Source organism: Miscanthus floridulus, chromosome 10 (genome assembly GCF_019320115.1).
Source record: "Miscanthus floridulus cultivar M001 chromosome 10, ASM1932011v1, whole genome shotgun sequence".
NCBI lineage: Eukaryota > Viridiplantae > Streptophyta > Magnoliopsida > Poales > Poaceae > Miscanthus > Miscanthus floridulus.
The window spans coordinates 81,032,136-81,104,224 of NC_089589.1; the positions used below are offsets into that span (position 1 = coordinate 81,032,136).

The following is a 72,089-nucleotide window of genomic DNA, read 5'->3' on the forward strand; positions in this document are numbered from 1 at the left end:
TCCTAGGATTTTCTCATAAATTACTTTAGGCATGATGTTGACACTTGCTTCGAAGTCACAGATAGCTTCCTAGAAGATGTGAGGTCCAATGGCGATGGGGATGACAAGTCTCCCTGGATCACTCTTCTTCTCAGGCAAGATATAATCTATCCACCTTCCCGTCGATGGCTCCGTGTAGTAGTAAGCTGCATTGTGAATATCGACAAGATTTGTAGTTTCTAGATTTTCTGATTGTCATAGAATCTTACCTTTGTTGGACGGAGGAACAGCAGCCGCCAGCTGAGCTATTTGTGATTCTATCATTTTATTAAAGCTATGCTGGTTCTTTATGGCAGAAGCCAAGCTATTCATTCTATTATTTATATTCTCTAAAATTTTATCATTGGAAGCTACCTTTCTAGATAATCTCTCCATAAGTTTGGATTGGTCAGCAATTAATTCTCTCAAGGGTGGTTGATTGAAATTATTAAAATTATTACCTTGATAGTTACCTTGATAATTACCATGGTAGTTTGGCCTTTGTTGCTGATTCCATCCTTGATTCTACTGAGGATGAGAGTAATTGTTGTTGACAAAATTCACATCCTCATGGGTCTCAGGACACTTATTCCCTGAATGCACAGTGCTTCCACATATTTCACATGTCATGCGAGAATCATGAATGTGCATGACTTCTTGCTTCTCATTGGCTCGATCTCCAAGCTTCTTTATTAGCAGGTCCATCTTGGCAGACAACATGTCTACTTCCTTGAGTTGATGTATACCTCCTCCTCTTTTGTGGGTTTGAGCACGTTCTTCATTTCAACCTTGATTGGAGGCCATCTTCTCTACAAGAGATGTTGCATCTGGTATGGTGAGTGGCAGGAATGCACCTTTAGTAGCAGCATCCATAGTCTCACGGGTACTGTTAGTCAGCCTGTGGTAGAAAGTTTGCATGAGTAGCCAATTCTCCATCCCATGATGAGGACATTTTGATATATAGTGTTGAAAGCATTCCCATACCTCAGGGACAGATTCATCATGTTGTTGCTGAAAATTTAAAATTCTCCCACGCAGAGCATTGGCCTTGCCCGTGGGAAAGAACTTTGCTAAAAAGGCAGTGGAGCAGTTATCCCATGTAGTATTTCTATCTTTGTTGGCATAGAACCACTGCTTCACCTTCCCCAAAAGTGAGAATGGGAAGAGGCAAAGTATTATGGCGTCCTTGGTTACTCCTTTGATGGTGAAAGTGCTACAGGTCTCCAGGAAGTGTTGGACATGTGCACTTGCATCTTCATGCGCCTTTCCATAAAACTGGCTAGCTTGCACCATGTTGATGAGAGCTGGCTTGAGCTCGAATCCATTGTCTCCAACATTGACATTAGGTCTAGTACGGATGTTGGCAGCGGTTGGAGCAGAGAATTCACGAAGAGTCTTGTCAGCCATGGCTTCAAATTCAAGTGTTAAGCTTCGCCTTATTCGGTTGTCTTCTAACTCTAAAGCTGAAACTTTCTTGAGTTTGGTTCTAGTTCTCCTAATTAATGCTTCGGGATCTTCAACATAGTTTGTCGGAAGGTTAAAACTGATCATACATTATCCTGCATAAGATACACAAGTAGACAAAACAAGGGTAATCCTATTTGAGTAGAGGTTAGTGGTTTATCTCGATCATATCAATAAGCATAAGTTTATCAATACTTTCTTTATCTAGCTACCCTCCCCGGCAATAGAGCTAGAAAAGCTTGTTGGTGTTTATTAACGTGTCACTTGTTTGAGTACTTAGCCACCTATTATAAACCTATATCCCCTAACTTTACTAGGTTGTCATCCCTAGTGATGATACCAGAGATATGTGTTGGTACTATATTGTATTACTACTAGAATAACACTAAGTAGTTCTTTAGTAATTATGTGACTAGAGAGAATATATAAATCTATGAACAAAAAGTATCCGCAAGCGCATAGATAATATACCATTGTAGCATTTTACCCGAGAGTATTCCATGTATCGTTATTTATATTTTTACCACTGGGAAGGTCTAGCATGGACATGTATTGATAACTTATACTATTAAAGGAGAAATAAACCATAACCAATATTCTACTAACAATAGGGGTAACTCATAAGATAAGAGATGTATAAATGATAAGTAATGAGAATAATAAATGACTCAGAGCACTCCTTTCTATAGCATTAGCATGGTCAGGTAGAATATTATAGGAATAATTCCAAAGTCATTCTTAATTATAGGTCAAAGCATACATTTGATTAGTGCAATTACACCTAGTAATCATGCTATGATCATCATCATATCTACACATAAGGGATATTACTAACCAAGACTGAGGGTAGAGCTCGTTCTACCTTCATAATCGGTCCCTACGTGCACCTATATTTGGGGAGTAGACTTCAAAGGACTCAACAGGAGTGTCACATCCGTGATCTATCACATGACCTAGAATATAGGGTGTATCCATAGGTAAACAATGTATAAGCACCACGCTTACACAATATCAACCACCCACCCATGTACTTTAGAGTGAGCGCTATACGAACTTGTGCATAAACATAATGATAAACTAGCTATACTAAGTATATAATCAAAGTAGACATTGAACATCATAATGAAGAACATGAATAAGATGAACACTGAGATTGTCATAACAATTGTAACTAGCATATGAAAATAATCAAGAAACAAGAGAGAGGGGTACAAAGTTTATACCGAACCATGCTCTTGACAAGATCGGGAATCCAAGCGAAGTCCTGCTTGCCTCCCTCTAGATCTATCCTAACTAGCTATGCTATGGTGGAGGATATCTGAGGAGATTAGGGTTTCTATCTTCTCAAATGACTTGATGACTTAGGTTATGCCTGGGGGGAGAGGCAAGGGCTGGATTATATAGCCCTAAGGGTCCAACGTGAGCCCTTGGATCAAACCAACTTAAGCAATGGCCTAAATGCATCCTCAAAGGCGGAGGGAAACCGACATAGTGATGGGCTAACTGGTGGGGCCCATAGGGGTCGAGCAGCCCCACCTGTTAGGCGGTGGCCCTCCGCTTCGGTGATGTGGCTTCTGGACCCTTCTAGAGTCTTCCCACATAGGTACCACGGCGGAACTCTATATTTTCCATTGATGATTAGGTTCTCCTTGGCAGTTTTCTGATTAAACCCTACTGGAAACACAGATTCACCAAAACTTGTGGAATTTATTAGTTTAAACCCCTAAACCTTCATTGGTGATTATATTTATGCCCTTATGCATGTTTAATTGATGGTTTATATTGGTTGTTAACTACCGTCAACAACTCCCCCAAGCTTACCTTTTGCTAGTCCCTTAGCAAAATTAAACTTAGTAACTAAATCTAGAGTTTAAGGATTTTGAAAACATTAAAGCAACTCCTCAAAAGTACACATGCGTTCAAACAAGAATTCTCCTCCTATATTAGAATAAACCGATCTGACTTTCAAACTTACCCATATTACCTTCAACCATGGGGCTTCTAAGCCTTCACTTGGGTCTTGAGCAATCGAAAGACAGAACGATCAAGTCAAGTACTATGTCTCAAGTTCTTCGCTCAACCATTATTCTATAGTTTTTATAGATTTTCAAAATAAAACTCAAAGCTTCCATTGTATGACACTCTCAAGTCTCTCAATATTTGTGGTATTTGTGGATCCTTACCAAGGCAATAATAATGTTATGCCTTTCTTGTCCTACAACTAAAGCTTATATGGAGCTCATAGAAGTGGAAAAAGCATGAAAGAGCAAACATGCAATACATATATTGTAAAGTCAAACCTCAGATCCAAAGAGAGTTGAGTCATACAATCAAATCAAGATATGCATGTTTATGAATGTATGGTATATATATGGTGGCTAACCTAATTCTACTTTGCTCCTTGAAAACTTATCTCTTTTTCTAGAATTTGGAAACATAACCTTGCAAGAAAATATGGGCTATCTTATTCATCTCTTTCTTTCTTTTCTTTTTTTTCAGGCGGGCATCCGAGTACTCATTGTTTTAGATATTTTGGACACTTGTCCATTTTTTCAATACTCTTTCTCTTTTTTTGGAATAACTTTTGCATAGCCACATGCTTCTTTTTCTACAACAAAACTTTTGAGAGATAGAAACAAGAATTTTGAGCATTTATTTGGTGGATATCCTATAGGGCATATTTTTGGTGTTTTCTCCCAGTGTAGGAGTAAAACATTTTTGGGTGAATCTAGATGGATGGCATATTGTTGCGCCTACCCCCAGTGTAGGAGTAGTGCATATTTGGGTGGTGTGTATGTGATCTTGATTTTAAGAGCATGACAAACCTCTCATAAGGCATCAACAAAGCTTGACTAAACTCAATACAAAATAAGCAGCATATATGAGTGGAAGTTTTTCTAATCTAAATATCATATATGGCCTTCGTAGGAATTCAAGTTTTGTCATACAGGAGCTCATCATGTAAGATTTTTATGTTTTCAAAAGATAAATCTTTAAAATTTTAGTATCACTAGGAACAAGATAAACAACAGCTCAGACCTTCTCATATTATATCCGTCAATTACCTAGACTTAGATCAAGCGTATCCTACCCACAAGTTTCAAGTTCAGAGTAAATTCTTATATCAAAAGTCTTATCCAGAACTCGGGAGAATTCAGGCTGAAAACTAGATACTTGAAAGGAATTACGACGGAGCAACTATTCATCATTTCCATTGTAAGAGATTATCCTCAGAGCTCATTTATTTAACTCCTAAAAACTAGACACACTCATTTATTTTGTTTTTGATTTTTAAGATCACACCTTACTATATATATATATCTAAGATGAATTTTTATTTTGTTTTTGTTTATTATGCATCTTTTTATGACTTTAGCAAATATATAGAAAACTCAAAGATAGTAAAACTAAAAAGGGAAAGAAATACTTAGCTAGATACATGGGGGATGCTCCTTCCCCAAGCTGGATGTTGTCGTGGTCCTTCTTAAGATCTTTCCCATCCTTCTAGAAGTTGTTTTCCTCGTGCAGCGGGTGTAGTAGCGGCTCGGGAATATGTTCTTCGAATGGATGGCTTTACACTTGATCATCCTGCAAAATATTCCAACAAGAACACAAAAATTCATGGCACAACTTAAGATAAGGGGTTAGTGACCAGCCATTCAGAGATTTGTTATCCTTGGTGGTTTAGACAGATTTCCTAATTGCCAAAGTTCTAGCAGGAAAACAGCACGGGGTAATCATTTCCATTACAAGAGATTATTGTTAGAGCTCATTTATTTAACTTCCAAAAACTAGATACACTCTAAAAATAATGAGCATGTATAATCACAGTGAGCATGTCTAAAAACAAAGGGCATATATAAAAACAGTGAGCATGTATAATCACACTGAGCATGTCTAAAAACAGTGTGCATATCTAAACACAGTGAGCATGTCTAAAGACTGAGCGTATCTATACATAGTGAGCAAAATTTTTAGTAGCCTAGAATCAAATCTAATTGTGTAGATCATGAGAATATGTAATAAAAGAAAGTATTATGTCTTACTTTAAACAAATTCATATCATGCTACTAGTGTTTAGCTTAAGAAAAATTCATGTTCTTTAACAGCACACACATGGTGCCCAATAAAAATCATTCCTAGCATCCAATGGCTATCAGTTCCATTTCACAAGGCTACCAGCACACACATTCACCAAGTGCAAGCACTGCATGAACTCAGTGGAGCAGGAATGGAAGAGAAGGGGTGGGGGATACCAGCAGAAGACTTAGCCAAAGAAAGGGGTGGCGGGCACGGGGCGGTGGAGCGTGTGCACGCTGGATGCCAGCCACCAGGGCAAGCCCGCTAGGGGAGGCGGCGCCGACGCTGGAGCACACCGGGAATGGCCGCTGGGGTGTCGAGGTGTGGCTCGGGGGTGCGGAGAGGAGGAGATGGCCAGGAGGCGGTGGGTCAGCCGAGTGGGGCTCAATCTGAAATCCTAGCCACGCGCCGTGGAGATGTGGTGGCGTCTTGGTGGCTCAGGGGTGTCAAGGTGCGTGACTCGGGGGTGCGGAGAGGAGACGGCCGGGAGGTGGTGGAGGTGGCGGCGGGGCACGGCGGGTTGGCCGGCCGGGGCTCAATCTAAAACCCTAGCCGCGCACCGTGGAGATGTGGCGGCGTCATGGAGATGTGGTGGCCCGGTGGTGTCGAGGTGCGGCTCGGGGGTGCTAAGAGGCAGAGAGGGCCGAGAGGCGGCGGCGGTGGCGGGACGCGGGGTGGAAATCAGGCAGCCTGACGGCGTCGGGAGGAAGAAGATATGTAAAAAATATATATATTAAAACAAATTACTAATATGTATATATATAATTCTATTTTTCTTGTTTAAAAAACATATTTAAAATTTTGAAAATTTGAATTTCAAAATTTTGAATAGAATTTTAGGACACTAAATGATCTCAAATAAAAATTTTGTAAATATCAAAGTTGTATAACTCATCAAGATGCACAACTTTTATTTTGGTCATCAATTTATGTGACTAAGTTTTGACAATTCAAATTTTGAATTTCAAAAAATTACAACTTCAAACCATATTTTGAAATATCAAATGATTTCAGCTAAAAATGTCATGAATACCAAAGTTGTAGAACTCATCAAGATCTACAACTTTTATTTTGGTCATCTTTTCATGTGACAAAGTTTGAGCAATTTAAATTTTGAATTTTAAAAAATGATAAATTCAAACTAGATTTTGAAACACCAAATGATTTCATCTGAAAAAGTGATGAATACCAAAGTTGTATAACTCATCAAGATCTACCACTTTTATTTTGGTCATTTCTTCATCTGACATTGTGTTAGTACACATTCTTTATCCGACAAAGTGTTAGTACACATTGTTCACAAATCAACATATCTCTCATATAGTTTCATCTCAACATATCTCTCATATATTTTATGAAACTAAACGAGAGATATGTTGATTTGTGAACAATGTGTACTAACACTTTATCGGATGAAGAAATTATCAGAATAAAAGTTTTAGATCTTGATGAGTTATACAACTTTGGTATTCATCACTTTTTCAGATGAAATCATTTGGTGTTTCAAAATCTGGTTTGAACTTGTCTTTTTTAAAATTCAAAATTTGAATTGCTCAAACTTTGTCACACGAAAAGATTGACAAAATCAACACAATAACTTGATAGAGCATGATTTTAGAAAATTTTAGAAAAAAAAATCATCACATTTGGAGTTAGTATGAAGGAGAAAGACTTGTTACAAGTTTTAGCCAGATATTAAAAACAGAAATCACAATTGTTCATGACCCTCGAACAATTATGATTTCTCTTTTTAATTTCTGGGTAAAATTTGTAACAATTCTTTCTCCCTCATACTAACTCCAAATGTGATGATTTTTTTCCTAAAATTTTCTAAAATCATGCTCTATCATTTTCGTTTGGTCATCTTTTCATGTGACAAAGTTTGAACAATTCAAATTTTGAATTTAAAAAAATTACAACTTCAAACCAGATTTTGAAACACCAAATGATTTCAGTTGAAAAAGTGATGAATACCAAAGTTGTAGAACTCATCAAGATCTACAACTTTTGTTTTGGTCATTTCTTCATCCAACAAAGTGATAGTAAACATTGTTTATGAATTGACATATCTATCATGTAGTCTCACACACATACATAAATGTAGTCTCACACACATACATAAATGTAGTCTCACACACATACATAAATGTAGTCTCATATACATACATAAATGTAGTCTCACAAACATACATCAATGGCATGGGGGGCCTCCAAGTCCGGCCAATAAGGCAGATACTGAAAGAAGATCGACTGTTTCTTGAAAGGTATGCCAGCGACAGGAGGTGTGCTTCTATCTTTCTTCATCCCATCCGGATTCTTCTTTTCAAGGACCACACATATTTTTCACCATTTCGAACATGTGTTGCCATTTTTTACATCTCTGGCTTGTTCTCATAATATCTGAAGTATATCTTGCTGTGGTATTTGTGATTTGTCTATAAAAAGCGTCGGTACCTTAGGTAAACTGTCTTCTTGGAAGCATCCTGGTACACCCATGTAGTACCATCCAAGCAGACTAAGCATCCCGTCTTCCCTTTGATCTGTCCAGACAATGCAAATAGTGCGGGGGCAATCAATGGTAGTAACAAAGATCATGGCTCTACATATGAAGTCCTCCTTCTAAAATGCATCATACATCGGCTCCCCATACCTCCATAGCCTCTCCATTTCTTGCATCAAAGGCTCAAGGAACACATCTATATCAATGCCTGCTTGTTTTGGACCCAAAATGAGAATAGTGAGAAGGTACTTTCTCTTCTGACATAGCCATGTTGGGATATTGTACGTGATCAAGATCACTGGCCATGTGCTATGGTTGTTGGTCCTCTCATTGAAGGGATTTATTCCATCGGTGCTCAAGCCAAACCATACATTCCTTGGGTCAGCGATGAATTCTTTGTGCTTGTCATCGAAGCGTTGCCACTGAGTGCCATTGGTCGAGTGTGCAATCACATCATCGACCACCTTGCGCTCATCATCCCACCATGTCATGAGTGCGGCTTCCTTAGGATTTAGGAAGATACGCCTCAAGCGGTCGACCACTGTCAGGTACCACATTACCAAGGCAGGAATTCTTCTCTGCTTTGCATCATTGCCTAATGGAGTGTTCTCTGGGGGTTGAGAATCTTGTACCACCTTTTTCCCACCCTACTTCCTCTTGTTTCCCAAGGAGGCTTCATCCTCGTCATAATGGTCATTGTTCTTGTACTGATTGGCCCCACACCTGGGACATTTATCTAGTGACTTGAATGTGTTGTCATGAAAATGGATACAGTGGTTGGGGCATGCATGGATTTTTTCAACCCCTATTGTCAATGGACTTATAACCTTCTTCGCTTGGTGTGTGTTGGTGGGAATTGAGTTTGGTTGTGGCAGCAACCATGACAGGAGACGCAATAGATCATTGAAACTATAGTATGACTAGCCGTACTTAGCCTTCAGGATGAGTAGCTCAAGCACAAAACGTAGTACTATCCAGTGTGTCGGACAACCCTTGTCAATACCATACAGAATCTCTTTCGATGCTTTTTTCACCCTTTCCAAAAATTTTAGACCCTTCAGACTTTTTAGAAAAATCTCCGGTCCAAGGGCCCGAATCATGTCCTCCAAATCATCAAAATCATCTTCATCCCCGACATGTGCTCCACCACATTATTGGCACCACCTTCGTCATTACAATCCCAACCACCAGCATCACCACTGTTGACGGTAGTTAACAACCATTATAAACCGTCAATATAACATGCATAAGGGCATAAATATAATCACCAATAAAGGTCTAGGGGTTTAAACTAACAAATTCCATGAGTTTTGGTGAATCTGTATTTTCTGCAGGGTTTATTCAGAAAACCATCAAGGTGGACCTACATGTCAGATTTAATCGTGCTTATCCGCAATGAAACAGACACCAGAAGACTCTAGAAGACTCAAGAGGACTCCATGCTGAGGTAGAGAGGTAGAGACTGTCAGGTGGGGTTGGCCAGCCCCACCTATAGGCCGGCCAACCCCTAGGGCCCACTGTCAGCCTCCGTGTTGCAATATCGGTTCTCCACCACCTCCTAGGTTGCATCTACACCATCCTTTGAGTCGGTTTGATCCAAGGACTCATGTTGGATGCTCCGACCTATATATATCAGCTCCTACCACCCCCATAGGCATAACCCTAGTCATCAAGTCATTTGAGAAGTCAAAAGCCCTAATCATCCTCAGGGGTCCATCAATTCTAGGGCATAGCTAGTTAGGCTAGGTCTAGAGGGACGCAAGCAGGCTTCGCTTGGATTCCCGATCATGTCAAGAGCATGGTTTGATATAATATTTGTACCCCCTCTCTTTTGTATCTCCATTACTTTTATATGCTAGCTACAATTATTATGACAATATTAGTATTCATCTTATTCATGTTCTTCGTTATAATGTTCATGGTCTACTTTGATTATATGCTTAGTATAGTTGGATTATCATCATGTTCATGCATAAGTTCATATAGCGCTCACTCTAAGGATCCATGGGTGGGTGGTCGACATTGTGTAAGCATGGTGCTTATACTTTGTTTACCTATGGATACACCCTATATTCCGGGTCATGTGGTAGTTCACAGATGTGACACTCCCATTGAGTCCTTTGTAGTCCACTTCCCAAATATAGGTGCACGTATGGTCCAGTTACGAAGGAAGAACAAGCTCTGTTCTTAATCTTCCTTAGTAATATCTCTTATGTGTAGATATGACAATGATCTTAACAATGATTACTAGGTATAATTTCACTAATCAATGTATGCTATGACTTGTAATTAAGAATGACTTAGGAATTATTCCACTAATATTCTACCTGACCATGCTAATGCCATAGAAAGGAGTATATTTATCATTATTATTAATCAATACTTATCATATATCTTATCCTATGACTTACCGCTGTTATGAGTAGAACATTGGTTGTGGTTTATTTCTCCATCAATAGTGTAAGTTATCAATACATGTCCGTGCCAGACCTTCCCTGTGGTAAAAATATAAATAGCGATACCTGGAATACTCTTAGGTGAAGTGCTATAATGGTATATTATTTGTGCACTTGTAGATTCCTTTCATATATATATATATATATATATATATTCCTAGTCACATAAATTAATAAAGAACTGCTTAGTATTATTCTAGTAGTAATGCCATGTAGTACCAACAAGTATCTTTGGCATCATCACTAGGGATGACAACCTAGTAAAGTAATGTTAGGAGATATAGGTTTATAATAGGCGGCTATTAAAACAAGTGACAAGTTAATAAATGCCGATAAGCATTTTTGGCGCCATTGCTGGGGAAGGTAGCTAGGCAAAGGAAGTATTGATAAACTTATAGTTATTGATGTGATCGAGGAAAACCATTGACCTCTGCTCAAGCAGAGTTACCCTTGTTGTGTCTATGTGTGTATCTTATGCTAGGTAATGTATGACCGGTTTTGACCTTTAGACGAACTATGTTGAAGATCTAGAAGTATTACTTAAAAGGACTAAGGCTAAACTCAAGAAAGTTTTAGCTTTAGAGTCGGAACACAACCAGATAAGGCCAAGCTTAACACCAAAATTTAAAGCCATGGCTAATAGGACTCTCCATGAATTCTCTGCTCCAACTATGGCCAACATCCGTATTGGACCAACAGTCAATGTCGGAGATAATGGATTCAAGCTCAAGCCAGCCCTCATCAACATGGTGCAAGCAAGCCAATTTTGTGGAAAGGCACATGAAGATGCGAGTGCTCATCTCCAACACTTTCTGGAGATCTACATCACCTTCACCATCAAAGGAGTAACCTAAGATGCCATATTACTTCGCCTCTTCCCATTCTCACTCTTGGGGAAGGCAAAGCAATGGTTCTATGCCAACAAAGATAGAAATACTACATGAGATAACTATTCCACTGCCTTTCTAGAAAAGTTCTTTCCCACAAGCAAGACCAATGCTCTGCGTGGGAGAATCTCAAGCTTTCAGCAACAACATGATGAATCTATCCCTGAGGCATGGGAATGCTTTCAAGATTACATTACAAAGTGTCCTCATCATGGGATGGAGAATTGGCTACTCTGTAGACTTTCTATCAAGGGTTGACCAATAGTACCCGTGAGACTCTAGATACTACTGCTGGAGGTGCATTCCTATCACTCACCATACTAGCTGCAATAGCTCTTGTGGAGAAGATGGCCTCTAATCAAGGTTGAAATGAAGAACGTGTTCAAACCCGCAAGAGAGGTGGAGGTATGCATCAACTCAAGGAGGTAGACATGCTATCTACCAAGATGGACCTGCTAATGAAGAAGCTTGAAGATCGAGCCAATGAGAAGCAAGAAGTCATGTACATCCATGATTCTCGCATGACATGTGAAGTGTGTGGAAACACTAGGCATTTAGGGAGCAACTATCCTGAAACCCATCAGGATGTGAACTTTGTCAACAACAACTACTTTTGTCCTCAGCAGAATCAAGGATGGAATCAGCAATAGAGACCGAACTACCAAGTTAATTACCAAGGTAACTGTCAAGGTAATAATTTTAATCATTTCAATCAACCACCCTTGAGAGAACTAATTGTTGTCAATCCAAACTTATGCAGGGATTATCTAGAAAGGTAGCTACAAATGATAAAATTCTAGAGAACATAAATAATAGAATGGATAGCTTTGCTTCTACCATTAAGAATCAGCATAGCTTTAATAAAATGATAGAATCACAAATAGCTCAGTTGGCTGCTGCTATTCCTCCGTCCGACAAAGGTAAGATTCCCGAGCAACCAAAAGATCTAGAAACTGCAAATCTTACGATATCCACAATGCAACATATTACTATATACAACGATCGATGGGAAGGTGGATAGATTATACCTTGCCGGAAAACAAGAGCGATCCAGAAAGACCTATCATCCCCATCGCCATTGGACCTCACATTTTTTAAGAAGCTATCTATGACTTTGGAGCAAGTGTCAACATCATGCCTAAGGTAATTTATGATCAAATTAATGGAGATACTTTGTTGTATACAAATATGCATTTGCAGCTTGCAGATCAGTCACTCTGCTACCCCAAGGGAGTTCTTGAAGATGCCATTGTTCGAGTGGGACAATCATATGTTCCTGTAGACTTTGTGGTTTTGGAAACAGGTGGAGATGTAAGGGCACCCATTATTTTAGGCCGACCTTTCCTAAGCACCGCAAAAGCCATCATCTACACAGATAGTGCCAAGATTTGCTTCACAATCAAGGATCGAAAGGACAAGTTTTCTTTCAAGAATCATATCTTGCAATCTCCTGGACATCCACAAATATCGTACCTGCCCGAAGAGACAACAATGACCAAGAAGAAGAACAATAGGAGAAGGAGGAAGAACAAGGCCAGGTAGTCACAAGAAAAATCAGTCAACATGATCAACACACTCAATCAGAGTACTACCACCTCCTCGCTTTACCATTCCTTGCTAAGAAGGATGATCCAGGCATACCAATGATCTAGTGTACCATTGGACAAATAATATTCCATAAGACCTTCTGCGACATTGGATTGGGTGTTAACATAATGTCCAAGGTAACGTATGAATACTTATTTGGCGATGAACCTTTGTTCCCTACATATATGTAATTGCAAATGGTGGACCAATCAATCAGATTTCCAGAGGGAATAGCGAAAGATGTTATGGTAAGAATACATGATCAATTTGCCCCTACCGATTTCATGGTTCTAGACATGGGTGAAGAAGAAGATGATACGCCCGTCCTCCTTGGAAGACTGTTCCTCAACACTACCAATGCGATCATCTACGTTGGATCTAGACAAGTCCACTTCCAATTTCCTAGAGAGAAGATACGTTGTACTTCAATAGTTATACCACTTATGAGTACCAAAGAAGTCCCGCTCTAGGAGGAGGCGTCGATCATCCCAAAACCAAAAGAATCAATCCCCAATGAAAAGTTAGGAGGAAGATGAGGAACCTGAAGAACCTGTGAAAGATGAACCTACTCTACCTAAGTCAAGTCCATAGACCAAGCAGGTATGGAAAGAGAAGGTGACATCACCATTAGAGACACCGTCACAAGATGTGTAGCCATCTAGGTCTCGATCGCTGAGACCGGATGATGCACCTGAACAGTAAAGGATTTTTCTCTAGCCATGTCCTGTTCGGAGGACTCAAAAATTTGAACCTTGGCCATGAGGTAACATCGGTAGTTATCCATATTTACTTTCTAGCATTACAGGAATTCTTTTCACTTTAGCATATTTACTTTTTTACATTAGCATTGCATTTAGAAAAGAAAGATAAAAAGTTTCATTATTGTATATCATCACATTATAAAAATCCTAAGCCCCACGTGAGTAATTTTACGGTGTGTAAACACCCACGGGAATATTCACTGTGGTGGCATAAAAACATATATATATATATATATATATATATATATATATATATATATATATATATATATCATGCATGCATATTTTCTTTCTGCATTATATAAATAAGAAAATTAAAAAATATTAAATAGACATTCTACTAGAACTTGGCCAATTAGGAAATCTGTCTAAACCCCAAGGACAATAAATCTCTGAATGGCTAATCGCTAACCCCTTATCCTAATCCGTGCCACGAGTTTTGGTGTTCTTGTTGGAGTATTTTGCAGGATGATCAAAAGTAAAGCCATCCATCCGAAGTACATTTTCTGAGCCGCTGTCACACCCGCTACATAAGGAACCCTACTTCTCGACGTATGAGAAAGACTTCTATTGGTAGACTCACTCTAAGAAAGACCACAACAACATCTAGCCTGGGGGAGGAGCATCCCTCATGTATCTAGCTAAGTACTTCTTTTCATTTGCTATTTTTAAGATTGCTATATAGTTGCTAAAAATAATAATAAAATAAAAAGATGCATAACAAACTAAAAGCAAAATAAAAAATTATATATGTATTAGCCATATATATATAATAATAAGATGTGATCTTAAAAATGAAAAAAATAAAAGTGTGTCTCTAGTTTTTTGTTTTTAAGAAGCTAAATAAATGGACTCTGAGGATAATCTTTTGCAATGGAAATGATAAATAGTTGCACTGTCGTAATTCCTTTCAAGTACCTAATTTTTAGCCTTGAATTCTCCTGAGTTTTGGATACGACTGTTTTGATGTAAGAATTTACTCTGAACTTGAAACTCGTGGGTAGCATATGCTTGATCTAAGTCTAGGTAATTGACGAATTTGATATGAGAAGGTCTGAGCTATTGTTTATCTTATTCCAACTGACACTAAAATTTTGGAGATTTATCTTTTGAAAAATATGAAAATCCTACACGATGAGCTCCTATATGACAAAGCTTGAATTCCTACCAGAGCCTATATGATATTTAGATTATGAAAACTTCCACATATGTGCTGCTTGTATTGCATTGAGTTTTGTCAAGCTTTGTTGACCCTTATGAGAGGTTTGTCATGCTCTTAAAATCAAGATCATGTAAACACCACCCAAATATGCACTACTCCTACACTGGGGGTAGGCGCAACAACATGCCATTCCATCTAGATCCACCCAAAAAGGTTTTACTCCTACACTGGGAGTCAACACCAAAAATATTCTTGATAGGAATTTCCACCAGATAAATGCTCTAAGTTTTTGTTGCTATCTCTCAAAAGTTTTGTTGCATAAAATAGGCATGGGGCAATGCAAAAGTTATTCATAAAAAAGAGAATTGAAAAGAATGGACACAAAAGTGTCCGAGATATTGAAAACAATGGGTACTTAGATGCCCACCTAAAAAAAGAGAAAGAGAGATGAATAAGATAGCCCCTATTCTTTAGCAAATATTTCCAAGTTTCAAAAGAGAGATGTTTTCAAGGAGCATAGTAGAATTAAGTTATCCAACATATATTCACCATATATCCACACATATGCACATCGTAATTTGATTGTATGACTTAACTCTCTTTGGATTCAAGGTTTGACTTTACAATATATGTATTGCAAGTATGCTCTTCTATGCTTTCTCCACTCCTATGAGCTCCACATAAGCCTTAGTTGTAGGGAGAGAAAGGCATAACATCATTATTTCCTTAGTGAGGATCCACAAATACCTCATACATTGAGAGACATGAGAGTATCATACAAAGGAAGCTCTGAGTTTTATTTTGAAAATCTATAAAAACTCCAGAATAATGGTTGAGCAAAGAACATGAGACATAGTGCTGGACTTGATCATTCTGTCTTTCAATTACTCAAGATCCAAGTGAAGGCTAAGAATCCCCATGGTTGAAGGTAATATGGGTAAGTTTGAAAGTCATATTGGTTTATTCTAATCCGAAGAAGAATTCTTGTTTGAACGCATGTGTACTTTTAAGGAGTTGCATCAACGTTTTCAAAATCCTTAAACTCTTGATCCTTTTTACTAAGTTTAGCTTTGCTATGGGACTAGCAAAGGTTAAGCTTGGGGGAGTTTGTTGGTGGTAGTTAATAGCCATTATAAACCTTCAATATAACATGCATAAGGGAATAAATATAATCACCAACGAAGGTCTAGGGGTTTAAACTAACAAATTCCATGAGTTTTGGTGAATCTATATTTTCTGCAGGGTTTATTCAGAAAACCATCAAGGTGGACCTATATGTCAAATTTAATCGCACTTATCTGCAGCGAAATAGACACCAAAAGACTCCAGAAGACTCGAGAAGACTCCGCGCTGAGGTAGAGGGGCAGAGGCTGCCAAGTGGGGCTAGGCCGGCCCCACCTATGGGCCAGCCGGCCCCTGGGGCCCACTGTTGACCTCCACATTGCAATGTTGGTTCTCCACCACCTCCTAGGTTGCATTTACACCGTCCTTTATGTCGGTTTGATCCAAGGACTCACGTTGGACGCTCTGGCCTATATATATCAGCCCCTGCCACCCCCATAGGCATAACCCCAGTCATCAAGTCATTTGAGAAGATAAAAAACCTAATCATCCTCAGAGCTCCATCTATTCTAGGGCATAGCTAGTTAGACTAGGTCTAGAGGGAGGCAAGCCGGCTTTGCTTGGATTCCCAATCGTGTCAAGATCATGGTTTTGTATAATCTTTGTACCCCCTCTCTTTTGTATCTCCATTACTTTTATATGCTAGCTACAATTATTATGAAAATATTAGTATTCATCTTATTCATGTTCTTTGTTATAATGTTCATGGTCGACTTTAATTATATGCTTAGTATAGTTGGATTATCATCATGTTCATGCATAAGTTCATATAGCGCTCACTCTAAGGATCCATGGGTGGGTGGTCGACATTGTGTAAGCATGGTGCTTATACGTTGTTTACCTATGGATACACCCTATATTTTGGGTCATGTGGTAGTTCACGGATGTGACACTCCCATTGAGTCATTTGTAGTCCACTCCCCGAATATAGGTGCACGTAGGGTCCGGTTACGAAGGAAGAACAAGCTCTGTTCTTAATCTTTCTTAGTAATATCGCTTATGTTTAGATATGACAATGAGCTTAACAATGATTACTAGGTATAATTGCACTAATCATTGTATACTTTGACTTGTAATTAAGAATGACTTAGAAATTATTCCTCTAATACTCTACCTAACCATGCTAATGCCATAGAAAGGAGTACTCTGAGTGATTTGTCATTATTATTAATCAATACTTATTATATATCTTATCCTATGACTTACCACTATTATAAGTAGAACATTGGTTATGGTTTATTTCTCCATCAACAGTATAAGTTATCAATACATGTCTGTGCCAGACCTTTCCTGTGGTAAAAATATAAATAACGATACCTATAATACTCTCGGGTGAAGTGGTACAGTGGTACATTATCTATGCGCTTATAGATTCCTTTCATATATATATATATATATATATATATATATATATATATATATATATATATATATATATATATATATATATATACATATCCATTCTATATATATATACATATCCATTCTTCCTAGTCACATAAATTAATAAAGAACTACTTAGTATTATTCTAGTAGTAATGCTATGTAGTACCAACAAGTATCTCTAGCATCATCACTAGGGATGACAACCTAGTAAAATAATGTTAGGAGATATAGGTTTATAATAGGTGGCTATTAAATCAAGTGGCAAGTTAATAAATACCAACAACCACCTTGTTCATTGCCAAAGTCGGGATCCATTTATGCATCAAGCTCTACTAAATATTGGGACAGGGTTTCTAGGGTTTCGTTGTCGTCTTTTGGATCATCGTCGTCGTTAACAACAACCGTTTCACCATGATGAATCCACACTATGTAGTCCTCAACAAATCCTCGCATAATCAAATGTGATATGATGATATCCACATCTCTCCACGCTATATGGTTCTTGCAATCGTGACACGGACGAATAATTGAATCCGTATTCTGTGTCAACGTCATTGTAAGGTTCTTTGCGGCTTCAATAAATTTATCCACCTCCTAACGGAAACCTGGCTTCCACCTTAATGAACCATACATCCAAGACTTCCTGTACTCCATCTTTTCTGACAACAATCAAAGAAAATACATTAAAGGACTACTATTTGGATATATATATATATATATATATATATATAAATGTATATACATGAATCAAATTAATAATTCATTGAAATAAATAATTATTATTGTTCCTATAAGCAAATATAATGATATGATGCATATCAAACACCATGCTAGAGAATAATTAATTAATGACCTATTTATCCATAACTAATTAAAAATATACATTTCTTGATTACAATAAACAATTCCAAAGACAACAATTAGCAACCATTAATATTTTACCCACTAACCTTCATGCAAACTTAGTCCCATTCCAATAAACAAAAATTTCCAAAAATGAAAAAAAAAGAAACCCTAGATCAAGATCTAGATATACATGACACATCCATAAAACTTTACTAATAGTCCACTAAAATCAAAGAAAGATCGACTAATAAATGGTGTAATCTTATTCCTCTAACTAATTTACCCTAGTACCATCAAAACTAGGGTCTAATTTGCTTCATACATGGCTCAAGCACCATAAAAGAGAGAGAAAAGTAAAACTCTAATTACTCACTAAACAACTATTAAAACTTCAAATAATGTTTGGAAGCATTTTCTTACCTTCTATAATCTCTCCACCAAAGGAAATGAGACCAAAACCTCCCCCTTAGTAGTGCAATTTTTGGGAGGTGCCCAAGGCCTCCCTACCTTTTTTCACGGGTTAAAGTGAGTGACCTGAGGAGGAAGAAGGGGCTGCAGCTATTTATACGTGGACATTTGTAGGGGTGGCTGGTAATTGAGCCACCCCTACAAATCAAAATAGTGGGGGCGGCTGGTGAGTGAGCCGCCCCTACAAATTGAACAATTTGTAAGGGCGGCTCGTATCACCAGCCGCCCTTACTGTGCCATTTGTAGTGGGGCTGGTCTCGTGGGTCCCGAGCACGCCCACTATAGGGTGGCTCCATCATCAGCCGCCCCTACCAAAAAATGTCCCGTTGCTACAAACCCTTTCTGTAGTAGTGTTTGTTTCTTCCTCCTAATAATCTCTAGCAACAAGTACTATGTATCAAGTGTAGGAGTGACTTTGTTTTGAAGGTGCTAAAAGAATGTTCATTAAGGCAATGCTACACCAAAGCTTGGGCATTCTAGAAGTGACGCCCGAGCACCTTGATTATTGCAAGGACTGTCTAGTTAGTTGGTGCACCACTCTAGATTTTTGGGTGGTTGCTACATTAAAATGAGATGCACTACTTCATAAATCAATTTTAGCGACACCGCCCTTTTCAATCAGAGGCGGTTCACCTAGCACGCCGCCTCTAACCGCACCTAGAGGCATTGTAGCTTTGTGACCGCCACTAAAGATCCATCTTCAGGGGCGGTTCTATTAAGAAAACTACCTCTGATAGCCGTCCATTTTCAGGGGCGGTTGCGTTAAGAGAACCACCCTTGAAGATGGATCTTCAGAGGCGGTCTTCTTTACAAAATTGTCTCTAAAAGTGTCCTATTTTTATAGATGGTTCTTTAAGAGAACCGCCCCTACAAATGAATTAACAGAGGCAGTTCTCTTTAGTCAACCAGCACTAAAAATGGCCACCCCCTAAGTATCTTCCTTCTCGGACAGTACACATGCTGAGCACCATTAGCTCACTTGCGCGTGTGTTCTTGCTTCGGGGAGCAAGAGCAGTTCTTGCCGGTCGCCATCAAGCATCTTCTTCCAACCATTTTTCTAAAGGTTAGCATCTTCTTCCATCCATTCTAATCTTTTATTGCTGGTAATGTAGATCGTTTTTCATCCTTTTGTTAGTACTAAGCATAGAAATATTCAAATATGTGGTTTTTTAGATTAGGAATAATAATGATGGATTTTATTTTTATTTATACATCATTTATTGTTTATATGTTTCTCTAAAATATATTGTTGCGTGGTATATTTATATGGGGGTTCTATATTTATTGGGATGTTTTTTTAGTTTTTTTAGTGACAATGAATGGCGGTGGAGTTCTCTAGCCACAGGAACTAGGTTTACACCCTGGCAATCTTCCATTCATGCCATCGCCAGATAGGGCCGTTCCGCATTACCCAAACCCATCAATAGTATGGAATATTTTAAGTTTTGCGTGCTAATATAATTTTTGCATATAAACATTCATTCATAATATGATTGTTGCATATGTCACAAACTATAAAACCAGTCAAGTGGCTGGAAGCATCACTATGGATGCTTGGGGTGTGGGAGATCTTCGAGAACACGACAAGTGAGGTTGTGAATGATGAAGGAGCCAAGTTATGGACGTGTAGTCTCGCCTTCGACATCCCCATTAGGTACAATAATAAGGTGCGCCAGGACATCATGCAGACTGGACGACGGTTTGTCACACCCGATTTTAAGGATAAAATGGGATGCAAAATCTTATGTGTGCCCAGAAATTAGTCACACACATAAGCTGACAAATTATGAATAGTATCATCATAAGTGTTTATTACATCACGAATAATAAGACAGAGTCTTCACATAAATAGAGCGGAAGTATAAGAAAAGATCTCTCGCTGAAGCTCCATATCACAGGGACATTAACTGGTTGACCACAAGTCTAGTAATCCTCAAGAAAGTCATCATTACCATGGCCATCTGTTACCTATTCAGGATTTTTATCCAAATAATGAAAATAAACAAGCGTAAGTACATGTCGTACTCAACAAGTGTAACATGGGGTTCATGAGGCTCAAAAGGCTTGACACAGGTTTAACAGCGTTCAACTTTTAGTTGTCACAATTTTAGCATAAGAGTGGCAACAAGTTGTTTCAATTCTCAAAGCAAAACACATGATCAATGTAAACATGAATAATGAATAGAATAAATAGACAATTCTTAGTGTTCATCTATTTCGTAAATGTTCTAAGGCCGCTCGTGATTATGAGCATGGCTGATATACCAGTTTTATACTCTACAGAGGTTGTACACTTCCACTGTGAGTCATGATACCCATATGCCCGGGTTTGCAACTCCCAAAACACTTCTAAGGTGAGCAGGCAGGGGTCACTATGAAGCCATTAAAAGGTTGATCTAACAAGTTAGGGCCGCTAGGTTTATGTGGCCTATGAATGTAGGGCTCCTCTTTCGACAGGCACAATAACACGTAGCCTATACACTAACGGATAGAGGCTGCACTATATCCAACCCGGAACACACCCCTCATATGCCATAGAGGTAACCTCTAACAAGCTAGAAAAGGTCCTCATACTGAACTAAAGCCAGAGCCATATAGCCCTCACAGCTGTACTGTAAGTCCCGGATGATCACTTACAAATAAGTCCTTAGGGAGAGGAATCTGAAGCATTTAGAAAGTAGCTAAATACTCTAGACCCCTGTTTCCAAGTTGCTAAAAAGTCATATTTTAATATTTATTGTATATACCATTAGTCAAGTTACAAGATCATGGTTTAATTGAGCACTAGCAAAGCTACCCAATGCATATCCCGTAGGTGACAAGGTATAAGTTCAATTCTAGGGATCCCTATCAAGGTGACACATGCAATATGAATTTGATGTATTAAAGTGAATAGGAAACAAGGATGATCTCATGCTATACTTGCGTTGAACAAAGTACCCCAACTGATCCTGCTCGTCAAAGTAGTACCCTTGATCTCCCACGAATTGCTCACCGTCTATACTTGATAATCACTACAACATACAAGCATCTAGAAGCAATCATACATAGCAAACAAAAGCTATAGATTAGAACAGTACACCAACAACATAAAATCAAGATGAAAAGTTTGGAAAAGGAATCTATGTCTCGCTACGAACACACAGACGCGAAGATCACAAAAATCAGAGCTAAAACGAAGAAGTTATAAATTAAACAAGATTTCCTTTAGTAAAATAATAGATTAAATCTAACCTCGAATTTTAAAAGTTGAAAACCTACTTAACAGTAGTATGAACATGTAGATTATGGAATTACAAACCTAACGCAAGTTGAACGGATCAAATCGGAGTTAAAACAGAGATTTTATGGCTAAAACAAGATTAGTGACAAAACTGTAAATAGATGAAAACATATTTTAGATCTAACCGAAACAAAGTACGCTTTCAAAAGAAGAAAATGAAATTTGGAAAGACACTATGGACTGCGGGGTACAAACTAAATACTTATAAGGGCTCTTTCGCAAATCTACAAGGCGAAGGGGTATCCTTCGATATGTGCCATCAGATTAGATTCGGGCGGCTGAGATCAGATCAGAAAGGAGAGAGGGAAGACTAGCTGGCCGAAACAGGGCCGGCGGCGAGGTGTCTGCGGCGGCACCATGGATGAGCTCATTGGAGTTCACAAATCCGGCAATATAGGCCACGGTTAGACTCAAGGGAAATACGGGGAGCGAGAGGAGATGATCGCGAACTCACCAAAAAGCTTTTCGCGGATGGAGAAGATGTGACGACGATGTCCGACTCAGGATGGTTGACGACGGCGCTTAGGGCTATAGCTGTGGCTCAGCAAAGGTACTCTAGGGCACGGTGGCCTCAATTGAGGTTCAGGGAAGGAGGCACGGCACCCTGGACAGCTATTTAAGAGGCAAGGCGGCTTGCGGCATAAGGCACGGAGGGCAACGTGGGTGGCACGGACTCCTGGCCGGTGATGTCTGGCTCAGACACGCCGAGGGGGAAAGAAGATGCCCCTGACGAGCGGGCCCAGACCGTCATCGAGAGGAAAGAAAGGAGGGGCGCGGGCGACTGCGCAACTGGGCCGCCTACTTGCTGGGCCGTGCGGGAGATGCGCGGCGCGCTAAGGGAGATGGGCCGACATGGAGGAAAGGAGAGGCAAGCCACACGGAAGCAGGCCGACCTAGGTTGAAAGCAGGGAAGGGGAGGAAGGGAAATTCATTTTCCTTTTCCAATTTTTCCAAAGCAAATTCAAATCAATTTGAAATCTGACTTCAAACCAGGCAACACAAAATAATATGCAGCAACATGAATGCATAAACATGTATGTAGACCTATATTTGATTTTAATTTGATAAAATTTATTATTTTTCATAAATTCAAATGCTCACAAAAATGCATAATTAAATCACTTCCTCCTATTTTAAAATTATGCAAATTTTAGGGTGTTACACGGTCGCTGACCAAGATAGGCATCCAGATCGATGTCGTGCTGCTTTCTTTGCAGGCAATTGAGCGAATTGGCTACCGTATGCCTGATTTCTCATCCTTGAAGATTCAAGCTTTAATTTAGCATAATCTGGATGTGCCACGAGTAAACGAGAGGCATGCGACATTCAACCATATGGATGTGGTACGTCATGTATGAGATGAGAGTAATGTAAGTCACATTCAACCAAATTCTATGATCATGACTCGGAGTATGCAACGCACCCCAAGTTTGAGTCCCTTCGCCTAAAATGCCTGTATCACTTCTTTTCATTCTTTGGGCAGGAGCACAATTAATGTTGACTTGTAATTTGTAATGTACAAATACTTTGTGGATCATGTGTGTATAACTAGTGCACTACTGTGTATTTATGAAGTTAATTTTAATCATTTGCAATCGGGTATGAAATTTGGTGCGAAAACATGATTTCAAATTTGGCGGGAAATTTCAAATTCAAAAATTTGAAACTGATTTTTAGAGGCGGTTGATAACACCATCCCTGAAAATACATTTTTAGAGGCGGTTGCATTGCCACAATCGTCCTTGAAAAAATATTTTCAGGGATGGTTGCATTGCAGTAGCCACCCCTGGTAATACATTTTCAGGGGTGGTTCATGTATTGGAACCGCCGCTGAAAAAGAATTTTTAGAGGCGGCTGCCTACTGCAACCGCCCCTGAAAATGCATTTTTAGAGGTGGTTCTCTTAATGGAACCGCCCCTAAAAATGCCATTTTTAGAGGTGGAGATCCTAACCGAACCGCCCCTAGAAATACATTTTTAGAGGCGGTTAAAAGCCCGTCGCTAGAGATGCCCCATCTTCACTAATGGCGGCATTGCAGCGGTTGGTCTGACCGCCCATGAAAACCTATTTTACCCGCCTCTAAAGATATTTTCTGTAGTAGTGATGTATCGATTTGTGGACCATGTATATGTCTCTCTTGGATTAAAATCATCTAAAAGTTTTATGGCAAGCATATGCACCAAAGATATGCTTCCATTAAATTTTTAGATTTTTTGGACCACCTTTAGGTATTATTAGATCTAATTAGAGGTAATATGGAGATAGAATGTCAAATTATCCTTGCCAAACAATTTATTTTTAATCTATCTGCACGACAAATGATTGAATAGACCATATGAGTCTAAATATATTTTTTTAAAATCTTATTGGAGGTACACGAAGTTCAGTTTTGAATTTCTTTCGGTAGGCATGCAAAATTCACTTATTTAAACTATAAAAAAGTAACTCATTCCAAAAATGTCTCAAACTCATGGACAACAACATATATGACGTATACTGCATATGAATAAAGTTTTAGGGTACATAAAATAGACGGTAACAAAAACCTTAGTATCTCATAATTACAACACAAACCCCCATGTTACAACATATGGCTTCCAACGCCAAAAACATGCGTTGCAAGTGTTCCCACCTCCTTCGCTTCCATGATTATAATTGCCTTCTGTAGTCCTGTCGTGGTAGTTCTATCCTTTTACCCCCCCCCCCCCCCCCCCCCCCCCCCCCCCTTGCAATAGCCAACTATCTCCTAGATCTTCCCACCAAAAAAACACTATCTCCTAGATCTACGATCCCTTTCGTGGGCGTGGAGATATTCGTCCAGGGCGACCAGCATAAGACGAGAGGGTAGATCGCGGTGTGGTGCGGTGAGGAGACGGAGCTTGTTGTCACACCCCCAAATTTATGATTTTAGGTTGTGCATAGAAAACACTAAATAAAATGAAATATTTTAATATTTGGATAAAATTTACCAAGTTTAGTTTGAGCTAGCGCAAATTTAGTTATAGGAAAAATGAGAATTTTCAAAGTTTTCTAATTTTGACGGGCGTTTGGACGATGTGATGTTTGCTTGTTGCTTCTTTGCGTGTTGACAGTGAGCAAAGTCTTTAAAATGCGTTAGTAGGTCGATTTTCCTTCTTCAGCTCGTCTTTATCTTTTTCTACAATCAAATTCTTTGTTTCTCGGCTCAAGTTTTCTTTGTAATGCAAATCACTCCTTTCAGTTCCTCGTTCGTCAACCAATCTTTACAAACTTCTCAAGAATTTTTCCAGCTTTTTCTAGAACTTATTCCTACTTGTCTATGAGCATAATTTATTTTTTAGATGCTCCCAATTATCTTATCAAGGGCTCTAAATACTTTATTTGGGTTCCTCATGTTTCATAATATCTCTGGAAATTTTCCCCAAATTTTCAGAGCTTTTGGAGTATTTTTCGCGGTTTAAATAATAATTCTAGATTTTTCTAGAATTATTTTATCCATGAAATTAATTAATTTAGAAAATAATAAATCTCTCATTTTTTTCAATGCTCAAAGCCCATGTGCAATAATCCTAATAAATCCTAAAGGCTCATGCATTTATTTACTAATGGGCTTTAATGATTATTTAGGCCCATTAGAAAATGTGGAGGGTGCAACATCAATTAGTATCATATTGTTAGTTGATGTAGATGTGGGAAGTTTTTCTTCTTATAAATATGTACCAACCCCTTGGGCAAAGCACACCAAAACTACCATAAGAGGAGCCCCTAGTTTGAAAAATACCTCGTGTAGCAAATTAGATTTTTCTCCTCCATCTCTCATCGTTGTCGTCGTCGCCGCCGCCATGCTCCCCAACCGCGTGGAGTTCCATTGTAGCCACCTTCCCTAGTCCAGAGTTTGACTATGGCCATATCATAGTTCTGTGAGCTTTCATATGTTATTTTTTCACTTTTTCTTTCTCGTTGCGCTTGATGATTCTTCGACGTTTATTTTTCTCTTCTATGCCGTGCTGCTCGGGTACAAGCGGCATCGTTGGCACTGTCGGGCGGGCCCTGCCAGCTGCCGCCTCGCGCAAGGGCGAGTGCGCGTGCGTGCTGTGCACGGCCACTGCCCAGCCTAGCCATCCTCTCCTTCGTGGAACAAGTCGAGCCCACCCCTACGCAGCTGTTGTTGCCATGGCTATGTGATGGTTGTACGGGAGGCTAAAGGATGAAGATGAGGTAATTACGAAATTACCACCAGTTAGTAATATCGTCGTCTTATATTTGTTTTAAGTCCGTTTCGAGTCGTTCCAATTGCTTTAGATTCGTATCGATGTGATCTACATGCTAGTGTCATCGTTTTTCATGTCAAGTGACTTTTATTTATATGCTTAAATATTAATTTGATTGATATGCATGCAACTAGTTTTTAAAAATAAAAGCAACATAATTATATACAATGCTCTTTTGCAAATAAGTTTTAACATGACTAGTTGCTAACATAAATATGTTTCTAAATTATAATATGTTTAGTCTAAACACACATATCAAATTTGATTAGAAGTTCTCACATGGCAGTTTGTATTTGCATGTTAAAGTTGAATTGGCATAAATGATATCAAAATATTTATAAATAAAATATGATTAGCTTCAACTCGGTTTTTCAGTATAAATATGATTTATTTAATCTAAATTAATACTACTCACATAGTTTTCCTAATTAACATAAATCAAGCTTATAGTCTTCTCTTTTCTTTTATAATATAAAACCCAAAAGTCGTTTCTTTACAACCGTAGTTCCGATTAGCATGCTTTTCATGTATGTGTATTCGTAGCGACGTATAGAACATCTTTAAAACATTTTTACTTGTTGTTTCATATGTTTGGTGTACTGTTCTAATTTAGTTCTATTGTTTGCTTCATGTATGATTGCATGGATGCTTGTGTGGTGCTTTATAATCATGTCCAATCGGTGAGAAGTACGTTGGTGAAATAGAAGAAGTTGGTGATCCAGAAGAAGTCTTTTGGAGGTTACAATTCAGTAGAAGAAGGATCTGAGTTTTAAGGCAAGTATAGCATGGGATCTTCCTTTTTGTCCTATTCACCTTAATATCATTTAATTTATACTGCATGTGTCTACCTTGACTATCACTAAGGATTTCCTAGTACTTTGTTACCCTGTACCTTGATTCCTATGGGTTATTGCATTGGGTAGTATGATGCTAGTGCTCAATTAAAGCCATGATCTTGTAACTTGATTAATGGTATATGCAATAAACACTAAAAGATGTTTTTTAGCAACATGGAATCAGGGGCTAGAACATTGGGCTATTTTATGGTGCTCTAGATTCCTCTCCCTAAGGACTTATCTGTAAGCAAACAATCGAGACTTACAGTACAACTGTGAGGGCTACATGGCTCTGGCTTTAGCTCAGTACGAGGACCTTTTCTAGCTTGTTAGTGGTAACCTTTATTGGCATAAGAATGACTTGATGAATCAGGTATAGTGCGGCATCTGTCCCCTTGTGTATAGGTTGCGTGTCAATATACCATTGGGAAGGGGGGCTCTACATCTATTTGCCGAGTGAATCTAATGGCCCTAACTTGTTAGACGAACCTTTAAAAGGTTTTATAGTGAATCATGCCGACCTTTTTTGGTAGTGGGTCAAGAGGCTGATCACCTCGGACGAAAGGGTAAATAGTGACTCATTGTGAAAGTGTACAACCTCTGTAGAGTGTAAAACTAGTATATCAGTCGTGCTTACGGTCACGAGCGGCCTTAGAATCCTTACGGAATAGATGATAAACACTGATGATACAGATGATGAAGATGCTCACTAATGATTAATGTTTATGTTATTCATTATTCATGTTTACCTGATCATGTGTTTATATGGGCTTATGATAAACTTGTTGCTGCTCCTATGCTAAAATTGTGATAATTAAGAGATAATCGTAGTTAAACCATTGTCAGCCTTTTAAGCCTCATGAACCCCATGTTATATTTGTTGAGTACGACATGTACTTACGCTTGCTTTATTTTTCAGTTGTTTGGATAAAAATTCCGGATGTGTACCAGATTGCTAGAGTTTGGAGGAATTAGACTTATGATCAACCAATCAGTTGTCTATGTAGAATTAGAGTCTTCACCCGATGATCGGAGTTGTCTTTCCGCTGTTTGTGTCTAAGGTTATATCCTCTGTACTAAGTACGTTATATATTAAGCATTGTCTTTCGATATTACCCTTATTTATAGCTATATGTGATATTTGACTTTTTAAGCTCACATATGGTGTGTATGTGGTTTTATTTTAAAACCGGTTACTACACTTGTGCGGTGGCCGATTGAGGAGGCTGTTCTACCTTCGAGGGCCACGACCCACAAAGTTTGCGCCGCTGGGGCGTATGAGCGGTGAGCGTACATAGGGCACCGTGACTCGGACAAATACGGAGGTGGCAATTAGCACGGGGAATCATATCTGCTAATAACCAGGTATTCCGATCTCCTCAAGCCTTGGTGTCCAACGCAAGATCAGTTCATTCTGTTGCCCTCATCTGGTTAGATCTTGTAGACGATGATGCTCTTCCTCTGATGAACTTCCAATCAAAGAGTACTCCCTAATTTCTACTATTTCAATCCTTGCCGGTTAATTAATTCGTTCATGAATTGTGGTAAAATGATTATTATTGCAGCAGCCTAATACAGTCGCCGTTCTTGTCGCAAGATTGAGTAGCTGTCTACCAGATTAGAGATGACTGCCTGGTACTCTTTAGAGATTGTGGCAATGGTTTGGTACGTCACGTGATCCATAATTTTTCTTCTCCCATAATTTTTTTACATGATTTCTTATTAAATTCCTGACATCATTGGATTACTGTGAGTTTTGGTTATCTTTTTGGAACTTGTGCAGACAAAGCTAAATCTTCTTAATTTTGTGATGTGATTATGTGATATCTATGTGCTGTTTGAAGAACAGATCTGATAAGGCATGGGTATCCCTTCTTCATGTATGGTTTGTTGTCTTTATTTTGGCATTATTTAATTTGGACCATCATTATCATATACACTTGCTGAAAATCTCTAGTTTAATATTTGTTATGTTCGCTTGAACTTATTATCCTGACTTATCAGTCATGATACAATATTTTTCTCTCACAATAAAACAGCATCAGTCAGTTTTATCAGCAGCAAAAAATCATGAGCCGAACAGCTGCAATGGTTCGTAGCATTTACTTTAGTTCCACGTACAAAATCTCTCAGGCTATCTAAAGATCTTCTGACTGTTTCTAATGACAAGACAGTCTGATGTACAGGAGATAAGACAGTCCGATGTACAGTCTAGTTTAATATTGTTTCTAGCTTTTACTTTAATTCCACGTACAAAATCTCTCAGGTTATCTGAAAATCTTCTGACATGTTACTAATCACAGTACGATGTACAGGAGATAAGCTAGTCTGATGTAGAGGAGATGAATATTAGGCATGAGTGCATGATCCAAGACATGGGACCTTATTCTTCTGTAATTTTAATATATACACATATACTAGTCCTTTGGGCGCGCCCATGCGCGCAGGCCACTGGCCACGGGCTGACCAATGGCGAGACGACAACGTCCTGGGCGCATCAGGGCTCTGACCAGACAACGCCTACGCCCGTCGGTCAACGCAACGAGAACCACCCATCACGACTTGGACGGCCAGCATTCCATTTGCTATCGTGGACAGCCTCAGCGCGCGTGCTGGCCACAACAAATGTAAACTTTAAATATGTAGCAAGAAGTCTGATGCATCCTTTATGCACCTGCACCTGTTTCAATTAGAGCACCTCCACCTGTTTCAATTTACTTTTGCTTGGCTTTATTGGTTCTAATTTAGCTCAGCTTCTTTTATGTCAGGGTTGTGTAGACAAAGGGTATGAATGAAACTTCAGTTCTAGGACAGCTGCCCAGGAACAGATATTGGCTCAGTTGTGTTCGTTCTAAATTTATAAATTCATAGGAAGATCACATATTTTCCTAAATATGTTCTTAACAAAGCACTCTATATTTTCACACAGGACAAATACAATGTGTTGGATGTTCAGATGATTGAAGGATGAAGAGCAAGATTCCCCTTAAGATTAGTTTTTTAGGAGTGGTGTTACACTACTATATAGTTATTTTTAGTATGAAATTTTGTAGTCAGTGAATCATTGTATACACTTACAGATTGGATCATTTTGTATCTATAAAATAAGTTACTTAATATCAATTATTTAATATTATCTTAAGTTCTAAAGATATATTGTTTTGTGCTTGTGGCTAATGGATGTAAGATATCGAATTAATTTACCGAGCTATTTATACAAAAAAAGCAGCACATATATAATTGTAATAACAAATCCTAGAAGTACGTGGTGCATTCTGCTAGCAACACATATATACGTTGATGCATATCCGTTGCTAGCCTGCAACACTTATACACCCTTCTTACCAACACATATGTATGTGTTGCAGTAGATCCTTGCAACGTCACCTTTAGCAATGCATATAAGATGTGTTGGTATAGATCCTACCAACACTTATTGGTGCTTATAGCAACGTATATATACGTTGCTAAAGGGGTGGTCCAATCGATAATTCCAAAAATTTCTCAAACTCATGGCCAACAACATAAATTACGCCTATTACATATGAAAAGTTTTAGGGTAAATAAAATAGATGGTAACAAAGACCTTGAAAATAAAATTACATATATGATAATAATGCCCTTTTTCAGAAAAGTGTTACCACCTTTTGTTGACTAGGCAAATGTTAGCGTCGAAGTCTACAAACACATTATATATTGACAACGTCACAAGCATTCTTCTAGCACTTGAGTGTGGTCTTGAATGTGCAAGAGCACCCCAGAAGGGCAAAGGTGTCACTAGGGGGTTACGTGCAATGAGGAGCCAATGTCTTTGGCTCAATACAGGCCAATGGCCAATCAGATCACACTAGCATTGTTGTTGCATGTCCTAACTTCTGTGTGTGGCTCCATTTTCATGAACATTCTTCTTGTATATTTCGTGGACCATCTTAAGTAAGAATGGATGGTGTATGTGCAGGGCTTTCTCCCATGTAGAGCACATATTGAAACTACAAATAGTGAAGCAATGAGCTAGTGTAACATATACATGATTGGTGTTGGACTACAAGTGGCAAGGGACCTCATCTGTCATGGAGGAGTAGACCCCATGTTTTATAACTAGCAGCAATGGTGGTAGGTGGATCTGACGGTGGAGAAGCAAGCAATCTAACGGTAGGTGGATCCAATGGCACCTAACACTGCTGGATCAACCAAGAATCTGACAGTGATGTCTTAATGTTGCTACTAGATCGTTCCACAAATTAGCAGTGACATGTCCCTGCTGAAAACCTGGCAATGATGTCTTAGTGTTGCTACCAGATCGATTCACATATCCGCAGTGACATATCACTGTTGGCTAGTGAATTGAGCCGACAGTGTTGAGCCGTATATACCACTACCAATTGGTGGCTTGATCCAACAATGATATATCACTGCCGATTTGTCGTTGCTTCAACCGGCAGAGGTCGATGTCTTCATTCTGCACTCTGGCAGTGAAGCGTAATCAAAGCAGGTATAACAATCGGTGAATGGACCACCACGTCAGCACCATGCATGTGGTAGAGGAGAGAGAGAGGGTGTGTGCAACTTGTCATTGCTGTCGTCGCCCAGCTGATCATGGTAACCAAGGCTCCTCTTCCATTCTTGGGTACCACAGGAACCGATATGTGACACTAACAGGTGGTCCCATGTAAATATAAAATAGTATCTAGACTAAAGCAAGAGACTAAATATTGTACAAATTAGACTATATGCACACCCAGTAGTGATGGTTCGAGAGCTGTTTTGTTGTATAATGTTTAGCACCGCCAAAATGGATGGAGGGATCAGTTGCGTCGTGCTGTAATCCCGGCTCGATACAGTTACCAGCTGAACAAACAACACGTCAAATGTGACATTAGGCTAGTCACAATGGGAGTTTCATCTCACTGTTTTTAAGACTCCTATGTATGTGTTGGAAACAGTGTAGATGAGTTTCATCCTATGAAATTTTCATCACTACTCTCTTCATAAATATCATGCCACGTCAGCTTATTTAGGCCCCATTTGTCAGGGCTTCTCCACCGGCTTCAGGAGCCGTTTGGAGCCGTTTTCTACCAAACGGGGTAAAGTAAAATAGCTTCACTTGTGAAGCCCGTAAAAACATGCTCTCACAGTGATTTTGGGTGGGATGGAGCCAAAAAAAGTGGCTTCTCCCGGCTCCTCCTCCAGACTCCTAAAAACATGCTCTCACATGGAAGCCATTTTGCTAAACGGTTTACCAAAACCGCTTCAGCTTCACCGGTGGAACTGTTCGTGGAGCTGAAGCCAAAAAAAATTGCTTCACTAGTGAAGTGAAGCCCTGCCAAACGGGGCCTTAATACTTATAAAACTCTGATGAAACCCCAATAAGACTGGCCTTAGAGTACCGAGGCCAGTATTTCAATTCATATCAAAGGAGTAAAAAATGGTCAATTCAAAGGCTGTTTTGTTGTTCGGCTTCGGCAGTCCCACAGATGCATGCATGCATGCAGGGTGGGCAGGACTGGACTAGTCCACCGAGGAGTGGAAACTTAAAGCCCAGCAGCATTTCAGGGATGCACACGACAACAACCAAACATTTGTGGTTGCTGATGTGGAACAATTGCTACATCCACAATGTATGCCTAGGCTCACATGTCACGAGCAGCTAACAGAGGGATAATCGTTACACTTCGATTTTTGAAAAATACAGGGTGGCATATAACAGAGGGGCATTTAAAAAAGCACACCAGCCCCAAAAGATCATCCAGAACGATATACATGTATCCAAAGCGACTTAGACCAAAAGATAGCTGCAAGTGAAAAAGTATAGTCGGCCATGAGGATTTATTTCTAGAATCTTTGCTCCTCTCATAGGATTTGCAATATTTCTAGATCCTTCATTCTTCTGTATCTGACAGAAGATCAGTTTGTTAATCAGATAGCAATGGGTATTTTGGAGCTTCATCTCACCTCTGATGGAGTAGGCTGGTGTCATTGGTAGCATCATGGCCTGTCGCCCATCGGTAATCAACACAACTTGCATCATTTCCAAACTAAATTTGAGCTCCGCCATTTTGCAAGTTTCAAAGTTATAAAATTATTTGCACTGACATTTATGCAGATATTCAGAAGGTTGCAATACCAAAGAGCTTGTAAAAAGCAGTCACCCTCTTACATTATTTGGGTTGCTGATAGCATTTTCATGCATCATATTATTGCCCGTCAGAACAGTGACTCTTATCCCTTTGCATTGACACCAACTTTATTTCAGTACAGTGCATGTGCTAACGCCACGGCTTTATTTCAGGGATACACATGAGTATAGTTCAGCTTTGCACATAAAAAGGTTTATTCGTAAAGGAAAAATTATAGTGAAAATTTTGAGAAATAATAATACACATTCGAGAGAATCTCTACTATATTGAGAAATAGAGTAGATCTACGTGCACAATCCACATAAATCAGATTGAGACGCTAGACTCATTAGAAGGGATCGCAACCGGAGGCATCATAATCAGATTGATTTGTCACCTTATCGCGAGGGATGGAGGTATTACCGGATTTAATTAGCTTCCGGAGGGGTGGCCTTCTTGGCGCCAACACTCTTGTCGCTGATGGTTTTGTCCTTGTCGTGAATTATAAGAATGGGTGAATAATAAGGTGGGTAATACACTAATACTAAAGGGTCTGTTAAGGAAGAAACGAACCTTGTTCCAATGCGTATGACTATGAGGGGGGTCATTTTTTTTACCGGCAGACTGCTCCTTGGTCCTGGTCTTCTTAGGCGTGTGTCCAGCGTCAGCAGCATCACTGTCACTCTATAAAGTTAGCTACTTATTGCAAAAGGAAGCAAAAAAAATGCATTATCCTGTGAGCCATGCCAAGATATATGTAAGTAAAAGTAATAGAAAAATAATAAATCCCCATAGCTAACACAAGGTGTTTGCCACACATAAGATAAGATTACACGGGCAGTGGAGGATTAAGGCAATGATGACGCCACTGGAATCCAAAATAAGCATTTTAGAAGGCAGCCATGTCGACCTGTATAACTAAATAAAGCTACTAAAAAACTAATAAATAAATCTCCCTAGATAAGACAAGGTGTATGGCACACATAAGACGAGAGATTATACAGGGAATAGAGGACTAAGACAATGATGGCATGAAGTCACACATAAAACTGAAATCTAAACAAAACATTACATAAGGCATGAAGTCACTTATTACCACGCGTGGAAGATTCTGAAGCGTGGAATGCTCACAAGAAGTTTATCCTCTCATGATCCAGCACTACCGGGAACGGGAGCTTTGCCGTGTGCCTAGGGCACACGGCAAAGCCACAAATACACTTGGCAAAGGGTTTGCCGAGTGTAACACTCGGTAAAGGGCACTCGGCAAAAATTTCATCGACAAACTAACTGTGCCGAGTGTTTTTCATCGGACACTCGGCGAAGACTTTGCCGAGTGCCCCAAAAACACTCGGCAAACATTTTTTGAAAAAATAAAAAAAAGCATCAGCCGCTCCGACGCTGGCCCACCGCCGCCGCTCGTTGGATCCACCAGCGCCCTGGATCCGCCACGGGGGGGGGGGGGGGCGCCAGCGCCCTGGATCCACCGCCGACGGGCGGCACCGCCCTGGATCCGCGGCCGAAGGAAGGAGGCACCGCTCTGGATCCGCCACCGGGAGCTCTGGATCCACCGCTGGAGGAAGGAGCCACCGCCCTGGATCCACCGCTGGAGGGCGGCGCTGTGGGGAGGGAGGGGAGGGAGAGAGAGCTGAGGCCAGATCCAGGCTCTGGGCCGCCGGGGCGCTGCTCCTCTGGGCCGCCGAGGATCCTCCTTTCCAGGGCACCCGCCGGGGCTCCTCGTCGCGGGGCCGGGGCTCCTCACCAGGGCACTCTCCGCTGGGGCACCTCCTCACCGAGGCCAGGCCTCCTCCTTGCCAGGGTGCCCACCGCCGCTATGGGGGCAGAGAGGGCGAGCGCCGCCGCTGTGGGGAGGGAGCGGAGGCTGCGTGCCGCTCGGTGTGGGAGAGGAAGTGAGCACGCTCGATCCAGGCAGGAGAGGGAGGAGGAGGGGGGCCGCGCCAGATCCGGGCCGGAGAGGGAGCAGGGGAGGCCGCTGGAGGAGGAGGGAGAGGGAGCAGGGGAGGGCGCCGGAGGAGGAGGAGGGAGAGGGGCGTGCGGGGTGACGGAGGGCGCGGTGTGCGGCTTTTATTTCCAGGAAAAAAAATTTGCCGAGTGTTGTAAATCTAGCACTCGGCAAAGGGTTTTTTTATTTTTTTCTTCTTCTTTTTTTCAGAAAAAAATTTATATTTCTTTGCGGAGTGTTGCAGACCTAGCACTCGGCAAATATTTTTTTATTTTTTTCTTCTCCTTCTTTTCCAGAAAAAATATTTTATATTTCTTTGCCGAGTATCGTAGATCTAGCCCTCATCAAAGATTTTTTTTATTTTTTTTCTTCTCCTTCTTTTCCAGAAATAATATTTTATTTCTTTGCCGAATGTTTTTTTTGACACTCGGCAAACCTGCTCTTTGCCGAGTGTTTTTTTTTACACTCGGCAAACCCCCTATTTTGCAGAGTGTTTTTAGCGCAGCACTCGGCAAATCACTTATTCGCCGAATGTCTGAGGGAATATACTCGGCAAACATAAAAACACTCGGCAAAGAGCAGGATTCAGGTAGTGCAGACCTATTAACAACAGCAAACATAAGAAATCTGCTGGTAGAACACGTCAGCAGAGACCATATCGCACATCCTAAGGACGGGAAGAAAGACAGAAGGCAAAAGCAAAGCAACTCACCACAGCACCTCTTGTTATGTGACCGGCCTGCACAGTAAAGATGGCAACGGGGACCCGATCCCCGATTCCCCGCGGGGAATTCCCTTATTAGGGGACGGGGATGGAGTCAAATATGCCCCCACGGGGATCTAAACGGGGAGAAAACGTCCCCCGTCGGGTTTGGCGGGGACGGGTCTGGGGGAGCATTCCCCGTCCCCGATACCCGCATCCCCGCCCCGTTTATATACAGGCTTTGCTCTCTTTCCTGATGGCCCAACCAGCCCACGAAGGCCCAATGTCTTCTGAGTATATATAACAACAATAACCCTAGTTCTACACCTTTGTGATGATTAATATCCTGCTTCTTGCTATTTAGCTATTTTGGATTGTGATTCGTGGTGTACTCTAATATTGTGTCGATGAACTCATGTGAATGATGATGAATTAACCTGAATGGTGATGAACAAATGCGGGGACGGGGATCCCCGACGGGGATTTTTCCCCTCGCGGGGGCGGGGATGGGGGAGAAATCGTCCCCGTGAGCTTTGGCGGGGACAGGGACGGGGATTTTTTCTCCCCGCGGGGACGGGGATGGGGAGGCAACCTCCGACGGGGAATTCCCCGTTGCCATCTTTACTGCACAGATACTTTGCTGGGAACAGCCAACTCCCCTTCGGCAACCATATTTCAGAATCCCAAAGAAAACAAGGTCGAGCAAGAAATAAGCAGAATGGAGGAGTCTGGAAGCGCGCCGTAGCTCCCATCGCGTTGGACCACAGGAAGGACACGACGACGCTGGCAGCCACGACACGGCACCGCGGCGGCGCGGCGCCCTGTCGCCGATGCCGCGATGCCAAGGACGGAATCGAGAAAGAGTCGCAGCCTGGCGCCGCCGGGCGTCCGCGCGTGGTGGCCAGCACCCGTCAGCCCTAAGCCCGTCGTGGCCTCCTGCCTCCATGAAACTGGCGCACGGCGGCGCGGCTAGATGCGGCCGGCAGCGTGGAACCGGCCGTGAGCGTTCGCCTCCTATTCGCCCGTTCGCGCGACTCACGCCCGCTCGCGTGCCGGCGACGATGGCCGCGCCCCCAGCACCCTCCCGCCTGCGCCCAGCTCGGCCCAGACCACGAGGCCATCCGCGCCCCGCCCGCGAAACCCTAGCGGACACCCCTGCTCCGGACCACCCGCCGCCGTCGCCGGGTGGAAAAACCAAGGTGCGGCCGCGGCGCAGGCGCCAGGTCGCCGTCGGGCCAGCAGCAGCCGTCGACGCGCGTGTTCCACACCGCCGCGTCCAAGCCGTGGGCGCCCCCTCGCCAACCGCTCGTCGCCGGCCATCCCCTCCGCTTACAATTACCATTTTCTTTTCGGAAGAAAATAAAAGGAGCGGTGCGGGGAATCGAACCGTGGTTGCCTCGGGTTTGCCGTGTTGAAGCCCGTGCAGTGCGTGGGCCGAGGGCGCGCGGGGGAGGTCCGCGGAAGGGGACATTAAACATGAGCCGTCTGTACCACTAACCAGAGCGAATGGCTAAGAGATAATCTAATATATCTGTTTTGATGGTGTTATATTTTTTTAGGTACATTCATGGATATAGATGTAGCATAGGTTATGACTGTGGAGCAGGCATTTGTTGTGTAGCTGTAGATTTATTCTAACTGATGTATAATTAGGGTAGGGTAGATTCTTAATGCGTTTTGCTTAGGAAACGATGAAATGGCTGCCGCTTGGGAACCAGAATAAGGGGGTGTTTGGTTTCTAGATGCTCATCTAAAATTCCTGTCACATCGAATGTTTAGACACATGCATGGAGTATTAAATATAGACTAATTACAAAACTAATTACACAACTTACGACTAATTTGCGAGACGAATCTTTTAAGCCTAATCAGTCCATGATTTGACAACGTGGTGTTACAGTAAACATGTGCTAATGATAGATTAATTAGGCTTAAAAAATCATCTCGTAAATTAGCCTTTATTTATGTAATTGATTTTATAATTAATTTATATTTAATGCTCTTTATTAATATCTAAATATTCGATGTGACATAAATTTTAGAAGCGACTAAAGAACCAAACATCCCCTGAGTTTAATGGCATGCAGGGGAACACTATATATATAGGTAGCTCATCCTCCTGAACACATGTGCACCATCCCGAGCTGAGGTAGATAGTGCAATGGGCAGCCAGTGCAACACATTATTCAGTACCTACTCCGTAGCTCGATCGGTCGCCGGCGCCATCGACTATCGACTAATGTATATATATCCGGTAGAGATGGTTCGACGGTGATTTTCTGTTTTGTGTAGGAGTGAATGTTTAGCATCGCTCGAACAGATGCATGCAGGCTTCCGCAGTCCCACTCCCACGGACGCAGATGCATGCAGGCCTGCAGGGTGGGCACGACTGGACTAGTCAACCGAGGAGTCAAACTTAACACCCGTTCATTCTTAATGCCCTTTGCTCAGGAAACGATGGAATGGCTTGGGAATCAGAATGAGTTTAATGGCATGCAGGGGAACACTCTATATATAGTAGGTAGCTCATCCTCCTGAACGCATGTACACCATCCCGAGCTGAAGTAGTGCGCGCACCGGGCAGCCAGTGCAACACATTATTCAGTACCTCTAGCTCTCGATCGTTTGCCGCCGGCGCAATGGCTCTCCTTTGTGCTGCCAACGCATTGCGCTGCCCAGCTCCATCGCGGCAGTTGGGCCATTGCCATGATGGTCGTCGTCTGCAGTTCGCCGGTGCCACCGGAGCTAACATCTCAGCTCTGACGGCGAGCGGCCGCAACATCAAGTTTTCCACCGGCTGCATGCCGGCGAGGTAAGTTTTTTTCTTCTTTTGTAGCAGTGTGTATGTGTGATTACTTGTCTGCTTAATTTGGTCCAAATTGTTGCAGGACCGCTGCGGAACAAGAATCACTGAGGTTTCCGATGCAAGCTGACGGCCTGGCGAATGTGCTGGCTATCGGGACTGCCAACCCGGCGAACTGCGTACTGCAGGAGGACTACCCGGATTGGTTCTTCCGTGTCACCGACAGCGATCACCTCACCCACCTCAAGACCAAGATGAAGAAGATCTGTAAGATTATTCTAGTAGTACTTACTACTTACGATTGCTTTAGATCAAAAGTATGTGCTGATATGTTATGGATGAGTATATGGTACAGACCTAGCATAGAGTGCATTTTTTCATGTAGTCCTCTTCAATGTCAATTGTATGTGATATTGATTTATGTAGCTGAAGACATCTCATAGTTATCAAGTAAAATGAATATAGCTGACGCCTTTCATTTGGTTGGACAAATTCATAAAGTAGTTCAGTAAACAGAGAAATCCATATCGTTGAAAATTAATGTAGAAAAATAATATGTATTGCGCAAACTATATATATATATATATATATATATATATATATATATATATATATATATATATATATATATATATATATATATATAAAGAGAGAGAGAGAGTTCAGAAACAACGTGCATATTTCCTATTCATATTTATTGCGTGATTCTTTAATATATCTTGTTCCCATCAATATTCATGTCTTCCGAACTATAGAAGTAAGTAATAATGAAAGAATGAATTATTGCATCGTTTCGCATGCAGGCGGGAAAACTGAGATCCACAAACGCTATTTCCACCACGACGAAGAGCTGCTCCGCAGCCACCCGGACTTCCTCGACGGCACGCTGCCATCCCTCGACGCCCGCCAAGCTATCGCGGCCACCGCCGTGCCGGAGCTCGCCGCGGCCGCGGGGGCCAACGCGATCGCCGAGTGGGGCCGACCAGCGTCTGACATCACGCACGTTATCTTCTGCACCTACTCAGCCACCCACATGCCCGGCGCGGACCTCCGCCTCGCGTCGCTGCTGGGACTCGGAGCCAGCGTGCAGCGCACCATGCTCTACTACAACGGCTGCAACTCCGGCTCCGTCGCGCTCCGCCTCGCCAAGGACATCGCCGAGAACAACCGCGGGGCGCGCGTCCTCGTCGCCTGCGCCGAGATCACCCTCGTCTTCTTCCGCGCGCCGGACGAGGCCCGCACCGACACGCTGGTGGTGCCGGCGCTGTTTGGGGACGGTGCAGGCGCTGTCGTCGTCGGCTCCGACCCGGAGGCGGGCACCGAGCGTCCGCTCTTCGAGATGGTGTCGTCGGCTCAGGCAGCCATACCGTGGACCGAGCACGTCGTCTCCACGACGCTCGGTAAGTGCGGGCTTGTCTACGAGCTTTCCAGCGAGCTGCCGTCGCTGGTTGCTGCCAACATTGAGCGATGCCTTGTGGACGCATGGCAGCCGCTGGCGCTAGGCCAGCTGATGAGTGGCGACTGGAATGACCTCTTTTGGGTGGTGCACCCCGGAGGCCGCGCCGTCTTGGATGGCGTCCAGGATGCTCTTGGTCTGGATGAGTGCAAGCTCAAAGCAAGCCGCCGGGTGCTGAGTGAGTACGGTAACATGAGTGGCGTCACCATCATCTTTGTTCTTGATGAAATGCGTCGTCGCTGCCGCCACAGCAACGGTGACAAGGAGGATGGTGTTGAGGATATGGAGAAGGAATCTGAGTGGGGAGCCATGGTGGGGTTCGGACCAGGGCTTACCGTTGAGACCATGCTGCTGCGGGCCATGGGAAATTAGCTGGAGCCAGGAGGTACCTGCAAGTACTTCATCATCAGAATAAAGTTCCCTCACAAGAGCGAGATAATCTCTCAAGATGGCCGGATTTCATCAATTAATGCATGCATGCAATGGACATGCCTTTTTTTAAGTTTCTGCTTTATTTGTGATTGCCCCTGGCTTCTTTCTACAAGCCAGAATTTCGATAAAATAATTGTTGGACAAAATACTATTTATTTTTTAATCCAATGGGAATGGTTATTTTCATAAGTTGGCTGATGGTTGAAATGTATTTCTTATTTCAGAGCAATGAGCGTACAACTCACGAAGGGCGCACCTCGCTCTGTCTAGATCTCTAGTATTAGGGCACGTACAACGGGCTTTGAGATGCCGTCTCCATGATGACAAAATTGCAGAAAACACCTCCATCTAGCGCAATAAATGAAGAAAGAGGGAGAAGCCGTCTCTTGGCGAGACGACGGCGCAAGAGCTCGTGCTCCCAGGCGATCTCGTCGAGCCGAGGTACACCGTGCGGATCGGCTGCGGGTGTGCACGAGAGATGAGCATTGCGCGCCAAATCCCTTCCGTCGCGCCTGGCATGGACTCTGACACGGTTCATTACATGCTGCAAAAGTATACACTAGCAACTGATACAGAGATGGCAGCTCGTCTGCATGTCTGATATATACAGTGATCCTCCCTTGGTCTATGGGGTCAGTCAATGATCCTGAATATTTTGGTCCGTAGAAGATTGTAGTATGTGAACATTTGGGGAGAAAGCAATTTGGCATGGAATAAATTTGATTTAAATCTAGATATAAATAAATTAATATATCATTTATATTGATGAGAAATATTATAATCATGTTCATCTTATTTATGTTTGATTTCTTTTATATCAACAAGCAACATAATGGTATAGATGAACCATATTCACATTTGATCACTGCTACATGTAATCATTAAATAGTTTGAAGGATATATGATTTACTTTGAAGGATTTATTTTGTATCAATTAGCAACACAATGGTATACACAATGGTACATAGAAATGATATTCATGATTGATCACGGCTACATGTAAGCATTAAATGATTTGTAGATAGCCAAATAGACAGTAGCTGTCTGTGGGTTGTATGAGCTGTCTGTTTAGCTGTCTATATTGTAAATCCCAAAAACTTACAGACAGCAGCTGTCTGCCCGTTGTACATGCCCTTAACTGGTTTCACAAGGTCTCATGCTGGTGATGAACACCTTCTAACATTGATGACATTTTTTTAAGAAACTATTTTTTTCTCTCTTTGTTAATTTCAATATCACGTCATCATTTTACTTAATTGATGGACGCCCTAATCGATGTCATACCTATTCAATGCAGTGGACTGCCCTAACAAAATTAACCCACTCAACCAGGCCAGCTACCCGAGCTGTGCCCGTGTACAAAACAGACGTACTCCCTCCAGTCTAGTGTACAAAACAGACGTACTCCCTCCGAGCTGTGCCCATGTACAAAACAGACGCACAAATACAATATACTCATTGATGTCATCAATATTTGTACTCTTTTATATAATTTAGTCAAACATAAAAAAGGTTGACTTAGAATAACTTTAGAAATAGACTTGTTTAGAGAGAGGAGCAGATCCGTCCCATTCCTAATGGTTGTACCTAAACCTGGAAGTGGATTTGGATCATCAGAAGTGCAAATGGATTTAACCCACTCTGAATTTAATTGGACGGATACTGTTTGGATGTGGATATCCATTGGCATAAGGCGCAAAGACATCGGATTGGACTGGATCAAAAGACATGTATATCCAAACATCCGTTGGATCTGTCCCCTCCCTCCCGTGCCTGTCTTCCTGGCGGCAGCGTGCATGTCGTGCTCCTCCACCTACGCCGCCGGCGATGACGGTGAGGAGTCCTAAGTGTTAGTTGATATCCACCAATAGGCCCAACGGTCTATTGGGCCCTTGCCTCTGCTCCATGATCGGGGGAGCCCAACCCTAACTGGTTGGTGGGCCCCTGTCGCACAGCACATATATATAGAGGAGTGGGGAACTGGGCTCGGGTCACGAGGTTGAACGGAGCCGCCATCCCACCTACAGAAAACCCTAATCCGATCCTAAAGAGGTGCTGCCAGCGACGGGATGTGCCCACCGACGACCGCCGTCACCTCTGCAGGCCACGGGAACACCACGGGATCGCCACCTCGTCTCCTCACCGGCCGCGCCGAGCACCGGCGTCCGCGAGGACTACACCGAGCCGGAGCTGTCTCTACACTGGACGCCTACTACGCCGCAGCATCGGCGTCCACGCTTGCCGATGCGCCTCAACAGAGAAAGGCGAGGAGCCTTCCCAGATCTACGGGTCACACAGAGAGGTAATCATCGATTCTAACAATGGTACCAGAGCCAGGTTGCCTCTGTGTAACCCTAACCCTAACCGGGTAAAAGAAAAGGGAAAGGACCGGGGGTGGCGGACGTCACTAGAACCCCGGTCACCACCGCCACCGCGTGGGGAAAGAAGCCGCACCGTTCGACGGCGCACGGCAAAGAACAGAAAAGATCAAATATAGTTCGGATCTGACAAGAAAGAGGGTTTTTCCCAACTCTAACCCTAACTCGCGTGAGAAAGAAGAGTGGGTTCGGATTTGGCCGAACCCTAAGACCTAACCCTATATCCCCTTTTTCGGGTGAACAAGCGAAAAGAAAAAGAATAAAGAAAAGGGGTCGGCACACGAACCCTAACCCCAATCGGTCAACACAAAGAAAAGCAAATAAGATCAAGATCCGATTGGGGAAGAAGAAGAGAAAAGAAAAAGGGAAGGGAACCGATTCGGATGAACTCTGAAAAGAAAAAGAAATCAAAAGAAAATGAAACCCTAACCCTAGATCCATTCGGATGAACTCCGAAAAGAAAAGCAAGATCACAAAAGCAAATCAGAGAAAGGGGAAAAAAGGAGGGTCGGATACCGAACCCTAACCCTAGATCTAAACACTAATCCCCAACACTCAATGGTTCGGATAAGAGGAAAACAGATCCAAATCAAAGAGGGGGAAAAGGGGAAGAGAACGAACTTGCCGTGCACCATCCCGAGCTGAGGTAGATAGTGCAATGGGCAGCCAGTGCAACACATTATTCAGTACCTACTCCGTAGCTCGATCGGTCGCCGGCGCCATCGACTATCGACTAATGTATATATATCCGGTAGAGATGGTTCGACGGTGATTTTCTGTTTTGTGTAGGAGTGAATGTTTAGCATCGCTAGAACAGATGCATGCAGGCTTCCGCCCGCAGTCCCACTCCCACGGACGCAGATGCATGCAGGCCTGCAGGGTGGGCACGACTGGACTAGTCAACCGAGGAGTCAAACTTAACACCCGTTCATTCTTAGGCCCTGTTTGGCATGGCTCCAACTCCGGGTAGAGCTGCTCCACTCCAGAACTCCAAGTGGAGCCAGCTCCACTCCAGAACTCTAGAACGAAAATGGGGTGTTTGGCTAGATAGGTGCTCTCAGCTCCAAAAAAGACCGATTTCAGTGTGGATTGTCATTATTGCCCTTCGATTCAGGCCCCACTTGTCATCCTCCCTATCCCATCTTCTTCTTCGCCTAGATAGTTTTCGGACTGGATAGTTTTCACACTACGCGTATCTGGGAGGCGGCCGAGCGTGGATCCGGCGGTGGCAGCGCAGGAGCGTGCACAGAATCAATCGAGCAGATTACTGAACCATCACGTACAAATTGAACTGATTACCTTATCCGGGAATGGGAAAACAAATAAAAAAGCATCGCTTACAGAACAGAGGAACAAATCTGAAGAATTCGCACATCACATGCAGACCAGAGCTTCCCGACGGGGAAGATGCTGTGGCTGCCGGCGGGCGCGGACCGCACGCCGAGGAACGCGCCGTTAGTGAGGCCACCCCCGGCCGCCGGCGTGACGAGCACCTCTGCGACGTCGACCCAATCATCATCCGGTGGACCTCTCCGATGCGGCCGGACCGCGCGGCAGTGCGGCACCCACGGGCGCACGTGGGAGCAGCACCTACCGGCCGAGTGCTGCAAGCTGCAACCTACCGCGCCACGCGGTGGACGCGGACTCGCGCGTCACCGGCTCACCACGCGCCATCGCCATGCGTCGCGCGCTGTACCAGCAGCATTCCAGCCGCTCGCCAGCCGGGTGGGGGCAGGTGTTGCGAGCCGCGTGGTGGACCGATGGGTGCCGATGCCACCCCAAGCTAGCGGCGCTCTCCTGGGCACCCACCTGCTGCAGCGGCGCCGCCGTCCTGCGCGAGAGGAGGAGAGAGAGGCGGGGCTGGGCAGCGACGGGCGGCGGGGCTAAGGAAAGGAGGCGTGGGTGGGGGCTTGAGAAGAATAGATCGAAACGTTACTTTTTGTGTAACCAGTGGCATTGGTGGGTAATTACCCACCAACTCCACGAGGAGGTTCAAAAGAGGTTGTTTTGGAGCAGCTAAAGAGGTGCTCCAAAACTTCAGTTTCTTTTGTACTACAGCTCCATGGAGTTGGCTGCTCCATGGAGTTTTGGAGTTAGGGTGTTTGACTGGATTTCTTGGTGGAGTTGCTGGAGTTCCGGAGTGGAGCTATGCCAAACACGCCCTTAATGCCCTTTGCTCAGGAAACGATGGAATGGCTTGGGAATCAGAATGAGTTTAATGGCATGCAGGGGAACACTCTATATAGTAGGTAGCTCATCCTCCTGAACGCATGTACACCATCCCGAGCTGAAGTAGTGCGCGCACCGGGGAGCCAGTGCAACACATTATTCAGTACCTCTAGCTCTCGATCGTTTGCCGCCGGCGCAATGGCTCTCCTTTGTGCTGCCAACGCATTGCGCTGCCCAGCTCCATCGCGGCAGTTGGGCCATTGCCATGATGGTCGTCGTCTGCAGTTCGCCGGTGCCACCCACAACTGTAGACGCCCTCTTTGCCGAGTGTTGGGGGCACTCGGCAAAGCCAGCCAAGCACTCGGCAAAGGCTTTGCCGAGTGCCGCACTCGGCAAAGGTCTCTCGGCAAAGATTTTATCGGCAAAAATTTTTTTGCCGAGTGCCAAAAATCGACACTCAGTTCTTTGCCGAGTGTCAAAAATCGACACTCAGCAAAGCCTTTGGAACCGAAAAAACCCGAAAAATAGGAATTTTTACCCAAAAAAATAGAAAATTTGTTTTAATTGCTGGATGCCCCCACCGGTCAGCGCCCATCCATCTCCGGCTTTTTCGCGTCAATTTCACGGCTACGCGGCGGACGGGATTCGAACCCGAGACCTCCCGCTGTGCACAAACCTCCTCTACCACTACACCACACTGTCACTTATGTCTGGATTCCGTTTTAGTTCCTAATATATTATACTAAACCGAGTGTAAATTGTTTGTTTGAGGCCCTAAACGAATTCAAATAAAAAAGTTGTGAACTACAAAGTTTCATAACTTTTCGAGATCTACACTTTTAGTTTAGGAAGTTTTTCCATTCGAGGTCGTTTACAAAATTTGAATTTTAAAATTTGAAAATTCAAACGTAGTTTTGCATGACAAGATGTTTTCAAATCAAAAAGTTGCCAACTACAATGTTTCATAACTTTTAGAGATCTACAATTTTTATTTAAGAAGTTTTTCCATCCGAGGTCTTTTAAAAAATTCAAATTTTAAAATTTTCAAATTCAAACGTCGTTTTTGCATGACAAAATGATTTCAAATCAAAATGTTGCCAACTACAAAATTTCATAACTTCTCAAGATCTACAAAGTTTATTTTGGTCATTTGTTCATCCGACATAGTGGTAGTAACATTGTTCACAAATCATATATATCTCTCTTCTACTTTCATGAAACTAATATGAGACATATATTTTATGAACAACGTTATTGTCACTTTGTAAAATGAAGAAATGACCAAAATAAACTTTGTAGATCTTAAGAAGTTATACAACTTTGTAGTTGAAAAGTTTTTCATTTGAATTCATTTAGGGCCTCAAAAATTGATTCGAAAAACTGATTTGCCGAGGGCCAAAAAAAATGCACACGGCAAAATGCCTCTTTGCCGAGTGCCGAAACATAAGCACTCGGCAAAATATGGCTTTGCCGAGTGCCAAAAAAGACACTCGGCAAACTTAAAGTAAATTGCTTGTTTGAGACCCTAAATGAATTCAAATAAAAAAGTGGTCAACTACAAAGTTTCATAACTTTTTGAGATCTACAATTTTCATTTAGTAAGTTTTTCCATCCGAGGTCGTTTGAAAAATTTGAATTTTAAATTTGAGAGATTCAAACGTAGTTTTGCATGATAAGATTATTTCAAATCAAAAAGTTGTCAACTACATAGTTTCATAACTTTTGGAGATCTACAATTTTCATTTAGGAAGTTTTTCCATCCGAGGTCGTTTGAAAAATTTAAATTTTAAAATTTTCAAATTCAAACGTCGTTTTTGCATGACAAGATGATTTCAAATCAAAATGTTGCCAACTACAAAATTTCATAACTTACCAAGATCTACAAAGTTTATTTTGGTCATTTGTTTATCCGACATAGTGGTAGTAACATTGTTCACAAATCTTATATATCTGTCTTCTACTTTCATGAAACTAATACGAGAGATGTAGATTTTATGAACAACGTTATTGTCGCTTTGTTAAATGAAGAAATGACCAAAATAAACTTTGTAGATCTTGAGAAGTTATACAACTTTGTAGTTGAAAAGTTTTTCATTTGAATTCATTTAGGGCCTCAAAAATTGCTTCGAAAAACTGATTTGCCGAGGGCCAAAAAAATGCACACGGCAAAAAAACCTGTTTGCCGAGTGCCAAAACAAAGGCACTCGGCAAAATACATCTTTGTCGAGTGCCAGAAAAAAACACTCGGCAAAGACGTATTTTGCCATGTGCCAAAAAATAGCACTCGGCAAAATACATCTTTGCCGAGTGCCAGAAAAAAAACACTCGGCAAAGACGTATTTTGCCGTGTGTTTTTGTTTGCCGAGTGTATTTTATTTGGCACTCGGCAAACACGGTCTTTGCCGAGTGTCCAATAAAATACACTCGGCAAAGACTTCGGCACTCGTCAAATCGCCGGTTTCCCGTAGTGACCGGAGCTAACATCTCAGCTCTGCCGGCGAGCGGCCGCAACATCAAGCTTTCCACCGGCTGCATGCCGGCGAGGTAATTAAGTTTTTTCTTCTTTTGTAGCAGTGTGTATGTGTGATTACTTGTTTGCTTAATTTGGTCCAAATTGTTGCAGAACCGCTGCGGAACAAGAATCACTGAGGTTTCCGATGCAAGCTGACGGCCTGGCGAATGTGCTGGCTATCGGGACTGCCAACCCGGCCAAGTGCGTGCTGCAGGACTACCCGGATTGGTTCTTCCGTGTCAACGACAGCGATCACCTCACGCACCTCAAGACCAAGATGAAGAAGATCTGTAAGATCGTTGTAGCTCACTAGTTATTATATTACTAATTACGTGCTTGCTTGCTTTCACGGTAGAAAAGTATGCTACATGTGATTACTAACAGAAATGAATGTGTTTAATCCGCTACGATCAAATAAATTATTGGAAAAGTACCATGGTACCTCAAGATATTTTATTCATTTTCTATTTTCTAAGTAATTAATTGAGAAATATATTATAGAGGGTATTTTAGTAATTGAGGTTGTTTGTCTTCCTAGCGTGGAAGGAAGAGCCTCTCTTGTGTGCAAGCCATGAAAGCCTAGGATGCAGGATGCAAGCACGTAGTATGGAAAAACAAACAGTAACAGGAACACACATGGCAATTATGTAGTTATATATGATTCAGTTCAGCTGATAAACTCAATCAGCTTGTCTCTCAGTCATGGCTGCGGCGATGGCCTCTGACAGCATCCCAGGATGCATCTGTGAGTTCACGCTTGATGGTTACAGGTCCCCCTCCGCGGCTCCGCATCGTCCTCGCCATCGCGGTACAGCCCGCCCAAGTCGCCATTGGTGCACCTCCCAGGCCTCGATCGTCTTCCCTAAGCTACTGCCGGCCCTGATGCGAACTCGGACGCCGTCAACGAAATCGTAGCTACGGCGTCAAGGACATCGCCGCCGCCGCTGAAAGCCTCATCTTCACGGACCAATCACTGCAGGTCGATATGCATGGAAGCCGGTAAATGACTAATTTACCCTTATTCAAAAATAAAATATAAAATAGATATTGTCACACATATTTTGATACGGTTTCCACCTAATTTGGTACTATCTCCACCTGTTTTGTACCTCCAGATACTCTCATTTGGGTACATCCTATTTTTCCACCATCCGATCTCGCTCAATGAATAATCTATGTTTTTTCTAACCATTGTAAAATTTCTCTATATCTATAGTTCAGAAGCAAAGACAGTAGGTTTCCTATTCATATCTATCCATGATTCTTAGTCTCGTTGCCATCTACATTCATGTTTTGAAAACTATAAGTCTCTCGTCTCTAATCATCTCATCACATCTAAAAGACTAAAAAGTGAACCCTGTTTTGGTGCGACTTTTTTTTTTCAGAAATGCTATACAACGTACATGTATTTTAGCATAAAAAACACATAGATTTTTTTAGAGAAAATTTTGTATTTGGCCCTAAAAATAATGCTCCTTTCTTATTTGACATCGAAACTGAAAATCTTTCCTATATGTCCTGAACTCGAGTTTTTTTTTCCTATTTGACACTTCCGTTAGTTTGGGTTGTTAACGGTGTCAAGTCCTATGTGAAAAGTCCATTTTACCCCTAGAGTTTTTTACTAGTCCAGGCATTCCATGGTTAATACTGCTATCTTTTATGAAGCATTGCAGTTTAAGATAAAAACATTCATAAAAGATAGCAATATTAACCATGGAAAACATTCATAAAAGATAGCAGTATTAACCATGGAATGCCAGGATTAGTAAAAAACTCTAGGGGTAAAACGGACTTTTCACATAGGACTTGACACCGTTAACAACCTAAACTGACGGAAGTGTCAAATAGGAAAGAAAAACTCGAGTTCAGGACATATAGAAAAGATTTTCAGTTTCGATGTCAAATAAGAAAGGAGCATTATTTTTAGGGCCAAATACAAAATTTTCTCATTTTTTTATCTCTCTCCATTCTCTTTCTCACCGGCCCTTAGGCGCTGTCAGCCCTTGCGTACGGCGGTGCGCCACTTTGCTTTGCCGCCGCGCAAAACCACGTTCGAGAGGCTGCGCACGATACGATCACACGACGGCCGGACGCGCCCTCGTGATCGTGGAGAAACTGCTGCACGTACATAGCATTACCGTAGCTACAGTGATCGCGACGCTGACCAGTGAGCAGTAGTGTCGCGTAGTACGTGACATCGACGGACGCCGACGCGCAGCTCGTACGCGATGGAGGCGAGCAGCCTGGGCGCCGGTGGCGCTGCCTGCAGCGACCGCGACCTGCGGCGGTGACGGCGAGGGACATGTGATTTGTCATTTCACAGAAAAAATGTTTTGTGTGATCTGTGATTTTGTGATTGTCTAAAGATAGAAGAAAGCTGGAAATAAAAGAAGGGTGGAGGCTTTATGGTGCAAAAAAATTCATGTGTTAGAATTGTATAAAACACATGGGTGTATAGTACACAGACCTTTTTTTTTTGGGTCGTCATCCCGCCTCCTGCTATCCCGCGAGCCTCGCTCCGGTCCACCCCGGCTCCCTTGCGACAAAAATCAAAAGGAAAAAGTCTACTTAACCCCCTACCTATCAACCATGGTCTACTTCACCCCAAACTATAAAACCGTCTATTTTACCCCCTGAACTTTTCAAAACCGTCTATTTTACCCCCGGGCGGTTTTCGACGGTGGCTTGATACAGTAACAGTGGTTTTGCTACAGTGATGGTGGTTTTGTCTTTTTCTTTTTTATTTATTTCTGGTGAATCTTTTTTGTTGGACTCCACGTGAGTAGATCTACACAATGAACATATAATATGATATGCTTTAGTACAAAATTTTTGCTGTAGTTTTAGATTAATTGGAAAATCCAATTTTGTCTGTAATTAATTGGAACAATTCATAGCTGCAGCCTCTGTGGTCCAATTATGGTGAAATTTTTTTGGTAGGCTAATTATTGTATGCTTGAACTATAGTAAAAATTTCGTACACATTGGACCATGTATAACTTAGTTATAGATAAATTCCAATTAATTACAGACAAAATTAGATTTTCCAATTAATCTAAAGGTACAGCAAAACCTTTGTACTAAAGCATACCACATTATATGTTAACTATGTAGATCTACTCGTGTGGAATCCAACAAAATTGGATTTTCCATTTTATGATTTTCTATGATTTTCTATGATTTACTATGATTTTTCAAAGATTCAGCGAAAATAAATAAAAAAGAAAAAGACAAAACTACCGTCGAAAACCGTCCAGGGCTAAAATAGACGATTTTGAAAAGTTCAGGGGATAAAATAAACGGTTTTATAGTTTATGGTGAAGTAGATCATGGTTGATAGGTGGGGGTTAAGTAGACTTTTTCCAAAATCAAAAGAAAACAAACCTCACTCGGTAGGAAAGAAACCTCGCTCCCGTCCGCCAGGGTCCGCCTCCACTGCCGCCGCCGCCTCGAGAGCCCGCCGGCACCCGCGCCTGCCCACAGCTGGGTGCGCCGCCGCCGCCGCCGCCGCCGCACGCGCCCGCCCGGCCCGCCTGTGGATGGTGCCAGCCAGTGTCGACGACGAGGAGGCGCGGTGGACGGGCCGCCGCGGTGTGCGCCGGCGTCTGCCGCTGCTGGAGGGCCGCCGTGAATGAGATCGTGCGCGTCCCAGATGCGTCAGGGAAATTCACCTTCCCCATCTCTCTCAAGGCCTTGTTTAGATCACCCCCAAATTCCAAGTTTTTTCACTCTCTCCATCACATCAATTTTTAGCCGCTTGCATGGAGCATTAAATGTAGGTAAAAAAAATAACTAATTGCACAGTTTAGTTAGAAATCACGAGATGAATCTTTTGAACTTAGTTGGTCCACGATTGGACAATATTTACCAAATAAGACGAAAGTGCTACTATTCATCGGGTTGAAATTTTCTTCAATCTAAACAAGGCGCAAGTAGGTTAGTTTGGATCCCCCACGAACTCTGAATCTATTCTGTGTTTGATGGTCAACCTTGGTGTTTTGTAAAAAGTTTCTGTATCACCGGATTTTTTTTTCACCTTGAGTAGTCATTGCCAGTGATGGTCTTGGCCATACTGCATTCATCATTTGTTAGGGTCAAAACCTCCATGTTCAGTTTGCGTGTGTAACCTTTCGTCGTCACTGGAAGACATCAGGCAGAATTCCGTTGTTGGTACTACCTACCTGATGATCATATTTGTTTAATAATTTTCAGTTCTTATTAAGCACAAGAAATTTATCGAGAAGGTTAGGTAGGTCCAGATACTATTCTATACTCATAGGAGGTAAGATTAGTAGACAATTCTTTTTGAATTTTTTGGTTAAGTCAATTTGCTTAGAATCAAGTATGCAAGGCCAAACGTTACTTTAGGAGACAGTCGGCTTGTTTTTACAGTCGGCTCTGTCAAATGGTGGACAGATTCTTATTGCCGTTTTAATAAGAGGGTTAATGCTTGATTTGTCGTTCCTTTTACTCTGAAATTTTATTCATCGATTTATTTGTGTTTTATTAACTTGCAATTTCAAATCTCTATACTGCAGCCTGGTCCAAGGGATAACCATCAATACGTTGAGAACTCAATGAGGCAGAAATGTTGGATCAATAGGTACTATATTTCTTTACCGCTGCCAGCAGCTTGTATACTGACAGAGAAACAATCTTCGGTAGTAACTTAATACTCAGATGGCGCTTGCCTCTGTGCGGCGCACGCGGTCTGTGATCCGGCCCCGGCCCCGGCGTCGGCGGCCACCCGGTCTTCCCCGGTTCCTGTGAGGGTAGCTCCAACGACAGGACCGGTTCCTCAGCCTGCGGGCCACGGCAACCGGGTACCAGATTGATGCGCACCCAACCTCCCTTCTGGTTGTGCAGTATGGTCGTCTCTGTGCTCTGTGCCTTCACGAGGCAACATCATGGATTCCTCCCGCGGCTGCAGGCAAGGCCCCCAACCTGAGCTGCTTTGTTGTGTTTACTCATGCCATCCTATTGATTTTGATCCTTTGCTTATTTGCTTGTTCCATTGGGTATATATATGATGGACGACAGGCTGGAGCAGAGCAAGCTAGCCCACATAACAATATAGTGATGTCTTGCTTGTTCAACGCTGGGAAAAAGATTCTGAGAGGTTTCGCTATTTGGAAACTTATTTTCTCTTTTGGTCTCAAGCTTGATTATTTTAGCTACACTACGACCATGCCAAATCATGCCTCTGACTGTCAGGTCGTATATCAGGTAACACAGTAAACTACCCTTGGTATTATATTATGATATGCCTGTAAACAAAGACCAAATCAGTTGTTCATGTAGCTATTTATTGAGAAAAAATAGTGCTGGTGTACGGCTCTACTAATTTATCAACCATATAAATGTTTAGATTTCGACACTCAGGTGCTTCAAGGTGAAGGTATAACCTATTCCTTGCCCACCTTAAAAGCTGTGGTAGAACCGTCTAATCTAATGCCTCCCGAGAGTGCTCGTCTTCTATTAGACACTAAGCACCCAAGGGAGAACACTAAATTACTCGGTTCCATCGGGCACACCCCAGGGGAGAACTCGAAAATCCACATTTTTGCCATCAGGATCACAAATGAGATAATAAAACTTACATCGTTCTTAACCATTTCTTACATCACTTTTAATACAACATCAGAGTATAATATTTATTATTATAACAGCGGAATATAGTCATATTATCAGAGTTATAATCAATTTAATTTAACAGCGGAATATAAACATGCTATCAGAATTACAGCGGAAATAAATATCTATACTTGACATGATGAAGCACTGATAAATAACTAGGACAACATATTATAAAACTTTCAGTTATAAAACGAGCTTGCCATGATCGCCCGCACGCCTCCCTCTCTTTCATGTAATCCCTGATTTCCGGAAGGAAATCGCGTTTCCCCTCTTTTGGTTCGTACTTCGAATCTCGGGACGAGATTTTTTTTAAGGGAGGTTGGTTGTAACACCCCTGGTGTTACGAGCTCGTTTAGCACCACGATTTAGGCCTAAGCAAAAATTTCCGAAACAAGTTTCACGGGTTTTTAATTTGAAAACGTACTTGAGGCAATAAGTGAATCCTGTGATTTAGTTTCGTAGACTTCAATAAATACTTCAGTTGAATTACGTAGTGCATAGAAATATTTAGTAATGTCCGATAAAAATTCTGGCAAATAAATAGCAAACGGTTTGTTCTATTAGATTAAGCCAGAAAAGCAATCTTTTATAAATAAAATAAAATCCATTAATAAATAGAACGATATATATAAATACTCATGGTTTATTTTCATAAGCACGAACTAACGAGAGAGGGAGCGCAGCAGCTTCGTTTATTTTTCCAGCATACAGTGTACTCATTGCATGACAATTATTCACCGTCCCATCTTCCGGCGTGGCTCTGCACCCCGAAGTGTCTGTTTGCCTACATCCCTGTCTTCTCTCCCTCGGTTGCGTCGTATTGGAATTTTAATAGGTGCACGTGGTTTTGCCCCCCTGCCACGCCGTGTCCTCTCACTTCCCTGTGCGAGTGTTGGCACGCCGCTACCGGCCATGCTATGCCTTACCGCTCTGCCTCTATTGTCTCATTGCACTGTGTTCTGGTCGCAGCGCCGTGTCCGCTCGTGCCACTGCTGTCCTACGCCCAGCCCTTCTTTGTTTACCGACAGGGCCACGTGATCGATCAGACTGCTCTGCTTTCCTGGTTCGCTATCGGCTCCTTGCTGTCCCTCGCGCGCCTGCCTTTTCTTTGCCTCCGTTTGCTCTTCCTCTCTCTACTATAACTGCTGTGGTCACAGCTGCCGGTGTCGGTCCTCCCCCGCGCGTGTCCCTCGGTCCGCTCTGGGCTACTGCCGCGCCCGCGTGCCTACAGCACCTACCTAGGCCGCACCCGCCGTGCTTGAGCACCGGCGTCCCCATCCTTTTTCCTTCGCTGCCGCGATCATGTGAGGCCGCCGCGCCAGCCCAAGCTCGCGTGTCCCGCGTCACCTCAGTGTTGCCCTTCCGCACGTCCTAGCGCACGCGCTGCTCATCAGCTGCCCCCGGCCCCCACCGCGTCTTCGCCGTCGTTAGCCCGGCCGTGCTGCTACTGCTGCGGGGTCCCACCTCCAAGGCTCCTGTCGTGCCCCGCAATGCTGGGCCACAGTGCTAGGTTCGCCCGATGCTGAAGGGGGCCTGCCCGTCGTCGGGTGTCGCGCAGGTGCGCCCGGATCCCGCTCTGTGCCCTGCGAAGCTCCCTGCTCGTCGGGCCGCCGTCCCTACGCCTCCATCCCTTGTGAGCGCGTCAAACCATGGAGCCATCTTGCCTCACCGCAGCGCCCCACCGTGCCTACGCCTGCAGTCGCCCGTGCCTACGCCGTCGAGAAACTGCCGTCGTCGCCGGCCATCGCGCCCGAGCGTGCCGCACCACCGTGTGGCCATCCTGCGTTGTCCCGCACTACCACCTCGCTGCCGGAGCGCCCTCACCATGGAGCTGCCCGGTCATGAGCACCGACGCACCTGGTCGGAGCTCCACGCTCTCGCTCTGGAGGAGCCGTGTCCATCTGTGGGTACGCCCGGCAGCGGTCAAGCCGCGACGCTGCCTCAACGCCGTCAATGGCCTCATAGCCGGATTCCCCTATGCTGCTTTGTTTTTTTGAAGAGAAGGTGAGGAAACGGAAATAGAGAGTTTTACGGTGTCCATTTCGCAAAAACGCTAGACTCATAGGTTTGCAATTAAGCGTTTCGTTAATTTGAGGAAAATACAAGGGTTGTTTCGCAAATGTGCCGCACCTGGGCTGGCCTGCGTTGCCGCCTAGGCCACTAGCGCTGTTGGCGTGGACCTGTTGGGCCGCTCGCCTGCGCTGCGTTGCTGGGCAGCCCGCGCCGCGCGTTGGGCTGGCCTGCTCGGCGCCCTGCCGGGGACGCCACGTCTTACTGCGCTGCTGGGCCAGTCGGTGGCCACTGTCCACACGCTGGGCCACCGTTTGCGCCTCGCCCTCGCTGGGCCGTCCGCGCCTCGCCCGGCCTGGTGCCACGCGCGTTGGGCCGCGCCTGATGCACTTGGGCCGCTGGGCCGATTTTTGATGGCTACTAGCCCTTTAGTTTTAAAGCTATTCCTAATTTAATCTCGGGAATAAACTTGTAAAATCAATATAAAATAGTATAGGGATCCAAAAATGGTGAAACCAATTTTGTTGAGTCTCTAAAATCATGATCTACCTGTTATTATATTTTGTTCACATAATTTGATAATATTTTTGGAAGCTATATAATTAATTTAAGGTACTTAATATTGTAAAATATAAACTTGTACGAATTTCCATGATAAATTGGTAATATTGTTGAATCTAAAATTTATACAGTAGGCTCCTAGCAATATTAGGTACTCATTGTAGTTTTTATAGTTCCAGAATAGTTGGTTTGCTAGATAGATAATGATGCCCTATTTCGAATAATGATTAAATCGATAGAACAAAATAAAGAAACAACTTGGTTTTATATAACTAAAATATTTGTTGGAAAATACGCCTTATTCGATAACACGAATATGTAGCCTAAGTACGGTCGTCGTCAGAACTAGCTCGTTAACTCGAGAGGCGTAAATCATATTTTACGAGTCACGATTACAGTCGATTAATTATGTCTTTGCATTGCATATCATATAGGTACGATGATGGACCAACGGATCAATTGAAGGATGATTGGGAATCCGAAGATGGTGTAACGGCATTCTCTCTAGGAGATGATGCAATGGGCTTTCTATTCAGTTGATGGTGGATGATCTGAAGATGCAGATGCTAATTTTTTAATATATCTTACCAAGGCAAGCCTCGGTGCATAACCTCTACTTTTCTGCAGTTTGAATTATATTTGTGCATTAAGTTTTAAGGAGTTGAATGAAATCCACTTGCATATATATATATATATCTTTATCCTACGAGTCTTCCTAGTATGACAGGATCATGTAGAATGCTATGCTACAGGACTCCGGTAGAAGTTGAGTGATTGCCTGTCACTCGCGAGAGATAGGAAATATATTACTGTATTATTATCACTTGGAAAACATAAATGGTGGAAATGATAAATGGTAATCGGGCAGGGATATGGTTTGGGTATTGGTGGGTGTAAGAGGTTGTGTCGCCGTGGACGCAGGGCATAGCTTGGTTACACTGTTTTCTCTATTTGTGTCGATTAAGGACCGACCGTTGCATAAGGCTCTAGGCAAGTCACAGACTTATTATCCTGAGCACATACTTGTGTATGGGTGCTTGGAAGACTTGTTGCTCTCTTGTCGTGGATCCGGCTCTTTCCGGACCGACTGTCAGGGTTTCTTTTTGGTGGAGGAGGTCCTTGCACCGCACTAAGTCCAGGACTCAGGGGCGGGGCTTGGAATTCTAGTTTGGACGGGGACCTAGACACCCACGATAGGAGGGTGATGGGTTGGTCCTGCTTGTGCCTTGGGTATAAGCGGGGCGTGTGTTTTCAGGGTACCCAGCTAGGGGCAGTGAATCGTGAATCACCGACGTTCCGGTACGGCTTGTCTACGGTTTAGCATCGTAGTAAAAACTAAAAGATAAAAGATGGAATGGAAAAAGGAAATCTGATTGCTTACCACCTGCTTGAAAATAGCACATGTGCTTATATAGAATGGTTAGTTAATAAACCAATATGGCTATTAATAAAAATCGAATATAAGGATGCACGCTTAGTAATGCTTCCTGCAAATGCAATAAACCCACAAGCCAGATAGTCTTGCATATCCTTGAAGTCTTTTCTTTCCTTCTGTCGGGTAAGTCTTGCTGAGTATAATTGAGTACTTAGGATTTTATTCCCCCTGCCGTAGATGACCGGTGGATGCTAGAGCTGACCCTTGTATGTGGATACCTCCTGGTGGGCTCAGCGAGGATTCCTTTACGCTGCGATCGTAGTTTTTATTTAAAAACTCTTACTAAATGTTTTTATAAATGAAAGTTTTATAATATGTTGTCCTAGTTATTTATCAGTGCTTCATCATGTCAAGTATAGATATTTATTTCCGCTGTAATTCTGATAGCATGTTTATATTCCGCTGTTAAATTAAATTATTCATAACTCTGATAATATAAATGCATTCCGTTGTTATAATAATAAATATTATACTCCGATGTTGTATTAAAAGTGATGTAAGAAATGGTTAAGAATGATGTAAGCTTTATTCTCTCATTTGTGATCCTGATGGTAAAAATGTGGATTTTTGGGTTCTCCCCTGGGGTGTGCCTGACGGAACCGAGTAATTTAGTGTTCTCCCTTGAGTGCTTAGTGTCTAATGGAAGACGAGCACTCTTAAAAGGCATTAGATTAGGCGGTTCTGCCACAGGTGGTATCAGAGCGCAAATAAGGAAATAAAGCTTCGAAAATCTTTCCAAAAATAAAATTTGACAACAAATTCTTTTCAAAAAGTTAGGACGTTGTATGTGAAGTTATATAAGTAGCCATATTACTATGGTTATGTATCTTGGATAGTTGGCAGTCTGCTGACTTAAGTAGGCTTAATCAAGTTTTCTGCAGGTACACTGACTCGAGCATAGTTCGATAGTATCGATTAGCTACATGGAGAGAACGATGTGTCAAAAATCTGAGACGAGTTGCCCTATATGCTGGCAATAGTGGAAGGACGTATAGGACATGCATTCATGCATATCCTGTTTGTGCATTGTTGTGGAGTTGTGGAGGTGGGACCCCGTGGCAGCAGTAGCTCGGCCGGGTTGACGACGGCAGAGACGCGGTGGGGGCCAAGGGCAGCTGATGAGCAGCGCGTGCGCTAGGACGCGCAGAAGGGCAGCGCCGAGGTGACGTAGGACATGCAAGCTTGGGCTGGCGCAGTGGCCGCACATGACCGTGGCAGCGAAGGAAAAAGGATTGGGACGCTAGTGCTCGGGCACGGCGGGTGCGGCCTAGGTAGGTGCTGCGGGCACGCGGGCACGGCAGCAGCCTAGAGCGGACCGAGGGACACGCACGGGGGAGGACCGGCACCGGCATCTGTGACCATGGCGGTTGCAGTAGAGAGAGGAAGAGCGAACGGAGGCAAAGAAAAGGCAGGCGCACGAGGGACAGCAAGGAGCTGAGGGCGAACCAAGAAAGCAGAGCAGCCTGATCAATCACGTGGCCCGATCGGTAAACAAAGAAGGGCTGGGCGTAGGACATCAGTGGGACGGATGGACATGGTGCTGCGACCAGGACACAGTGCGATGAGACAACGGAGGCAGAGCCGTAAGGCGTAGCGTGGCCGGCAGCGGCGCGCCAACACTCGCATAGGGAAGTGATTGGACACGGCGTGGCAGGGGGGCAAAACCATGTGCGCCTATTAAAATTCTGATACGACGCAACCGAGGGAGAGAAGACAAGGACGTAGGCAAACAGACACGTCGGGGTGCAGAGCCACGACGGAAGACAGGACGGTGAATAATTGTCATGCAACGAGTACGTTGTACGCTAGGAAAAATAAACGAAGTTGCTGCGCTCCCTTTCTCGTTAGTTCGTGCTTATGAAAATAAACCATGAGTATTTATATATATATCATTCTATTTATTAATGGATTTTATTTTATTTATAAAAGATTGCTTTTCCCGCTTAATCTAATAGAACAAACTATTCACTATTTATTTGCCAGAATTTTTATCAAACATTACTAAATATTTCCATGCACTGCGTAATTTAATTGGAGCATTTGTTGGAGTGTACGAAACTAAATCACACAGGATTCACTTATCGCATCAAGTACTTTTTCAAATTAAAAACCTGAGAAACTCGTTTTGGAAATTTTTACTTAGGCCTAAATCGCGGTGCTAAACGAGCTCGTAACACTAGGGGTGTTACAACCAACCCCCCTTAAAAAAATCTCATCCCAAGATTCGAAGCACGAACCAAAAGATGGGAAACACGATTTGCTTTCGGAAATCAGGGATTACACGAAAGAGAGGGAGGCGTGGGGGCGACCATGTTTCCAATTGAAAAGAGAAAGGGAAAGGTGTCCGGTACGGGGATAAGGCGTGAGAGTCGAGAGCCGACCGAATGTTGGGAAAAGGAGAAATGCACTGTGCACAAAGACGGCGAGTGCAGCACGATGCCGCGGCCACGCGAGAACAAGGTGCTAAGTACCTGATACAGACAGCGTTCGCAAGGCACACAGCGAAACGACCCAGCATGCGTAGTGCGGTCAACTAAACATAGGGCTTGGGACATGACATCTACTCAAGCTTTTACAATCACTCCCGACTACCCACAGCAATCTTTCCTTACTACTCTTCTCTTGCTTTCCCTTCCTTGTCCACATTGTGTACCAACCGTTGTATGAACTGAGATCACGACATACACGCTTCCTCCAAAACTACCTTCTCTTGTTTACTTAGAGAGAACACCATTTCATCAACCCGTTGTGGATTTCCTGTTTGAACACCCAAACATTTTCAAGGAAATTATTTTGTAGCAAAAGTGGTATGGCGGTGTAACTTGGTAAAGGTACTTGGTTAACAACCTCAATACCAGCGCGTGCCGAGCAACGTCACCATGTGGCAGCTGTTCCATAGAGAGCCCATGGTTTCATTGTAGCACCATAAGCTTTTAACCAGGCAACTAAAACCAACTTACACGCCATGAAGGCGGTGGGGTCATAGACCACAGAGTAAGGGGAGTATTGCAAGGAAAGATTCAAATAACAAGGGACAAGGAATTCAAATCCAATGACGGATTTGGTTTAAAGAGATTCAAGTGTTCTGCTGGGACATCCACAATTAGTCGATACAATGCCCTATGTTATCCAATCATAATTGGTTTGCTGATATATGAATGGTAACTTCTCTTGTAATCCACCTAACATCGCCCTTGAAAACTTTAAGCACGTCTAAAGAAACTTTGGGTAGATGAACTCAATAAACACAGTGAAATAAATAAAATGCATGTTCCAATGGTCTTATACGGGTACATCATACAGGCATCCAGTCTACCATTCACGGCACATCATTCACCTACGGTCGGACGATCTCAACAACTACGGACGAAAAACAACGGCAAGAGTACAATACCGGAGGACAGCGACAAAGAACACTACTACTACAGGTACAGCATCCCAAGGCAACTAATCAACCCTAGAACCATGCATCTTCATTCTCAGGCTCGGTGGATTCATCTACCACCCTGGCTATGGATCTGCATCTTCTAGGGGCAATGGCTGAGTGAGAGGAACCAAGGGTTCTACTTCTAACACTTCCGAAGGTGGAGGTGTTGGCGGTTCTGCATCATCAGTTCTCCTTCTTTCAGGCGGGTGGATAGGGATCCCCTCCAAGATCAGGGCATCCTACCTTTTAGCAGCCAGCGTCCTCCACTTGGCCCTGGTGACAAGATAGGCCTCACGCAGCTGATGGACATGCCTATCTTCAGCCTCCTTCATGGCTTCTGACATGGCAGTCTCCTAGCTCTTAGTAGTTGTAGCACTGGCATGCGCTTCAGCGAGCTGCGCCTCAAGCATCCAGATGAAGATCTCAGCTTCCTCCACTCGCCGGAGACAGATCCTCAGTTCCAAGGCTTGCCGGTCATACTGCTCATCCTGAGCAAGCAGGTACGTGGTCAAGTGCACCATGGTAGGACTATCTTCTTGCGCATCCCACCCTTGCAAGGCCTCCATGCGAGCCTTCCATGCCCGTCGATTCTTATCCAAGGGTGGAAAGAACCGCATGGGGGTATGGGCAATGGGCTCTTCATAGATCTGGCAAAGGTACCGTAAGGCTTTGCGGGCTACCACCTTTTTGCTATCAACGAAGCGAAACCCGGTTGCGGGCACACTCTAGGCTTCAGTGAGGTCGGGGAACTCTTCAGTCTTCCCGATGTAGACGGTAACCTCACACCGCTCAGTGCCATGCTCCTCATACTCACGGCCCTCATACTCGGGACGATCTTTGACTCTGAGCTTTTGTAGGGTGGCATGCAGGATTCAAGGAAAACCCTCAATGTTCAGGCAGTAACTACTAACCTAGGCTCCTACCATTTCTGGCGGTGGTGGTGAGGAAGGCTGAGCGAAAAGCTGGCTCAAAGGAAAAGCTAAGCGAGCTAAAGTGCGCCGAGTGGTGGTACCAAAGGCTAAGCCAGGCTCTGCTTATAAAGGTGGAGCATTCGGTGGTCCTAGCACGGTCCACCAAGGTTCCCACGTGGGATCACTACGAACGAATCGACCAAACTCCACGTGTTCGAGGCGAGCGACGCGCGATGCCATTACTGACTAGTGTGACTACAGGGCAAGGGTCCAACAAGAGAGCAGAAAAGGGGTATGGAGAGACGTGGGTCATGATAGGCGTGAACCATGGGCGAACGCGGAGCACGAAGCCAAAGTGCGGACCTAACTCTGAAACAGAAATGAGCCAGTCATGCACAATACGACACGCATGACACCTATGGATGGCGTGTCTACAAGCAATACGGCACTACAATGCACAAACAAGATATGCATGAATGCACGTCCTATACGTCCTTCCACTATTGCCAGCATATAGGGTAGTTGGTCTCAGATTTTTGTCACATTGTTCTCTCCCTGTAGCTAATCGATACTATCGAACTATGCTCGAGTCAGTGTACCTGCAGAAAACTTGATTAAGCCTACCTAAGTTAGCATAGTGCCAACTATCCTGGATACATAACCATAGTAATAAGACTACTTATATAACTTCACATACAGCGTCCTAACTTTTTGAAAAGAATTTATTGTCAAATTTTATTTTAGAAAAGGTTTTCGAAGCCTTATTTCCTTATTTGCGCTCTGATACCACCTATGGCAGAACCGTCTAATCTAATGCCTCCTAAGAGTGCTCGTCTTCCATTAGACACTAAGCACCCAAGGGAGAACACTAAATTACTCGGTTCTGTCAGGCACACCCCAGGGGAGAACCCGAAAATCCACATTTTTGCCATCAGGATCACAAATGAGAGAATAAAGCTTACATCATTCTTAACCATTTCTTACATCACTTTTAATACAACATCAGAGTATAATATTTATTATTATAACAACAGAATGTAATCATATTATCAGAGTTATGAATAATTTAATTTAACAGCGGAATATAAACATGCTATTAGAATTATAGCGGAAATAAATATCTATACATGACATGATGAAGCATTGATAAATAACTAGAACAACATATTATAAAACTTTCATTTATAAAAACATTTAGTAAGAGTTTTTAAATAAAAACTACGATCGCAGCATAAAAGAATCCTCACTGAGCCCACCAGGAGGTATCCACACACAAGGGTCAGCTCTAGCATCCACCTATCACCTACAACAGGGGGAATAAAACCCTGAGTGCTCAATTGTACTCGGCAAGACTTATCCGATAGGAGGAAAGAAAAGACTCTAAGGATATGCAAGGCTATCTGGCTTGTGGGTTTATTGCATTTGCAGGAAGCATTACTAAGCATGCATCCTTATATTCGATTTTTATTAATAGCCGCATTAGTTTATTAACTAACCATTCTATGTAAGCACCTATGCTACTTTCAAGTAGGTGGTAAGCAATCAGATTTCCTTTTTCTATTCCATCTTTCATCTTTCAGTTCTTACTATGATGCTAAACCGTAGACAACCATACCAGAACGTCGGCGATTCGCGAATCAATGCCCATAGCTGGGTACCCCGAAAACACACGCCTCGCTTGTACCCAAGGCACAAGCAGGACCAATCCATCACCCTCCTGTCCTGGGTGTCTAGATCCCCGTCCAAACTAGGATTCTAAGCCCCCGCCCTTGAATCCCGGACTTAGTGCGGTGCAAGGACCTCCTCCATCAAAAAGAAACCCTGACAATCAGTTCGGAAAGAGCCAGATCCACGACAAGAGAGCAACAAGTCTTCGAAGCGCCCATACCTAAGTATGTGCTCGGGATAATAAGTCTGTGACTTGCCTAGAGTCTTATGCAGCGGTCGGTCCTTAATCGACACAGACAGGGAAAACAATGTAACCAAGCTATGCCCCGCGTCCATGGTGACACAACCTCTTACACCCACCAATACCCAAACCATATCCCTGCCCGATTACCATTTATCATTTCCACCATTTATGTTTTCCAAGTGATAATAATATAGTAATATATTTCCTATCTCTCGCGAGTGACAGGCAATTACTCAACTTCTACCGGAGTCCTATAGCATAGCATTCTACACGATTCTGTCATACTAGGAAGACTCATAGGATAAATATATATATATATATATATATATATATATATATATATATATATATATATATATATATATATATATATATATATATATATATATATATATATGCAAATGGTTTTCATTCAACTCCTTAAAACTTAATGCATAAATATAATTTAAACTGTAAAAAAGTAGGGGTTATGCACCGGGGCTTGCCTGGGTAAGATATATTAAAAAGTTAGCATCTGCATCTTCAGATCATCCACCATCAACTGAATAGAAAGCACATTGCATCATCTTCTGGAGAGAATACCGTTACACTATCTTTGGATTCCCAATCATCCTCTAATTGATCCATTGGTCCATCATCGTACCTATACGATATGCAATGCGATGCAATGCAAAGATGTAATTAATCGACTGTAATCATGACTCGTAAAATATGATTTACGCCTCTTGAGTTAACGAGCTAGTTCTGACGACGACTGTACTTAGGCTACATATTCGTGTTATCGAAAAAGGCATATTTTCCAACAAATATTTTAGTTATATAAAACCAAGTTGTTTATTTATTTCATTCTATCGATTTAATCATTATTCGAAATAGGGCACATTATCTATCTAGCAAACCACTATTCTGGAACTACAAAAACTACAGTGAGTACCTAATATTGCTAGGAGCCTGCTGCATAAATTTTAGATTCAACAATATTACCAATTTATCATAGAAATTCCTACAAGTTTATATTTTACAATATGAAGTACCTTAAGTTAATTATATAGCTTCCAAGAATATTATTAAATTATGTGAAAAAATATACTAACAGGTAGATCATGATTTTAGAGACTCAACAAAACTGGTTTCACCATTTTTGGATCCCTATACTATTTTATATTGATTTTACAAGTTTATTCCCGAGATTAAATTAGCAATCGCTTTAAAACTAAAGGGCCAGCAGCCAGCAGAAATCGGCCCAGTGGTCCAAGTGCGTCAGGTGTGGCCCAACGTGCGTGGCACCAAGCCGGGCGAGGGCGGGGCGCAAACGGCGGCCCAGCGCGCAGACGGTGGCCACCGACCGACCCAGCAACGCGGTAAGACGCGGTGGCCCAAGCGGGGCACCGAGCAGGCCGGCCCAACGCGTAGCGCGGGCTATCCAGCAACGCAGCACAGGCAAGCGGCCCAATAGGTCCACGCTAGCAACGCTAGTGGCCCAGGCGGCAACGTAGGCCGGCCCAGGCGCAGCACATTTGCGAAACATCCCTTGTATTTTCCTCAAATTAACGAAACACTTAATTGCAAACCCGAGTCTAGCGTTTTTGCGAAATGGACACTGTAAAACACTCTATTTGGTTTCCTCACCTTCTCACCTTCTCTTCACAAAAAACAGAGCAGCGCAGGGGAATTCGGCCGGCGGCTAAATCCGGCCGTGAGGCTGTTGACAGTGTTGAGGAGGCAGCATCGCGGCTTGGCCGCTGTCGGGCGCACCCGCAGATGGACATGCCTCCTCCAGAGCGAGAGCGTGGAGCTCCGGCCACGCATGTCGGCGCTCGTGACCGGGCGGCTCCATGGTGAGGGCGCTCTAGCGACGTGGTGGTAGTGCGGGGCAACGCAGGATGGCCACGTGGTGGTGCGGCACGCTCGGGCGCGATGGCCGGCGACGACGGCGGTTTCTCAACGACGCAGGCACGAGCGACTGCAGGCGCAGCCATGGTGGGGCGCTGCGGCAAGGCGAGGCGAGATGGCTCCACAGTTTGACGCGCTCGCAAGGGATGGAGGAGCAGGGACGGTGGCCCGACCAGCAGGGAGCTTCACAGGGCACGACGTGGGATCCGGGTGCACCTACGCACGACAGCCGGCGACGGGCAGGCCCCCTTCGGCATCGGGCGAACCTATCATCGTGGCCCAGCGCTGCGGGGCACGGCAGGAGCCATGGAGGCGGGACCCCGTGGCAGCAGCAGCACGGCCGGGCTGACGACGACGGAGACGTGGCGTGGGTCGGGGGCAGCTGATGAGCAGCGCGTGCGCTAGGACGCACGGAAGGGCAGGGCCGAGGTGACACAGGACACGTGAGCTTGGGCTGGTGCGGTGGCCGCACGTGACCGCGGCACCGAAGGAATAAGGATGGGGACACCGGTGCTCGGGCACGGTGGGTGCGGCCTAGGCAGGTGCTGCGGGCACGCTGGCGCGGCAGCAGCCCAGAGCGGACCAAGGGACACGCGCGGGGGAGGACCGGCACCGGTAGCTGTGACCACAACGGTTGCAGTAGAGAGAGGAAGAGCGAACGGAGGCAAAGAAAAGGCAGGTGCGCGAGGGACAGCAAGGCGCCGAGAGTGAACCAGGAAAGCGGAGCAGTCTGATCGATCACGTGGCCCGGTCAGTAAACAGAGAAGGGCTGGGCGTAGGACAGCAGTGGCACGGACGGACACGGCGATGCGACCAGGACACAGTGCGATGAGACAACGGAGGCAGAGCAGTAAGGCGTAGCGTGGCCGACAGCGGCGCGCCAACACTCGCACAGGGAAGTGAGAGGACACGGCGTGGCAGGGGGGCAAAACCACGTGCACCTATTAAAATTCTGATACGACGCAACCGAGGGAGAGAAGACAGGGACGTAGGCAAACAGACAAGTCGGGGTGCAGAGCCACGACAGAAGACGGGACGGTGAATAATTGCCATGCAACAAGTACGCTGTACGCCAGGAAAAATAAACGAAGCTGCTGCGCTCCCTCTCTTGTTAGTTCATGCTTATCAAAATAAGCCATGAGTATTTATATATATATCGTTCTATTTATTAATGGATTTTATTTTATTTATAAAAGATTGCTTTCCGGCTTAATCTAATAGAACAAACCGTTCACTATTTATTTGCCAGAATTTTTATCGGACATTACTATATATTTCTATGCACTGCGTAATTTAATTGGAGCGTTTATTTGAGTCTACGAAACTAAATCACACAGGATTCACTTATCGCCTCAAGTACGTTTTCAAATTAAAAACCCGAGAAACTCGTTTCGGAAATTTTTACTTAGACCTAAATCACAGTGCTAAATGAGCTCGTAACACTAGGGGTGTTGTAAAAGTCATGGTGGTAGTGCCATAGACATTGAATTCTTAGTTACTGGACCTTAGTGAGCGTTAATGTTATCGGAGGAAGTTATATTGTTATGAATAGTTTTCTTCCACTTGGATCTAATTCTTTACATGCTTTATGGATCTATATGAACGGCGGGCCTAGTGCAAGCGGTAGTCTTACCGCCTGTTACTGGAAGGTCCCGGGTTCGAGTCGCGGTCTTCTCACATTGCACATGCAAGGGTAAAGCTTGCCACTAACACCCTTCCCAAGACCCCGCACAGAGCGGGAGCTCTCTGCACTGGGTACGCCCCTATATGTATCTATATATGAACATTAAAAAGTGAATGTTCATACCAAGACTATGACCCTTCTTTTGCTTTACTTTTGGTGTTCTCCTGACTAGACCTCTGATCACCAATTGACCCAAACAATTGCAATGTCATCAGTTGTCAATATGGTTTGGCTTGTTTCTGAAATGTACTGCAGCTTCCTACATGCATTGCCCTTTTCCATGCTATATATTTATGATTGTTCACTGTCTTCAGTTGTTGGTTTTCTATGCCCACTGTAGATGGTTCTTTCAGTTATATAGAGATTTTCTTCAGTTGAGTGTTCCTTCTCTCATGGTTCCACCTTTGCGCTTGCCACTTCCTTCGGTCTATTTATTTGGTGCTTTATCGTCCTTTGTCCGTTGTCACCCGTTTTTTTTTCCAATGTAGTCTTCCTATCATTGGTCACCTGCCAAATATGTGTACCACACCTCATACCCGGCCATGCCATAATCTATCCTTACTACCTAAATAATGTCAGCTTACTATTTTCATTGAAATTCTTGTGGGTGAACGAGTGAATATTTGAAGGCTGAGAATTTGCATTTTCTGCTAGTTGCCATGCATGGATGCCGTTGCTTGCAGTTATGCCCAGTGTCTTAGATTTCATAATACCATGTCAACTAGCTACTACTATTGTCTTGTACCTTAGATCCTTAGAAATCACAATAGCATTCTCTAGAGCCCGAAAAAAACACATCTTTTCTGGTTGCCATGCATGGATGCCCTTGCTCGCCCGTTATGCCCATTGTCTTAGATTTCATAATACCATGTCAACTATTGCCACTACTATTGTATTGTACCTTGGATTCTTAGAAATCACAATAGCATTCTCTGGAGCCTGAAAAAACAGTGATGACTTTACAGAAACAGTGCATTCGATTTCCCTATATCCCGCTTTCATATTCTTTGTACCTTTTAACGATGAATGACGGTGTTGCTTATTGAGCCCTTCTAACTGGTTGTCTTATTAAATCACCTAGAACTTCGACATGCCGGATTATGGGATCAACACACTTTCAGAGTCAAAGAGGCAAGATGAACTACTCCATAATACTCGTTGTCGGGTTCATAAACCCGGGGTCCCCAATGGACCCATTTCCCTACAAAAACCTAGCCCGGCAGGCGGCGCAGCGACAGCACGCGCCTGGGTAGACCTTTTTTTAATTTTAACACTTTTTCGAACATAATTTTAAATCTAACACTCTCGTTTTTTTAAAAAAAAACTAACACTTTTGGCCGCGCCTATTGCCCTGGCGCGGCCAAATGCATGTGCCGCGTCATGCATGGTGGCGCGGCAGAGGGCTGACGTGGCGGCGACCAGAAGCGCTGGCCGCTGACGTGGCAGGGCTCTGCCGCGCCACCGATCTTGACGCGGCAGAGCCATGTATAACCTCCGCTGCGGCCCGCGTGCCCGAGCAGTCGCCGTTCTCCAAGTAGCGCAGCAAGGCTGGCCGCCGCGCCCGCCTTCGCCCGCGCCTGCCCACCGCCATGCACGTCGTCTGCTGCGGCCGCGTCCGCCCATGCCAGCCAGCCCACCCGCGCCAGCAAGGCAGCCGCGTTCGCCCGCCCACGCCAGCGAGGCAGCCAGACAGCCAGGCCACCGGTCGCCGGGTACGGCCGTCATGCCCGCACGCCGGCGCGCCTCCCCCTCCGGCCAGAACCTCTGGTCACGCACGGCGGCTGCCCTGCGCCCGTGCGTCCCGGCCCGGTCTTGCGCGCTGCAACGAGGTACTCCACTAATATAGTTAGCACAGTTAATAAAGTTAGTAAAATTATTAAAGTATAGTTAGTATAGTTAGTAAAGTTAGTTAATTTAGTTAGTATACGTAATATAATAAGTTAGTATAGGTAGTAAAGTTAGGTAGTTTAGTTAGTACAGTTATAGTATGCCTTGTATAGATGTTAATATTTGATTAGTTAGTATAGTTATAGTTAGAAAATATATTAATGTTAGTATGAACATTACGTACGATGATTTCGACGACTTAATGAAGTATCTTGAAATGCTTCTACAGATGGATTGTTGTGTTAGAGTTTTGTACGGAGGAAGTGTTAGGAGAGAGGATGGTATGTTTGAGGATATGGAAGAAGAATTGGAATGGTTTGATGAACCTCCTAGCTTCAACGACCTTTGTGTCCGTTTGAATATAAAGTTTGACAGTGATTTCACACTAAAGGGGGGGTTTGATACTGGGAAGACTAGGGCACACTATGTCCTCATGCCCTTGCACGACCCTGCTCACTGGTCCCGCTACACTAGGGTTCTCTAAGGTTTCAATGTGCCCATGGCTGAGGTGGTGGTGGAGAATGGGTATAGGATGCATGGTGTTCAGGACGGCCCGTCCATTGATGGTATTGGAGGCAATGAAAAAGAATTAGGGGTCAAAGGGGAAGCAACTCAGGATAATATGGATTTGGACGATCAGTTGACGCAAGAGTAGTTTCATTCAACTGCAGTAGGCTGTATAAGCAATGACTTCGATTTGAATGAGTTCGAATGGGAAGAGGAGGAGCAGGAGGAGGACAGGATCGGTGATGTAGTTAGCAGTGATTCAGACGATTCTGATGATGACCAAGGAGGTACAGATGCTATAGCAACAACGGCTGATGCCATGCCAGTACCGGTACATACTATGCCATTACCAGTACCAACTGAGGTTTTGCAAGGTGTCCATGCTCAGGGTAGACTAGTCACAGATTTGGCTGCAGATGATATCCCCTATGATTCATGGGCCAGAATTAGCAAAGCGCGGCAGTATGTTCCACCACCACCTTACACAGCGATTGAGCTTGAGCAACTAAGGTCCAAGAACATACCTTTCAGGGGCGTTCTGAACTATAGGGATGTCAGCATGACGGATATGGCAGTTTGTGATACCGGTCTCCAGATGTGTAGGAATTCATTGTATAACCATGAGACAGAAACCCTTAGGAAGGGGATGATATTCAACACAATGTCAGAGATGAAACTCTTCCTTCAGGACTATGCTGTGTACCACCATAGACCGTACACCATCACTCATTTGGACCAGGAGTTGAGGTACCACTTGATATGCAAAAAACGGTTGTCTGTGGAGGTTAAATGCACGAAGGAGATAGAGTGATGGCAAGTGGAGGATAACTAAAGTTGTTGAACCCTACACTTGCCTAGACAATAGGGAGAAGGAAAATCATCAGCAGCTCACTGCACGTTACCTTGCTCGTCGTATATTGGGCTCATTGATGACAATAACGACATCTCGGTGTTTTCTTTACAACAGTCCATATCTGGATTCGTTAGGTACGATGTAACGTATGAAAAGGCTTGGCGTGCTAAGCAAATTGCTCTAGCAATTCGATGGGATACTTGGGAGGAAGCATACAACAGGGTGCCCTGCATCTTATGTGCAATGCATTATTACAACCCTGGCTTGAAATGGTTTGTGAACACCAGAGGGATGTTTTTTCGAGACCCATTGAGGCATGTCCTCTATCGTGTGTTCTGGTCGTTTGCGCAAACGGAACATGCATTCCAGTTTTGTCGGCCAGTCGTACTTGTTGATGGCACTTTCCTGATAGGACAGTATAGGGGCACCTTGATGATGGCTGCTGCTGTTGATCCTGAGGACTAGATAGTACCCGTAGCATTTGCTTTGGCAAAGGGAGAGAACAAAGAATCGTGGTCATGGTTCATGCGGCTTCTACGTGTGCAAGTGCTTGGCCCAACTCACACTATATGTTTGATCTCCGACCATCATGCAGGGCTTCTTAATGCTGCAGCTGAGCATATAGATGGGTTCCCGCCTCTAGTACATAGATGGTGCATGAGACACTTTGCCGCTAATTTCTAGCGGCGTTAGCGGAAGCAGGAGGTATGTGACAAGGTAAAGGCTCTATGTTGTGTACGTACAGAGCACCAGTTCAAGGAGACAAAGAGAGAACTAGACAAGATGGTAAATGCAACGGGAAAGGCCTGGTTAGAGGCGTAGATGGAACAGAAGGCTCAGTGGGCGTTAGCATATGACGAGGGGGTTTCAGGTATGGCATCATGACCACTAACTCCTCTGTAACACCCTAGGTGTTAGCCTTGCATAACTTGACTTGCATAGCATGAGCATGATCATCAAGCATTCATATATAAGCATTTACACTTGAAACATTTGATTGAAACATATGCAACATTTCTTATTATTTCATGTTTCCATGTGTATATACATATGATCATGAGTGTATACAGGTAATTAGTTGATATGAGTCACAAAAACATGTTAGCAACACTTAGGTTAGCAAAAGGAACATTGTTCATGAATGTCACCTTTCATGATCAAGCACTTAAGTAATGTCACATGTGTTGACCTAGATAGCCCTATGTCTGACTAATACATGAAATAATGGTGTGACCTTGCAATTAGCTTAAACATGTTTAGAGTATCATTACGAACAACTTTGGTATTCATAGGTAAGGACAATTTGGTCACTAAGTCCTAGTTTGAATGTATACCATCATTTAAATGTGACATGTTTGACCAAGTTTGAAATATGTGCTAGAGACCTTGCATGGAGGTGATCACTAAAGCAAAGCTGTAGTATTTGGCAAGAGGAACAGCTTTTATTTTTGGGTCATTGACTGGTTTAGCTCCTAACATGCTTGATTTTGGCTCACAAAAATCAGCAAATCCACCTTTTCAACACTTAGCAATTTTTCTAAGTCCTAAGAGCTGACAGGCTGACAAGCCGGCTTTGGGGATGATGTAACTCGGTTTTGGTTGCGAATTAGCACATGATTCTTTAATAAGAATTGGAGCTGGTACATTAGGCTTCAACTTTGGTGTAGGAAATTTTTGCTGAAAGTCCACGGTCTTGGAGTTTTCTTCGTTGCAAATTACGTCGTTAGGCTCGGCATT

At 43.3% G+C, this 72,089-nt stretch overlaps 1 protein-coding gene, 1 long non-coding RNA gene and 1 other non-coding gene across 3 annotated transcripts; 2 read left to right on the plus strand and 1 right to left on the minus strand.

The window, feature by feature from the left end:
* Window positions 1-11,514: 11,514 nt before the first annotated feature.
* Window positions 11,515-11,623, minus strand: LOC136490292 (small nucleolar RNA R71). The gene has a single exon (XR_010767583.1). It is a non-coding gene; the product is annotated as a small nucleolar RNA R71 (small nucleolar RNA).
* A 16,772-nt stretch (window positions 11,624-28,395) lies between these two features.
* Window positions 28,396-30,074, plus strand: LOC136485314 (uncharacterized). The gene is made up of 3 exons (XR_010766406.1): window positions 28,396-28,471; window positions 28,672-29,733; window positions 29,875-30,074. It is a non-coding gene; the product is annotated as an uncharacterized lncRNA (long non-coding RNA).
* An 8,586-nt stretch (window positions 30,075-38,660) lies between these two features.
* LOC136485297 (chalcone synthase H1-like) lies at window positions 38,661-40,516 on the plus strand. Its single transcript, XM_066482208.1, has 3 exons — window positions 38,661-38,697; window positions 38,774-38,955; window positions 39,492-40,516. Exons 1-3 carry the CDS (start codon window positions 38,687-38,689, stop codon window positions 40,514-40,516), a joined length of 1,218 nt encoding a protein of 405 aa, XP_066338305.1. The 5' UTR covers window positions 38,661-38,686.
* The last annotated feature ends 31,573 nt before the right edge of the window (window positions 40,517-72,089 follow it).

What these genes read in the sequence shown, in the direction of transcription:
- LOC136485297 (XM_066482208.1), top strand. An exon ending in GACCAAGATGAAGAAGATCT is followed by an intron (nt 38,956 to 39,491) that starts GTAAGATTATTC and finishes TTTCGCATGCAG; the next exon opens with GCGGGAAAACTGAGATCCAC.